General features: G+C 45.6%; 11 protein-coding genes and 2 pseudogenes across 11 annotated transcripts; 5 read left to right on the plus strand and 8 right to left on the minus strand.

Annotated features, from left to right (window-relative positions):
* Window positions 1–4,280: 4,280 nt before the first annotated feature.
* On the minus strand, window positions 4,281–4,760 carry LOC101910515 (scale keratin-like). The gene has a single exon (XM_005233173.2). The coding sequence runs from the start codon at window positions 4,758–4,760 to the stop codon at window positions 4,281–4,283; it is 480 nt and encodes a 159-aa protein (XP_005233230.2).
* Window positions 4,761–10,155: 5,395 nt separating this feature from the next.
* On the plus strand, window positions 10,156–10,635 carry LOC101910337 (scale keratin-like). The gene has a single exon (XM_005233172.2). The coding sequence runs from the start codon at window positions 10,156–10,158 to the stop codon at window positions 10,633–10,635; it is 480 nt and encodes a 159-aa protein (XP_005233229.2).
* A 2,033-nt stretch (window positions 10,636–12,668) lies between these two features.
* LOC101924327 (scale keratin-like) lies at window positions 12,669–13,148 on the minus strand. Its single transcript, XM_005233167.2, has one exon. It carries the CDS (start codon window positions 13,146–13,148, stop codon window positions 12,669–12,671), a length of 480 nt encoding a protein of 159 aa, XP_005233224.2.
* Window positions 13,149–17,636: 4,488 nt separating this feature from the next.
* Window positions 17,637–18,116, plus strand: LOC101924154 (scale keratin-like). The gene has a single exon (XM_005233166.2). The coding sequence runs from the start codon at window positions 17,637–17,639 to the stop codon at window positions 18,114–18,116; it is 480 nt and encodes a 159-aa protein (XP_005233223.2).
* A 3,978-nt stretch (window positions 18,117–22,094) lies between these two features.
* Window positions 22,095–22,921, minus strand: LOC101923983 (scale keratin-like; annotated as a pseudogene).
* A 411-nt stretch (window positions 22,922–23,332) lies between these two features.
* On the plus strand, window positions 23,333–24,609 carry LOC129782904 (scale keratin-like; annotated as a pseudogene).
* Window positions 24,610–27,459: 2,850 nt separating this feature from the next.
* Window positions 27,460–28,285, minus strand: LOC129782847 (scale keratin-like). Its single transcript, XM_055791827.1, has 2 exons — window positions 28,221–28,285; window positions 27,460–27,850 (listed from the first exon to the last, which is right to left on the minus strand). The coding sequence occupies exon 2, from the start codon at window positions 27,823–27,825 to the stop codon at window positions 27,460–27,462; it is 366 nt and encodes a 121-aa protein (XP_055647802.1). The 5' UTR covers window positions 27,826–27,850; window positions 28,221–28,285.
* A 1,155-nt stretch (window positions 28,286–29,440) lies between these two features.
* LOC129782848 (scale keratin-like) lies at window positions 29,441–29,975 on the plus strand. Its single transcript, XM_055791828.1, has 2 exons — window positions 29,441–29,477; window positions 29,567–29,975. The coding sequence occupies exon 2, from the start codon at window positions 29,607–29,609 to the stop codon at window positions 29,970–29,972; it is 366 nt and encodes a 121-aa protein (XP_055647803.1). The 5' UTR covers window positions 29,441–29,477; window positions 29,567–29,606; the 3' UTR covers window positions 29,973–29,975.
* A 2,061-nt stretch (window positions 29,976–32,036) lies between these two features.
* Window positions 32,037–33,547, minus strand: LOC129782827 (scale keratin-like). The gene is made up of 2 exons (XM_055791795.1): window positions 33,463–33,547; window positions 32,037–32,867 (listed from the first exon to the last, which is right to left on the minus strand). The coding sequence occupies exon 2, from the start codon at window positions 32,843–32,845 to the stop codon at window positions 32,246–32,248; it is 600 nt and encodes a 199-aa protein (XP_055647770.1). The 5' UTR covers window positions 32,846–32,867; window positions 33,463–33,547; the 3' UTR covers window positions 32,037–32,245.
* A 2,993-nt stretch (window positions 33,548–36,540) lies between these two features.
* LOC114011820 (scale keratin-like) lies at window positions 36,541–37,187 on the plus strand. Its single transcript, XM_027784932.2, has one exon. The coding sequence runs from the start codon at window positions 36,541–36,543 to the stop codon at window positions 37,138–37,140; it is 600 nt and encodes a 199-aa protein (XP_027640733.1). The 3' UTR covers window positions 37,141–37,187.
* Window positions 37,188–38,640: 1,453 nt separating this feature from the next.
* On the minus strand, window positions 38,641–38,979 carry LOC129782851 (feather keratin B-4-like). The gene has a single exon (XM_055791836.1). The coding sequence runs from the start codon at window positions 38,971–38,973 to the stop codon at window positions 38,641–38,643; it is 333 nt and encodes a 110-aa protein (XP_055647811.1). The 5' UTR covers window positions 38,974–38,979.
* Window positions 38,980–45,476: 6,497 nt separating this feature from the next.
* On the minus strand, window positions 45,477–45,815 carry LOC101911575 (feather keratin 4). Its single transcript, XM_013298225.2, has one exon. The coding sequence runs from the start codon at window positions 45,813–45,815 to the stop codon at window positions 45,477–45,479; it is 339 nt and encodes a 112-aa protein (XP_013153679.1).
* Window positions 45,816–52,118: 6,303 nt separating this feature from the next.
* LOC101923579 (feather keratin 4-like) lies at window positions 52,119–52,442 on the minus strand. Its single transcript, XM_013298224.1, has one exon. It carries the CDS (start codon window positions 52,440–52,442, stop codon window positions 52,119–52,121), a length of 324 nt encoding a protein of 107 aa, XP_013153678.1.
* Window positions 52,443–56,004: the final 3,562 nt, after the last annotated feature.

Consider the following 56,004-nt stretch of genomic DNA (forward strand, 5'->3'; position numbering starts at 1 on the left):
ACCCCCCACCCCTCAACCCCCCCTCTTCTTTCTTTCTGGGCTAGCAGGGCTTTGCCTGCAGAGTGCATACTGTTGCAGAGACCAGTTTCGACTGCCCAGGTTACAAGTGACTTGTCACTTGAAATTACTCAGGCTTCCCCAATACTTATTGGGGTGGGACGAGTATTACTGCAAGGCAACTCATCCCATCTCAGGTGCTTACCTTACCAGAATTGGTATCATCCTCAAAACATACCAATTTTGCTTTCATTGGCTACGGAGACACACAACAAGCTCAACCGAAACACCCAGCTTTTAAGCAGGGAAGGTTTGATGAGATGTGTCCCACCCATATTCCCACCTTCTGAAAGTGTGTGCAATGAACGGTGCCTGGACCAGCCTCATAAATCCTCATTTGCCTGTGGATCAGTTGTTTGGTAATAAACACTGCAACATTTCTACCAGAAGTTATACTTAAATTATGAGGTTCTTTCCTCCAGACTTTGAGGTGGCCCTAGGGGATTACAAGAGCAGTAATACCCACAAAGGGTGTTCAAATACTTTTTGTGTGTTTTTAAGCGCTTCCCAAACCCTCCTTAGTAGTTTACGCATGAAGTCATGTGTCATCATTGTAATATAAGTGTGTGGTTGGATTCAAACAGCCCAGCATTTTTATTTATTTATTTATTTATTACATTGCACTGGTCAAGCACATTCTTCCTCTTCCCTTTACCACCTCATGATTTCTAACCTTAGGATTTCAGTTGATTTAATTTTATAATTTAGGTTTTTCTGTATTTGTTTAAGTTTGTGTACCGGCTCCTTCAGTGCTGATGTATTAATTCACATCCCCTTCACTGTTTGTAGCAAAAATTGCTGCAAAATCTGCCTTTGTTCCCATGTTTTGAAAGTTTTTCCCAGGACTTTCCTAGTCTGAGAGTGGTCTACCTTTCTTTCGTGTTTTAAACAGATGCTCAGCTTCTCTAGGAAGCTGAATACATAATATGATATATTTTTATATTTGTGCATTTATATATATAGTGAACATGTTGCCTGTAATCTGGTTAAGAAACTGTTTACCTTTGTTGTGACCAATGAATTTACTTCTAAAATGTGAAGAAATGGAACAACTGGGTAGTCTGGGAGAGAAGGCATGGGCCTGGCTGATTTTTAAAAGTATTTTGCAATATATCTTTTGATTTTTCCTTCTAAAAAGCACAGAATGGGCCTGTCCAACTCTGAACTTTGATTTCATATACAGGTTGGTTGCTGATTCTGCAAGAAAGAGGCTGTGTTTTGCATCTGTTATACTTCATCTAGCATAGGTAACAAAGAAGGGAAAAACCCCTGCATATTCAAGCAGATGGCAATTACGATTAACATTTGAGCCACCATCATTATGTCAGCCAATAAAAGAAGAGGTAAATAAATGAAGCCAGCATAATTCCTCCTGTCATTCTACTGTATTTAATGGAACGTTACCAGGAATGAATCTTGCCAATTAAGTGCTAAGATGAAAGAAATATTTGTTTTGTAATTTGCATTTCATGCAGCGTGAGAATTTGAATCAAGTAATAAACATAAATATTGAGCAAAGCTGTTTCATCATTTTGAGGTGAACCATGTGTGATAAATGTGGGCTGGTGTTAATGGGAGTTTCAGGTTCTTCAGGCAGTTTGAGAAAACATAAATAGTCCCTCCTCAAAAGTTTCTTGTATTTACTTCTCTTGCCACCTTCTTCCCAGAGCCAGCTGTTTTTTAGATATCAGACTGTTCTTTTTCTGTAAATTCAAATTACTCTTTTGTCATTTATGAGGAGGTAATGTTATATACAGGTTTTAACAGCTATTATACCAGGAAAACTGGTATTTTCCACAATGGATTAAATAGGAGATGTCAGCTCTCCACTGGTTCAAATGTCAGAGTTATAATCTGCTGAACTGACACTAAAAGACAAAAAAATCCCATGGGTTGTAGTCCTACAAACCACACCACAAAGGCCTCAGTCGCTGCCACATTTAACCGATGCTATGTCCTCTTGATAGTTAAAGACTTGGTCTTCCAGCTGCTCTTTCAAATTAGTTTGTATGGAAGAAAGCCAAAGCTTGAAATGTATGTAAGCAAAGCCTCCTTATAGCAAACAAAAGACCTCCAGGGTGCTGGGAATCAGGTGAGCCTTTGGACAGTTCATTCAATAAATTCAATAATTTATTTGAATTTGAATGAAGTTTGGACAGTTCATTCAATAAAGCATCAGGAGTTTTACAGTAAACTTCAGACCACGTGGAACTGACTTTTAGCAGAGACAAGGTATAGGGTAAGAGCAACCATTGGTCTGAGGAAGCATGTGACTTTATATATTCCTGTGTTTCCACTCACTAACCATCACTTAAAAATAGTTTTTCTTACAAGGTTTAAAAAATTTGAGGAATTACATCCACAACAGCAAGCAGATCTTGGTGGGGTAGCTACGATTAGATGGGATGGATCTGGAACTAAATGAGTGCTGCAGAGGATCCCGGCTGCTCTGCCTTTCCCATTTCCGTGGGATCTAAACTTTTCCTTTTGTTCCAAGGGAATCTGTGCGGTGGTACTCTTACACTTAGTCATGTTGCCAGCTGACCAGTTCACGGCCAGCACCAGCCTCAGTAGCTGCAGGGAGCTGATTGCCCTGACCTGAGGGCAGTGGCTCAGGCACCAGCCATTGTCATCACTTTGTCAGCCCAGATACTTAGCTCCTTCCTTCAGGACAGCTTAGCAGGATATCTTAACACCCATACTTAAGGGCTTCTTTTGCTATGGGAGCTTTTGTTCTGGTCATCTTTACCACAACAGATTTGCTTACAGATTTTCCAGGTCCTGACAGCAAGCAGAACATCCCTTCAGGCTGTTGTTTTGATACCGGATACCACTGTGGAAGCTGTGGGTCTTGCTGGAAGAGCAATTCAATTTACCAGAGACAATTAAATGAAATAAAAGGCAGATTTGTAGTTGGCTTTGTTGGGCAATGAGTGCTGAGAAATGTGCTGTGTGCACTGCTGCGTTATGGAGTAAAGTTGGGCATGCCCAGCAGCTCTTGTCCTTGTTTCTGCATCTTCAGCCTTCAGTTTCTGGTCAGATGTTCTCTGAACACTGCTGCATTATGCTTCACCATACTTTTTAATGTAGCAAAATATATAGCCTAAGATCTTTTGGCAGCTGAACCACAAAAAGAAAACCATCTTGTGAGATAAGCATCTTGAATCAGGAGATGGTGACATGCTTTCCTCATAACTTAAAAAGATATGCCACGTGGGGTGCAGTATTATTCCTTGGGTTTAGGCTACCTATATAATATTTACACAGATTCTATTGATATTTAATATATACATAACTCAAACCAAAGAAACCCAAACCCAGGAACCAGTCAGATGTACTGTGAAATTATGCACATGGTCCTTATTGTGGTTTTGAAGAATTATCATCTGCACACAGACAAAATTTTGGAGAGTGAGACAATTCAAGAGCACGGATCTAGGCTACTCTGTGCTAGAGAGACACAGAATCTGAAATTCATTTATTATATCAGCCACCGATCTTCCGTGAAGAGCGGTGGCGGTGAAATTATTTGTATGACTTTGGATTAGAAGTCTGCAGTGGAATAAGCAAGAACTTAACTTTCAGGGTGCCAACAGTCACTTGTAGTTCAAAGAATTATCTCACAAACTCATGAATGGGGAGTCTAATAAAGTAATGTGTAGAGAAGGCTGCTCTTCATCCATGGCCAGCCTGCTGGGACCATGTTGTTGCAATTCAGTGGTGAAACAGGCCTGGCAAGGACTCCTCATGGAGACTTTCACTATGTGGGCAGGGTTTGCACAATGTTATTGCAGCCATATGTACGACAGGCAGCTTTATCCAGAAAAGTTGGCAAATTCAGAATGGATGAGGACACAAAATCACAACACACTTATTTTAAATGATGCAACACAATTTTAATGAGAACGAAAAGAATAAAAATACTTTGCAATAGCAAGGATGTATATCCAAGATGTCAGAGTCAAATGCATTTTGAAAGACGCTGTTAAATGTCTCACTGCATTCCGACAACTGTGATGAAGCAGAAGATAACAAGGAATTGGACCCCTGAAGAGATCAGGAAAACATTCAAAGGAAAAAAAGGAGAGGTGAGTAGCATGCAGAAGGCTCCGCGCTGAACAGGATTTGTGAGTGCTTTCACAAAGCCGTCACTCATCTGCTCACTGGTGAATCTGCATTTCGTTTTTCACTTTTGCATTATTCAGTGGATATTTCTGCTGTGTTTACCAGAACCCGCAGCTGCCACGGCTGTACCTGTTGGACCAGTAGGAGTAAGGGCTGCAAGAGCCAAACCCATACGATCTACCATAGCCATACAGACCTCTGTAACCCAGGGAGCCCCCACAGCCATACAGACCCCCATAGCCCAGGGAGCCATAGCCCCTGTAGCCATACAGACCCCCGTAGCCCAGCGAGGAGCCCCCATGGCCATACAGACCCCCATAGCCCAGGGAGCCGTAGCCCCCATAGCCAAGGGAGCCCCCGTAGCCCCCAAGGACGGGTGCTCCAGAGGATCCCACAACTGAATCCTGCGGGAAGGAGCTGAGGATGGGGCCGGGGAAGGTGACGACGACTGGAGGTGGCTGGATCAGGGTGGTGGAGTCAGGGCACTGACGGACGCATGGCTCATTCCCGCTGTCAGCGAGGGGCTGGGGGCGGTAGATGCCACCAATGGCAGTGGGGCACAGGTCGTAGCAAGACATCTTGCAGGGATGGAGGTAATCTGCAACACACACTGATGAGTAAACAAAGCACAAAATCAATGGGAAAAAGAGTTTGGAAGTTGGACACATGGACTAGAATAATGGCTTTATCTTTCAGGTCTTGGTTGTTCTTCTTTCTCTTCAGTATTTTTCATGAGACACCTCTCCCTCTTGTAAATCAGCATTGCCCAGATTGCACACTGAGCAGTCATCTCTTCTATGGTCTTGTCCCTAATTTCTGATGCTTGGTTCCCTTTAAGAAGCGTAATGGCTTTAAACTCAAAGAAGGGAGATTTAGATTAGGTACCAGAAAGAAATCCTTCACTGTGAGGGTGGCGAGGCACTGGCACAGTTTGGCCAGAGAAGCTGTGGATGCCCCATCCCTGGAAGTGCTCAAGGTCAGGTCAGATGGTGCTTTCAGCAGCCTGGTCTAGTGGAAGGTGTCCCTACCCGTGGCAGTGGGTTGGAGCTAGATGATCATTAAGTTCCTTTCCAACCCAAACCATTCTATGGTTCTATGATTCTGTGAAGTAGTTCTTTGTTATACCCCACTGCCAAACACTGCAAAATTTTTACGCAGCCCTTTATTTTGCAAATGGCTTCCACTATACTTTGCAGCCACTCTTACAATGCCTGTGTCTGAAAGGTCATTTCATGTTTGTTTTGTACTAGCAAAACCAAAGCGGTGTAACCTGACAACCAGCAAAGTTGATATAGTAAATTAATGGGTAGCTTGAAGAACAACTCTGCCATATTGACCTGTAATGTGCTTCCAGAAGCAATAGCTAGAATCATGCTGCCGGTATGCTGAACTTGCTATAAACATGGATTAAATAAGGCATTCCCTGCCCTGAAGTGCTTGCAAAGTAGCTTGAGAGTCACAGAGTGGGTGAAAAGATTGTCTTGATTTCCCAGATGGGAAACTAGTACACTCCGATAACTAGGGCCAGGTTTCTACTGCAGGTAAGTATATTGGGATCTGAGCTCTTCAAGAAGACTTTCACCATAGGATCTGATCCAATCTAAAAGAAAACCTGTCGCAGGACTAGGAATATCGCCTGTGAACAATTTTTTTCGTCATTAGAACCAATAAAATATTAGATTAAAAGAGAGTTCCAGAGCTCACCTAGTCGAACTCCCTGTTCAAAGCAAGGACATTGTAAAGGGTAGGTTGGGATTTCCTAGTTTCTTCTCCATTTTCCAATACTTGTTCTTTCTGGTTAAGCTTGTCCTCTCAAGAAATGCATACATTTACATAGACACATAAGAAACGTAGATGAAAAAGCCTTAAAAAATCCCTAGTGCTTGAAAAAGTCTTCTGTTGATGTTTTGGAAGCTGCTTTGATAGCTCAAATTTGTACGAACAGGAAACAGTAATTTTTGAAAAAACAGGTTTTACCATTTTAAACCTGAATACATGGATGTTCAACATCAAATAAGAAAAATAAGCATCATGAAATAATCCAACGTGTTTAAGAATCTTAGAATGCTTACAGATGATTCCGACCTTAACTAAAATTGGCAGAAAAGAGATACTCGAATTTTAGGAAAGAGAACACACAGAATGACACTTACCCTTTTCACCGAGGTGGATAAAGCAGGCAAGGTGGAATGAAGAGCCCTGCGTTGGAAGAGCTTTTATACAGTTCCCTGGATCATGGGGATCATGTAAGCTGCAATTTGTGCATGTGCCTAATTGGGGCAAACCCAAAACTAATATGACACGCAGGTCCTCAAAGTTTTGCTGACTATTTATGGTTCGAAGTCTCATGAAATACGGTAGATGCATTTCATCACAGAAGCCTCTTTCATCTCAAATGGTTACATGTCATATTCATTCCTGTTATCATTCCATTCACATCCTTGGTGTTACAACAAGCATTATACTAATGCTCTTCCTTAGCTTCTCCATTAATAATGGCAAAACCTGGCTGCTCGTTGCGTGACTGCGGTCATCTGATGTGCACAGATTTTTCCATTAAATCCAGACTGTAGAGATACCGGTCGGTAAAATGGAGTTCCATTAGAGCAACTTTGATGTCACCATTTTTATCTTTATCTGTGCTCTCAGCTACTTAACGTGAGACCAATACTGGACCCAAAGGAAGACACAGAAAACATCCTGTGGTCCTCAAATGCTTTTCTAGTGTCTGGCTTTTGCTCCTGAACACGATGATGGCCTCATCTAATGAACAAGGGACTTGGTGAAATACCCCTTGCTTTCTTTTCAGTGCATTCAGCTGTGGGTTACTCTCCCTGTCCTTTCCTCAAATACTGGCAAGTCTTTTGGACCATTTAAAGCAGAAGGCTGAGATAGAACATCCTTTTAAACCACCCACATTTCCCAGTTCGCTGTCCCCTGATACAAAGCCTTCAGGAATCATTTTTAGGTCCATCTTCAAATCAGGCAATACTGAAGCCTACTGAGAAATGGAGTTAAATGAAACATGACTGGTGGGAACTTGCTAAAGCTATCCAGAGATACACCAAGATAGAGACAGATAAATAATTTGTGTGGATAAAGTCTGACCATTGGTAGAACTGTAACATCTTGAGCAAATAATAAAATCCTCTCTTTCTGTGGTCTGATGTGCAGCTGAAAATTATAAAGATACACTGATTAAACACCTTATGAAATGTTTTATTGTGTTTAAAAGTTTATATTTCATTCTAGACTTCTACACCGAAAAAACCTGAAGATACACAAATCCCCAGTATTTAGCCATGAACTGATTATACCAAGGACACAAGTATCTTGACTTACACATTTAAATGCGGTGTCATTCCACAATTGCTAGGCGCCTAAATCCAGGTACATACCTTTCATCTAATTGTAAGAACACATTCACAAACCATTAGTGGATAGTTTGTGGCATTTGAAAAGACTTGCTCCCTGGAAGCTTGAAAATATTGTCCAAAAAAACTTCTAACCACCTCAAAGGCTGAGAAACCCACCTCATAATTTAGAGCTAACTTATGAGGTAGAGTCTGCAGTATTAAAATAGCACATCTGTAAACAAGGGAAGACCCAGCCTTTGTTTTGCATGGTGCACTCCAAGTTCCCAATTGTTCCCTGGTCACAGAAACTGCCAGCTCAGCCCTGTCCTGGACTTAAGTTTGCAGCAACAAAAATGTATTACAGGACATCATGAATTCTCGAGAATCAAAGTCAATAATTCATAGCACTTCTGTCACATTTCAATTTTTGCACCAGAGGATCCATTTGTACTGAGAAAGCTTAGGTTTCCTCAGGCATATTAAACATTCTCAAGCACAACCTTTGTATTGACAACATCAAACCCACAATACCTGGGGAAAGTCTCTTTGGGATCACCAATTTCTTTGTAGTTTTAGATAAATTCAGAAACTCATTCCTTGTTTATCTCTCAAAAAACAATTGCAAGCCTCAGGGATACAAAGGCTTGCTCTCTGTCTCCTACGCAAAACCCTGCAGACTTAACCCTACACATTTTTTGTAAGAGAATACAACTGTTTGAGTGACTGATGGATGGAGAAATCAATTCCACTCATATCCACATGAAAAGAGTTCCCAGCACCCCAAAATGAGGGGTTTCACCATTTTTTTCTGCTCAAAAGTAAATTTTAGTTTCCACATAAGCCCTATTTAGAGAGTGAAGCACGCGTTGCAGGTCCCTGGGGCTGCTGCTGCTCTTCTGAGCTGAATTGTCCCCATTACCGCCAGTGTCCAATACTACTGGAGAACATCATCAGGTCTCAATGGTGCCTTGTCCCCCAGCTGTAGGTAGGGATGCTAAACATGTAGGAACCACCCCCAGCCTTCCTGCATATCTCATTGACAGTCTTTAACTTCTTTTCTGGCAGGTTGTAATGTGAATTATATGTACTTAAACAAAATTCCTGTCCATGACAGCAGTTTCTAATTCTGATAAACCCATGAGACAGTCTCCAGGTGTTAATATGAGAGGAGCTAGCTTAATAATTTCTGTTGTCATTTTAAGGAAGTGACTGGAATAATGTCAGGTACTAATTTTCCCCAAGTCGTCACAAGATGAAAGAATTCTCTATAATCTGAAGTAATGTTTAGGTCCTTATTACAAACAAATTTGAAAGGACTCATAAACTCCAATAATGAACACAGCAATTTCATCATCTTGATGGGTTACACGTGTTTGAAACTGGGGCGGGCAACCAACGTTGATCTTGTACCTCCAGCTGCTCCGATATAAAAGCTGTTCCCTCTCATAGCTCTTCCAAACAATTCCCTTGACTTCTTGGTGACTTGGGTAAGTCTGATTCTTCTCTATTGCTATCAATGTCTCTTTTTGTGGCTGTTTTCAACTTCAGTTGATGTCCATCATCCATACTGTGGATGTATCTGTGTTGCCTTGAGACACGGATTCTAATGCTGGCTCTGGGGTGGCAGATACACCTGTTTGGTGCGTGGGTCTCTGTGGAGTTCTGTGTCAGAAACACTGGACCTTGGAGTAATTGGAAGACACTCTTAGTCATCTATTTCAGTTTTAGGTAGTCCTGCAAGGAACAGGGAGTTGGATTCAATGATCGTGATGGGTCCCTTCCAATTTGAGATATGCTATGATTTTATGATTCTTACTTCAGTGCATTTAATGTATTCCAAAGTTTGTCCTGGGAATAATAATGAGCTTTTGGAAAGACGTTAGGGACTAAAAGGCTGTTTATATTGAAACTCTCTAGATACTATCCATACAGTGGCTGCATAGATGGGAACTGGGATAATAACGTTTCCATCTGTCCTTTACTGTCTTGTCAACCAGCTTTCTGAGCAATCTGGCCAGTCACAATCCTATAATCTGTTGTTCCTACAACTCTCAGTAAAATTGGGATGAGTGGGAAGAAGAAGCTACTGTAATTAAGTCATATATAAACTACATCTCATGTAAACCTGCTGAACCCAAATCCAAGTTTTCCTCCTGACTCATCAAATGACCTTGAACAAAGTCATGCTCTCTCAGCTTTTGCTTCTCAGTTTCCAGTTTAATGTGTAGAAATCTATATAAGTTCTTCACGGGATAATTGTGAGTGACAACACTTTCACAGCTAGGTATAACATTTCCCATATGCTTTTGTATGTGTAGACATCTTTTGGACACTTTTTGAAAATCTACTCTTTGAAAAAAGAGGATTATGATTGCAAACTGTGAAATCAATTTATTTATACAAAATCCTGTACTTGATTCATTAAACTGATGAATTTTGAAGTCTTCTTCTACTTAGTCTAATCATCAGTGTTTGTTGCAGCTTACTTCCATCCTTCAAGACGTCTTGCTATGACCTGTGCTCCCCTGTTGTTAGTAGCATCAACCCTAATGTTTGATATTTCTTCAATGTTAACATAAATTACCGTGTCTTACAGACTGACTTCCATCTCTACGAGATGTCTTGCTACGACCTGTGCTCCACCTCTGCCTGTGGCGTCAACCGCCCCCAGCCCCTCGCTGACAGCGGGAATGAGCCATGCGTCCGTCAGTGCCCTGACTCCACCACCCTGATCCAGCCACCTCCAGTCGTCGTCACCTTCCCCGGCCCCATCCTCAGCTCCTTCCCGCAGGATTCAGTTGTGGGATCCTCTGGAGCACCCGTCCTTGGGGGCTACGGGGGCTCCCTTGGCTATGGGGGCTACGGCTCCCTGGGCTATGGGGGTCTGTATGGCCATGGGGGCTCCTCGCTGGGCTACGGGGGTCTGTATGGCTACAGGGGCTATGGCTCCCTGGGCTATGGGGGTCTGTATGGCTGTGGGGGCTCCCTGGGTTACAGAGGTCTGTATGGCTATGGTAGATCGTATGGGTTTGGCTCTTGCAGCCCTTACTCCTACTGGTCCAACAGGTACAGCCGTGGCAGCTGCGGGTTCTGGTAAACACAGCAGAAATATCCACTGAGTAAGGAATAACCGGCAATGGAGAGACAGAATCTTGATCCACAGTAGTGGTCCCGAAGGAGATGTTGTGAAATCCTGATCGCTGCCAGCCACTGCAGTGGAGCTGAGAGCACACCGCACATCCTTAATTTCTTCACTTTCTACTCATGGTCATTTGGGCTTTTTTTCCAATTATGTGTATAATGAGTGGGATAAACCAAATATATTATATTCTTATAAAATGGCACTTCACTGTCTAACAAGAATAATTATGGAAGGAACTACTTGTACTCTGATGCATATTCTTGAAAATTCTACAATGCTTTTCTGTGAACATTTTTTTCTCATTAAAGTGATTCTACTCTGCATCAAACAAATCAACTTTTGGTTTTCATTTTTTCTGCTATGGATATGCAGCTCTCCTCTCTGTAAATGCGGGAAACTCACATCTTTACATAGAGTGAGGCTCAGACTTCAAAAACACAGCTGAAATGGTTCAGCTATCAGTGAATTCAGTCACCCTGTGTTGCAGACATTTGGGAGCAGGAATCCTCCCTCCCCAGCTGTCCTGGGTTACGATAATAACATTAGTTTAGAAAGAAACCACACTAAACCTCCATTCCCTAATGAGCCACTTGAACATCTTTGCTGATCACAGCAGAAGCAGAGCTGGTGCCTCAGCTGAGGCTGGACTCAAAGCAGATTATGAAGAAAAGGGTGGTGGATGGTGCCCTCAGGCAGGAGGGATTTAGGGAGAGAATGGTGAAGGTTATTTGCACAGAGCAGTTGAGAGGGAGAGGGTAGGAGGAGCTGCAACAAGGAAAACAGCTCTTCACAGGTGGGTAGACCATCTAATGGACGTTTTAGATGAGGAATATCATGGGAGAGGCTGCAAGTTAGAGCTGCTGAAAATGGGGGTTTATGTTGTGAGAACTTCACACGTAGAAGGAACTGGGAAACACAACAACAGTGTTGAGGTTATGTATGCTGCGTTGTGACTTTTTCTACCTTTTAAGCTTTTCAGGCACCATAACTATGTTCTACCCGTTCCAGCCATTCTCACTGGTATATAAGAATTAGCCTTTGGGGTAGCTGTCTGGAGTAGCTACTTTGACTTTTCTGTCAAAAATCATCCAACATCATCAGATTTTGTGATTATACAGAAAGACCATTCCGATTTAAAAGTTTTATTGTATGCCCCAGGAAAATTTCTTCAAGGATTTGACAGGAAATTAATTCAGCTTGCTGCAGAGAGTATTACTGAGGACAGAGTATAAGTATTTGAGTTAGAACCTGAGGTTCAAAGAGATTACTCAAAGATTTACCTGGAAGTAAGTCTTACTAAAATTAACACTTTTAGGAAAGAGTTTAAAATTAGTGACCTACTGTTTCATTTCTCTACCAGCAGTAATGTGGAACCAGTGGATGTACAACCAAGAAGCCAAATTCTTCAAAAATCTCAAGAATCTTTAGCTGAAAATGGGGAGGCCAGGGCAATAGCTCCTTCTCTGCTGAGGCTTCACAATGCTTTTGTACAATTGAAATCCCTGGGGTTTTTGGGGGCAGGACATTCCTCTACATAGTTTAGACTGATGAAAGCACAGGTTAAACTTCTAAAACAAGTAACAAGGGCAAAGCCATGAGAAAAGAACACCAGAACATGTAAACTTCGATGCAATAAACTTTTAATAACAGTGAGAGAAGGAATACATTTTCAGAGTCTCCAAGAAGTAGGAAACCGTTCTCCACTCAGGGATACGTTCACATATGATTGATCTGGGTTTTTTAGCTGTAGATTTGAACAAACAGGAACATTTTGAGCAACATATTGCCCCAAGAAATATGGAAATGTGACAGGAGAAGCATTAAGGCAGAAAATAAAGGCAGGAGTTGAGAAGAAAAATTCAAAAGGGGCTGAAGGGACACAGCTCTGTGGTCTTGGAACAGAGCAGTGGAGGTGCAGACCTCTTTAGCTGTGAAACCATCAGATCTCATTTATCAGTTATACCTCACTTGGGATATTTCTATAGGATTTAGCAGGGACCACAGCTGCCACGGCTGTACCTGTTGGACCAGTAGGAGTAAGGGCTGCAAGAGCCAAACCCATACAATCTACCATAGCCATACAGACCTCTGTAACCCAGGGAGCCCCCACAGCCATACAGACCCCCATAGCCCAGGGAGCCATAGCCCCTGTAGCCATACAGACCCCCGTAGCCCAGCGAGGAGCCCCCATGGCCATACAGACCCCCATAGCCCAGGGAGCCGTAGCCCCCATAGCCAAGGGAGCCCCTGTAGCCCCCAAGGACGGGTGCTCCAGAGGATCCCACAACTGAATCCTGCGGGAAGGAGCTGAGGATGGGGCCGGGGAAGGTGACGACGACTGGAGGTGGCTGGATCAGGGTGGTGGAGTCAGGGCACTGACGGATGCATGGCTCATTCCCGCTGTCAGCGAGGGGCTGGGGGCGGTTGACGCCACAGGCAGAGGTGGAGCACAGGTCGTAGCAAGACATCTCGTAGGGATGGACGGTCTTTTATGTTAACACTGAAGAAATAACAAACAGGAGGTTATGATGAAGCAATGCTACAGGGTGTCAGTAATAAATTTGGGAATTCAGCATATTTCCTATTACTATTCTTCCTAGCACTGTAATCTGGAGGCTTATTTTGACTTTAGTGTGACAAAGTCATGTACTTTTCTGTTGTATCTTTGGTATTTCCAGTTGAACTGATTTGATAGTATTACATTACTGTTAGTTGATGGCTTCAACTTAATAAGTTTCATCTTTCCTGTTATAAACTCAGCAGAGCTCTGCTAAATGCAGCCGTATACAACCACGTATATGAACTGGTTTTTATCTTCTAAAATAGACAAGGAATTCTCTGAAGTGCTAAAACGTTACAAGTTTGCAATTCAAAATTGCTTGATATGCCCCTCTGCTGAAGCGTATCTTTACAGACCCTAGTAATGAATGAGAAACCAAATATTATTTCCAGTAGCAAATGATCTACATATCACTGGCAGCCTTGCAGCAACTGAAGAAGGCTTGGTCTGGAGTTAATAAGTTTAGTAAAGTCTGAGAGAAATCTGACTTACCAAATTCACGAAGGCGAGTAAGGTGAGAGAAGTGGAATGAAAGGCTTAATGCAGAAAGCTTTTATACAGCTCCATAGATTGCCTGGAGGATATTAGGCATCCTTTGCGTGAGTTCATAATTAGGTACCAACCCCAAATTGTAGGACACGTAGTTCCTCAAAGTGCTGAAATTGTTTTTGCTTATTCCTTGTGCGTTGTAGGCACTTCAAACCCACGCATAGCGTGACATCCACCACAGACCTCTCTATTATCTCCAGGCTTTATGTGTGGAATTGTTTTTTATTTTTCCATTGCTCTTTTTAGCATTAGGGGAGGAAGTAGAGCTGACTTGATTTATTTAAGAGTCCTACTTAATTAAGATGACAGGAGGGCAGTCATTTCTTTTGTTCAATTACAGGTCTTTTAGTGTAATCAACAATATACCTGGAGACAAAATGAAATTTCTTTTGGGATTGCAAACGAAGGCTAGAGACAAGCAACAAAGGTAAAAACATTCTTTCTGCAAGGCTTAGCAGTTCTACCTCCAGCTACTCAGTACAAGGCAAACACCATCATCAGGAGCATCTTTTAATGGGTTTTGGATGGTTCTCCGCTAGTTGTCTTTCAGTCCTGGGGACAGAGAAATATTTCAGCCGGCAGTCACAAGTCACAATTGAAGCTGGTTTTTCTGAGTTGTTCCATTGAGCTTTGTTTTCCTTTATATTTTATCATGTATTCTTCTCCTGTTACATGTTAGAGAGATGTACCACGGAACATGGGATTAAAGAAGCAAGTAAATCAGGCAATAAGACATGACCACTGAAAAAGGGATTCTAGCCTCGACACAGTGAAGACGGACCTCATTGTACCCTATATTGTTGGGGTGGTTTTCGTTAACAGTTCAGTTAACATAAACAGATTTCTGTTTCTGGATCAATGTGTAATAGAAAAGAACATAGATTTTATTTTTAAAGTCAAAGAAAGGACAGTCCAAAAAGTGTTATAAACCATGAACTGGTTACAGGAAAAACCCAAGTGACCTTAACTTACCTACTTTAGTGTGATAATCTCTTGTAATAGTGGGGTGTATGAATCCAGGCATACTTTTTATATAATTATGACACAGTATCTGCAAGTTAGCAATGGGTGTTCATGAGGTATTTGAAAATCCCTTGGAATGTCCTTGTAAAACTTTGAGATGGCTTTTGTTTTCGGTATTATAGCTCTGGAAATCATCATATGTATCCCCAGATTTGGAAAAGCTCGTAGTTTAGAAACAATATGAAGATAATTATGTTAACAATTATGATAACAATTATAATGATATAGTATTACAATAATGGCACAAACAAAGAAAGAAGCCTCAGCAAAAGCCAGCATTTGCCTTTCCCAGTGGATTCCCACCCCATAATTGCTCTCTACTGAAAGGTGCCATCAATGATGGGGTTAGCTGCAAGATCAGGATCAAGGAGCCCTGAAGGCTAAGCTAGAAAATAAAGGAAACTTGAGGAAAATGTACCCTCTCAAACTTGTGGATCAAACTGAGCTGAAAGTTTTGGTATATCCCTGACTGCTTATGATTGCAGATACTCACTGGGAATCCGTCCACGTTTTGATGTCACTTTGATGACACTTTACACACTCTGATGTCTAAAAGATTGCTTTTCTGGATTAGATATGCAAGTGAAATAAGAGCTACAGAAGTCCTTTAACACCTGTGAACAGCCTTTGATTCAAGCAGGAGGTCTCAGCAAGTTTTCAAAAGCCAAAAAGGATCCTGTTTGATGTATCTGCAACCAGGTCAGAAGAAGGGCAGAGATAAAACATAGAAGATGAGTAAATGGGACACCAGTAAGGATTGCTTATTCTGGGATGAATCCAGTGAGTTGACAATGCTATTAGACTGTGGCTTAGTCTGAAATCTCACTTCAAAGTGCTCTTCTTCCGAAGTAAACACGTTTTTTCTAATACAGTGAAATCTGGGGTTTCTCCAATACACCTACAAAAACACACAGTAAAACACAAATTTAGATATTAATTCAAAGTACACTTTGATTATTTTGAGCTTTCCATCCTGAGCATTAAAAATATAAATATCTCTCCTTTCAGAACTAAATCCAGCTTTAAGCTGTAGTTTGAGGGGTCAGATAAAACTGAAGGCTGTTTTAGACATCTGCCACTGTGTGTTAGGGAAAGTTCACAATATAATTTGATTTAGAGAGTACTGAGAATCCTCCATGGATTACACTATGAATTGTATCACATCTGAAATAAACCTAAGTACACAAAAAGTATTGCTCACCTGCCTGAGAATTTAACAGGTTGTATTTTAACTTTAAGAAGAGAGAACACTTACGTAAGGGATTTCAAAAGAAACACCTGACAGCAGGTTATTTCTGATAAATGTCTGAGCATCATTGTCATATAGGACAGCAAAAGAAGAATATCTATGTATAAGTAGCTTACTACATGGTGCAACTCCAAAGAACAGAAAACTGATATTCATTTCATGAATCATGTTTTAGGATGAAAGATACATTAATTTCACCCATCACTCTTTTAGGTGAAAGAACTTTGTGTGATGTAATATGTGTGTTATGTTACATGATAATTGAAATCAATTAATAAACAAAAACAGAAAATGAAACAATTTCATCACTTTGGAGCCATCAGTACAAAAAATGTGCCGTGTCAACTAATTAGATCCACGTTCACAAAACCAGCTTCTCATCCCTCAGGCAGTCTGAACAGTATAAAAGCTCTCTCCACTCAGGGTTCTTCCAACCTCTTTTCTTCCCTCGCTCCTCTCGGCAAATTGGGTAAGTCTGAATTGGCTCTTTAAGACTACTAGAATAGCTCTTTGCTCTACAGTTTAATCTAGGATGGTCTCTTCCATGGAGAACTAGTAGGTAAAATTTTAGGTGAAAAGATAAAGCTTACAAAAATGATTAGAAGTGTTATGTACAGCTGTGCTCTGCATTCAGGATTGGCATTTAATTTCAAAGCCAACTGAAAATTTCTTGATATGGAAGAAAATTAAGTTCATTATTAGGTCACTTCCAAGAGCTGAAGGAATGACGTAACTAGTTCAATATGCATTCCTTTTCTCTATTTTTTCATATGCATAACTGGAAATTATTTGAAAAAGCTTAAATCTTCATGGCTTACAGGGAAATGCTGAGCTTAGAAGCAGGCTTTCCATTGTCTCCAGTTTATTCTACTACAGATCACTCAAAATTCTTTTACATTAGTTCAAAGCATGAATACTACCAAAGACCAGGCACTGGCTTAGATAGAGTAGGACACAGAGAGGAATTGAGAGCTGTTGAAAATGTTCTGTAATAAATGTATTTCATGAAGAGGTTATGGAGAGAATTTAAGGAGCTGACGGATGAAGTGCTGGGGTTTTCATGTTAATGGGGGCAAGTTGTTTGGGGTAAGACTTTTTCAAAATAGTTTAGAGCCCAGAATCAAAACACTGTGTTGTTAAGCTAGTCGTAAATATCTCAGTACCCTGACTCAATTTGGAAAATGGAGACAATGATCTTTGAATTCCCTTGTAATGGTCTCATCAAACAAGTTACTGAGCAAATCTGCACAGACAATGACTTATAATCCCTGCTCTCACAAGGCTGAGCACAAAGATCAGTGGGAATGAAGAGTTAGTCATGAAATCATGCATAAGAATAAACTCCATTTTTGGAGTCCCTGTCCTTGCAGACCCGCTGACTCACCAAAGCATCTTAGCAAGCAATTTTGTTGTTCTGCTTCAATTTTCCTTTCTAATAGACATTAGTAAATTGGTGTACTTCAAAGCAGTCTTGTCTGAGGAAAGGCAGTGAACATTACAGTGCTTTTATGTGTGTAAATAATGTCTTGTACTTTGTAAAATCAACTCTTGTAGATTGACTTCCATCCCTGCAAGATGTCTTGCTACGACCTGTGCCCCACTGCCGTTGGTGGCATCTACCGCCCCCAGCCCCTCACTGACAGCGGGAATGAGCCATGCGTCCGTCAGTGCCCTGACTCCACCACCCTGATCCAGCCACCTCCAGTCGTCGTCACCTTCCCCGGCCCCATCCTCAGCTCCTTCCCGCAGGATTCAGTTGTGGGATCCTCTGGAGCACCCGTCCTTGGGGGCTACGGGGGCTCCCTTGGCTATGGGGGCTACGGCTCCCTGGGCTATGGGGGTCTGTATGGCCATGGGGGCTCCTTGCTGGGCTACGGGGGTCTGTATGGCTACAGGGGCTATGGCTCCCTGGGCTATGGGGGTCTGTATGGCTGTGGGGGCTCCCTGGGTTACAGAGGTCTGTATGGCTATGGTAGATCGTATGGGTTTGGCTCTTGCAGCCCTTACTCCTACCGGTACAACAGGTACAGCCGTGGCAGCTGTGGGCCCTGCTAAATCCTATAGAAATATCCCTTGATTAAAGAATGACCAGCAAGTGCATGATACAATCTTGATCCTCAACTGAGCTCCTGAGGAAGGAGCAGAGCATCCAAGACTTCCACTTAATACAATAGCATCAGTGTATCTCCATAAATTACACTTCTCATTTCCTTCTTCGTTTGGTTCATCTCCTCTTCCTTGCCCCTGCCAGTGGCCAAATGTGTGACTCCACCACCACCCCAGAGGACACTTGTCCCTGAAACTGCCACCTTCTGGGAGAAGCCTGCAGGAACACATTTCTTGAAGCCCTGGGTGACAACCTGCCTGCCTCTGCCTTATGTGTCTTTCTCCACTGCAATAAAACACACCTGCATCCAACGCCTGCCTCTCGACCTTTCCTTTCAATGCCCAGCCTTGGCTGTGGGGTTCCCTCGTCCTGCGCATGGCCCCTGCCAAACACACCAGGGCAGTGTCCCAACCCCAGCAGAGCCAGAAGGAGACGTCTTTTGGGGAGACCTCACAGCTCTGGTCACACATAGCCCTGCTACTAAGAAACCTATCTGCCTAGTCTTTCACTGTTACTAAGCTGAAATTATTGTTTCCCTCCCCCTAATTATTCTAGCCGTCAAACTTCTGGTAGTTAGTCCAATTTCCCCCCCACATCCCCCCCACCCCATTTAATTTAGTGCTGAAATTCCTTTTAATTTTCCACATTCCCAGATGGTATGCTAGAAATCATCAAACCATGCTCAAAGACAAATTAAAAAAAAGGTGGCCTGAAGTTCTGTCAAAGCCTATTCCGAAAAGGAAAAATGGGAGGAAGGTAAACAATGGGAAACAATTTTTTAGATAAGTATCTGATGAGCAACAATCACGCACTGCCTTTTTCTGTTAATCACTGCTATGATAACAGTTGCCTCAGGGAAGTTTTGGCTGAGTCTGTAAGTCATCTGGGTGAAGTAAAAAGAATATGAACAAATGCGTTACAGAGGATTTACCACTTACTTCACTGAGACTCTTTCAAAGAAAAGCTCCATGCGTGAATGTACAATTTCTTGATCTCAACCCTCTGTCAGTGTCATGGAATAGCAAGTCTGATTTTAACAGGTAATTTCAGCGTGTGTCCCCCACCAGTGTAACTGCACACGTCAGATGGCTGTGTGCTATAAGCAGGAGCAAGTTGAAATGACAATTAGCCTATGGTACTAATGAATCTCACTTTTATTTTAAGGAAACACTATTTTATTTTTACTGATTAACGAATACTGAGAATATTTTGATCAAAAAAAGCCCTTCACTGAAAGATTCTCCACTCTCTGCCTGCTTCATCCTCCCTGTCCCAACACCAGCTGCCCTCATGGCCCTGGGATTTTTGGGAAAGGTCTCAGAAGGGACTGGAGCTTGCAGGGCCCAGCTGAGAGCTTCACTCCTGCCCCGTGAGTGCCTGGGATGTGTGAAGAGCCCAGGCAGCTTAAGTGGAGAGGAAAGGCTCCTGCCTTTTGGGCACAGGGAAATGGCACTCTGTCCCTGCTGCTGCTCTCCATCCTTACATGGCTTCAGGCAAGGACACTGCTGCCATGAATCCCAAGGAGCTCAGCAGCCCACCTCCTGGTTTGTTCTGCACCAGCCCTGCATCCCCTTGGCTCAGGTGCCTCCTTTGTGCTGAGCAAAGCCCTCTTTCCTCCCAGCTAGCTCAGCCCAGGACAGTTCCTGGGACAGCTTTACAGAACATACATGTCTGGTTTCCTCTTTTTCTCTTCAGCTTGACAGCATGATCTTTGCTCTCATGCACAGCCTCTAAGAGCTACTTCGGTGCAAATCATACGTGATCACCACTGAACACCTGAGCTCCAACTGCCAAGTTTTCTACTGATTCTCTCACTGAGGCAGTATCAGGCAGGTACCAGCCAGCACCCAATTAGATGTGTATTGTATCAGCAGCAAGTGCCTAGCCCAAGAAAACAAGACTGGTGAGAGCTAACAGGACCCAGCTGACATGATTACGTAGCTTCTGTTCGGGCTGGATACCTGTTCAGGGTGAGCTCATGTCTGATTGCAAAATACTACACAGACATACCCTTTCTGTCAGTGTCTAATGTTATATGGGAGTTATAGGAATGGAGGGAGTTTACTACATTGGTTAGTCAAGGATCAGTCTCAAAACCTCTATTTATGTGTTTGCATTAATGGCATTGGCACATAATTTGGGAGCATTCTGTTTTATGTGCTAGTAACATGAAGCTGAATGGCATTAAACAGCAAGGAATCAGAGTTTAAGACTGGAAAAACGAGATGGCTTAACTGATGGGAGTAACAGTAACGGTATATTTAGCAACACAGGGAAAAGCCATGCACCTGCTGACTACAGAGGAAAGATCTGGTATAAAACAGGCTGTCATAAGAAAGAAGTGACAGAAGCAGAAAAATTTTCTGAGTAACCCCAAATAGGTGATGGTGAGGTATAGGGAGACTACATGCTCTTGAGTGAATCCATTGGAAATACAGAAAACCAGAGAGTAGTGGTAATACAAGCAGAACCGGTAAAAACAAGGGGAAGAGTACACCTGGTTTCCCTTCTACTGCCAACACAACAGTACTTCTCCACAAGACAGGGTGAGTCTGAGAAATAATCTTAAACTAATTAATTTCCCACATACAACAGTAAGGGGAAAAAGAATGCTGTGGGATGGGTCATCCTAGAGTAAAACTAGGAAAAAGATGCTCTGTGTTTGCTTTTGACCTAAAGGGGGTTACAATTACTTGAATATGATACAGTAGCAGATTTGTACAATTACAGTGTTTTGGAGAGTGACAGGACACAATCACTCCTTCTTCCAGAAGACCATGAACAGTAGCTAAGAATCCACACTCTAATATATGAATATTATCGCCCAAATATATTAATACATATATATATAAATAAGTATGCACATATTTCTTGAAGAGGCAGCTGCAGACCATCCTCCTGCTCCCAGATAATTCCTGCAATTCTGCATTACCTCATTCTTCTTTCCTAGACAGTGAAAACATTTTCCCTGAATTCAAGAACTATTCATTGGCACCTGGATAAGAAGAAACCAAGAGAGGCCTCTCCTTTCATAGGTACCACAAAATGTACGATATCCCCTGGTGAAGTCTGGAGAGAAACGCGTAAGTGCTGTGGAGACTGTGAGCATGAATCATTTGACACAGAAAGAGGGAGACATAACTTGGATGCAGGAAACATTTATTATGCCCAGAGTGGCACCAGGGGCTGTCAGGAGAGAGTAGACAAGATGCAAAGATTCTGGCTGCCATGTGATGGAGGAGGCAGAGGCACCTTCTCTGGAGCATGGCTTCTCGCTCCAAATGTCGCCTTGGTGAGGCATTCCAGCTGCCCAGGAATTGGCCCGTCAGCCCTGCAGGGCTCTTTGGGTGTCCCTCCTGCCCCATCTGACAGCGAGGAAGAGAGTGGAGAGGAGGAGAGCAGAGGGCGGGAGAAGAGGTCAGGGAAGGGCCGAGGCTGTGCTGCACTGCCAGCTGCGCTGGTGTTGTGCGGCGCTGGGGATGCTCAGCACTCCGCAGTGGCCCGTGCCCACCAGCTCAGCGCGGCATGGTTGTTGGTGGTGTTGGCCTGGCACTGCCCTGGTGTGGTTGGCAGGGGCCACATGCAGGGCAAGGGAACCCCACAGCCGAGGCTGGGCATTGAAAGCAATGTTAGAGAGGCAGGCGTTGCATGCAGGTGTGTTTTATTGCAGTGCAGAAAGACATACAACTCAGAGGCAGGTAAGCTGACAAGCGGGCCCTCAAGAGCGATGTTGCTGCAGGCTTCTCCCAGGTGGTGGCTGTTACAGAGACAAGCCGTTGCCCTGTGGGACACTGGTGGAGTCACACATCTGGGCACAGGCAAGAGCAAGGAGATGGGGCCTCACAAAGAAAGGGGAAAGAGGGGAGAAATGAGAGGAGGCGTGAGCCTGAGATGGCCCAGGGACTGTGGAAGCTCTGGGGCTGGGTCTAGCAGGGCCCACAGGTGTCCCAGAGCTTCTTGCCGTAGCGGGGCCAGGCGCAGGGGGTGCAGGCCGCAGAGGTGTAGGGTCTGCCAAAGGTGCAGAGGCCGCCCGAGCCCTGTGTGGCCCCAGCGCCGTAGAGGCCCCCCAGCCCCAGGGAGCCCCCGAAGGCGGGTGCTCCGGAGGAGCCCACCACGGCTTGCTGGGGGAAGGAGCTGAGGATGGGGCCGGGGAAGGTGACGACCACGGGGGGCGGCTGGATGAAGGCCGTTGAGTCGGGGGCACTGGCGGGCGCACAGCTCGTTGCAGCTCTCAGCGATGGGCTGGGGGACGGCAACGCTGGTTTTTGGTGGGCACAGGTCGTAGCAAGACATCGTGGCGAGGGTGGGAGAGCGGATCCTGAAAGACGCGGCCCAAAGACAGGTGTCATGAGTGAAGGAGATCGCCCGGCCAAGCCGTGCCCTGTTCCCAGGCCTGTGCTGGAGCTGGAGGAGCCAGAGCCAGCTCCTTGCCCGCACTGCCTGCTGCTTGCCCTTTGCCCAGCCAGCCCACCGGGTGCCCTGCTCTCCCCACACGCCAGGCACACAAAGCCTCCCCGAGAGCCCGTGCAGGGCCTGGCTCTGCGGGTCCCAGCCATGGGGCTCCCTCCTCCTCTTGCCGTGCCTCCGCCCACCCTGGCCACTGCAGCCCGCCGCCAGCACAGCTCTCCTGGCCATGGAGGCCCCACACCAGCCCCTGCCACAGGAGGCCGAGACCCCCAAGCCCCCACCTACCCTTGTCCTGAGCAGAGCGAGGCAAGAGTGGTGGATGCTGGCACTCGCCGACAGCAGCCCTTTTATGCTGGGGTGGCGAGCGTGGGGAGGAGCTGGCCGTGCTGGGGACACGTGGCTCATGGTGCCAAGCCCCTGCATCCTCCCCGTGTGGCACGGGGCTGTTGTGCTGATGCCGTTTCCTGGCCAGCCCCAACCCGCTCTATCAGCCCCTGCAATCACCCCACTCGGACGCTTGCCAGCTGCCACCTAATGCCACCAATTAGCCCCACTGTCTTTTCATTATCTCGCTGTGTAAGAGGGCACGCAGCGTGACAAAGGCTGACTGGTAGCGCCCTGCGTGCCATAGCTCTTCTCCAAGGGCTTGGTCTCAGGCTGGCCTCATGCCTTCATCGCAGAGCCACACGGCAGAGCATGGTCCTGCCGCTGGCCAGGAAGGCAGCCTTGCAAGGGCCTCCCGCACACCAGCCACCGCATGACGTACGCCGCGTGGCTATTATCTACAGAGGCACGAGGTTACGAAACGAAAAATCAAAGGCACTCCTCTCGGGCACTGCCTGCTCAGCACGATGCATCACTCGCCAGCCCAAGGGAACTGGGTGCCATTCCCCTCCAGGCACTGGCCATCGACTTCTGCACGTCAGGGGGCAAGACAGACCCCTTGTGCTCTTCCCCAAGGTGCATGGGGCAAGGGGCACCGATGCCCAACTGCAGCCACTTTGTCACAGGGTCATGTCAGCTGACCCCCAACGCGACCAGGTCCTCACGGGTGTCCCGGGAGCCCCATGTCTGGGGGATGGTGGTGGGCAGGGGCTGCCCTCGGGGTGCTGGGGAGCTGGGAGCCCCGTCTGAATGCGCAGCTGCAGCAGCCCCCGCTGGGCTGGCCCGGCTGGTGCTCGGTGCCGGCCCTGGTCCCGGCAGGGCCTGGCTGCGGGCACAGGGCAGAGATGTCCTGCCAGGGCAGAGCACAAGGCCGGCACCGTGCGCAGCCCCCAGCAGGGAGGTTCCTGCTCTCATTTAGCCCACGCGGCAGGACCGGGAGGAAGGCTGGGAAGCGGCAGGTGCTGGTCGGTGCAGGGGATGCTGACTCAGGGAGGGACAGGAGCCGGACAGCCCCGTTGTCATCGGCAGGAGGGAGTGCCGCCTCTGCAGATTGGCCCAGGTGGTGCTGAGCAATGGCGCGGCCGGTATAAAAGCTCTGCCTCTGCCCGGCTCTCCACACAACTGCTCTGGTCGCCTTCTCCTCTGGGAACAGGGTAAGTCTGTGAGCGCTTCCCCTCCTGGCCCCCTGCTCATGCCCCAGCCCCTCCAATTCGGGTGCTTACGTCTGCTGCTCTCTTTCAACCTCTGCCCTCTTGCAGAGCACCGCCCGATCCCTCGCCACGATGTCTTGCTACGACCTGTGCCCACCAAAAACCAGCGTTGCCGTCCCCCAGCCCATCGCTGAGAGCTGCAACGAGCTGTGCGCCCGCCAGTGCCCCGACTCAACGGCCTTCATCCAGCCGCCCCCCGTGGTCGTCACCCTTCCCCGGCCCCATCCTCAGCTCCTTCCCCCAGCAAGCCGTGGTGGGCTCCTCCGGAGCACCCGCCTTTGGGGGCTCCCTGGGGCTGGGGGGCCTCTACGGCGCTGGGGCCACACAGGGCTCGGGCGGCCTCTGCACCTTTGGCAGACCCTACACCTCTGCGGCCTGCACCCCCTGCGCCTGGCCCCGCTACGGCAAGAAGCTCTGGGACACCTGTGGGCCCTGCTAGACCCAGCCCAGCCGCAGCCCAACGCCACCACCAACCATGCCGCGCTGAGCTGGTGGGCACGGGCCACTGAGGAGTACTGAGCATCCCCAGCGCCGCACAACACCAGCGCAGCTGGCAGTGCAGCACAGCCTCGGCCCTTCCCTGACCTCTTCTCCCGCCCTCTGCTCTCCTCCTCTCCACTCTCTTCCTCGCTGTCAGATGGGGCAGGAGGGACACCCAAAGAGCCCTGCAGGGCTGACGGGCCAATTCCTGGGCAGCTGGAATGCCTCACCAAGGCGACATTTGGAGCGAGAAGCCATGCTCCAGAGAAGGTGCCTCTGCCTCCCCCAACACATGACAACCAGCATCTCGGGCTCTGGCCTACTGTCCCCCTGAGAGACCCTCCTGCCCCTCTGGGCACAATAAAGATTTCCTGCATCCAAATCTTGTCTCCGTCCATCCTTGTTCCATCTTGGGAAGACCCTGGGGTGGGTGCCTGGCAGGTGTGGGAGAGCAAATTCTAGTCCTGAGCTTCCCAGGAATGGTGAGCGTGGGCAGTGTAGGGACAGGGGTGATGCAGGCAGCAGTCAGGGGAGAGAAAGCCTTTTGGTGGTGTTTGCAGTAGCTGAGGAAAGGGCAAAAGGCAGAGAGCAGGACAGGCACTGGCAGTGCTGCTTTGCCTGGTCTTCTCAGCCTGGGAGCGGCACCAGATCCACCGTGTCCCACTGCCCCGCAAAAGCACGGCAATGTGTCTGTGCACCTGCACAGAGGTGGCCAGACCAGAGCCAGTGTTGAACCCCTGGGCTGAGAAATGACGCTCGACTGATGGAGAGCAGCTTGTCGGGAAAGGCCGTGGGGGTGCTGTGGCCACCAAGGTGAGCATGAATGTCCACATGCCTTGGAGCAAAAGCAGGGAGCAGAAGTCTGGGATGCATGTGGAAGAGGTGGAATGAGGAAATCCTTGCCCTCCACTCAGCACTGGCGAGGCCGCCCCAGCACAGGAGACATGTGGGGCTACTTGGAGAGAGTCCAGCATGGGGCCACGCAGACAATTGTGCTGGTTTGGACTGGGGGGTGGCGGCAATTTTGGCCTTACTGGCAAGTCTTGGTCTATACTTTTGATTTATACCGACAACAGTGTTGCTAATACCGGGATGTGTTCTTTAGAGCTGAGCAGTGACTACACAGAGCCAAGGCCTTTTCTCCTTGTCACGCTGCCCCACCAACAAGTAGCCTGGTGGTGCACATCGAGCTGAGAGGGGACACAGCTGGGACGGCTGCCCCGCGTGACCCAAGGGATATACCTTACCACCGGTTGTGATATTCTCTAGCCTGACAGTTTCCTCGCTTTTACCCTTCCAGTTGCCTCCTCCATCCCAGCGTTGGGGAGCAAGCAAGCGAGCAGCTCTGGGGTGTTCACTCGCTAGCTGGGGTCAAGCCACACAAATGATGAAGGGGCAGGGAGCATGCCTCTGCTGCGGAGAGCCTCAGAGAGACGGCACTGTTCCTGCTGGCATCGGGGATGCTCAGGGCAGTCTCCCCAATGTGCATACACGTCTGATGGGAGGCTTTCAAGAAGATGGAGCCAGGCTCCTTTTGGAGGTGTCCCTTGGTAGGACAAGTGGTGATGGGCTCCAGCTGAAACACCAGAGGCTCTGCCTCAACATCCCAATCCTCTTTTTCACTGTGAGGGTGAGCAAGCACAGCCCCTGCTTGGCCCGGGAGGTTGTGGTGTCTCTGTCCCTGGAGACATGCACCAAGTGTCCGGGCATGGTGCCGGCTGCACTGGCTGGAGGTGGCAGCATGAGAAGATGCCCTGCAAGGACTCCTCCCACAATGGTCAGGCTGTGATTTCTGTGATTTTGTCTCTGCGGCAGAGAAGCTATGAGCACCAAGTGTGTTGGTCAGTGCGTGGTGTGAGCACAGGGAAGGAGAGAAGAAGGAAAAGAAGAGGGAAGGGAAGGGAAAGGGAAGGGAAGGGAAGGGAAGGGAAGGGAAGGGAAGGGAAGGGAAGGGAAGGGGAAATGTGTAAAGAAGAAGGAACAAAGAGGAAAGAAGAGGAAAGTGTAGGGTTTGAGCCACTGATGTCAAAGGTCTCTTCATCCCTAAATACTTCAATGATTTGATGATGCGACCATAGGGAACAGGACGTGTACGCCTTCCCTTTCCTTCCACTACCATAGGGAACAGGACGTGTACGCCTTCCCTTTCCTTCCTCCCCGAGGCTCTCAAGCAGACCCAAGGAGGCACAAAGTGTGGCAGCCATGCCAGGTATTGCCTCTGGCTGGCTTCCAGCCCCTGGGGCATCCACGCTCCTCTGTAAGGAGGCTGGAGGCCTGCAAAGGGCCCCAGGCTGCATGTCCTGCTGGCAGGGGGGCAGCCTGCCTTCAGGCAGGGCCCTTGGACATCGGGCGTGGGACCATGTATGGCCAGAGGCACCAGAGCTGTGAGGTCTCCCCAAAAGACGTCTCCTTCTGGCTCTGCTGGGCTTGGGACACTGCCCTGGTGTGGTTGGCAGGGGCCACATGCAGGGCAAGGGAACCCCACAGCCGAGGCTGGGCATTGAAAGCAATGTTAGAGAGGCAGGCGTTGCATGCAGGTGTGTTTTATTGCAGTGCAGAAAGACATACAACTCAGAGGCAGGTAAGCTGACAAGCGGGCCCTCAAGAGCGATGTTGCTGCAGGCTTCTCCCAGGTGGTGGCTGTTACAGAGACAAGCCATTGCCCTGTGGGACACTGGTGGAGTCACACATCTGGGCACAGGCAAGAGCAAGGAGATGGGGCCTCACAAAGAAAGGGGAAAGAGGGGAGAAATGAGAGGAGGCGTGAGCCTGAGATGGCCCAGGGACTGTGGAAGCTCTGGGGCTGGGTCTAGCAGGGCCCACAGGTGTCCCAGAGCTTCTTGCCGTAGCGGGGCCAGGCGCAGGGGGTGCAGGCCGCAGAGGTGTAGGGTCTGCCAAAGGTGCAGAGGCCGCCCGAGCCCTGTGTGGCCCCAGCGCCGTAGAGGCCCCCCAGCCCCAGGGAGCCCCCAAAGGCGGGTGCTCCAGAGGAGCCCACCACGGCTTGCTGGGGGAAGGAGCTGAGGATGGGGCCGGGGAAGGTGACGACCACGGGGGGCGGCTGGATGAAGGCCGTTGAGTCGGGGCACTGGCGGGCGCACAGCTCGTTGCAGCTCTCAGCGATGGGCTGGGGGACGGCAACGCTGGTTTTTGGTGGGCACAGGTCGTAGCAAGACATTGTGGCGAGGGTGGGAGAGCGGATCCTGAAAGACGCGGCCCAAAGACAGGTGTCACGAGTGAAGGAGATCGCCCGGCCAAGCCGTGCCCTGTTCCCAGGCCTGTGCTGGAGCTGGAGGAGCCAGAGCCAGCTCCTTGCCCGCACTGCCTGCTGCTTGCCCTTTGCCCAGCCAGCCCACCGGGTGCCCTGCTCTCCCCACACGCCAGGCACACAAAGCCTCCCCGAGAGCCCGTGCAGGGCCTGGCTCTGCGGGTCCCAGCCATGGGGCTCCCTCCTCCTCTTGCCGTGCCTCCGCCCACCCTGGCCACTGCAGCCCGCCGCCAGCACAGCTCTCCTGGCCATGGAGGCCCCACACCAGCCCCTGCCACAGGAGGCCGAGACCCCCAAGCCCCCACCTACCCTTGTCCTGAGCAGAGCGAGGCAAGAGTGGTGGATGCTGGCACTCGCCGACAGCAGCCCTTTTATGCTGGGGTGGCGAGCGTGGGGAGGAGCTGGCCGTGCTGGGGACACGTGGCTCATGGTGCCAAGCCCCTGCATCCTCCCCGTGTGGCACGGGGCTGTTGTGCTGATGCCGTTTCCTGGCCAGCCCCAACCCGCTCTATCAGCCCCTGCAATCACCCCACTCGGACGCTTGCCAGCTGCCACCTAATGCCACCAATTAGCCCCACTGTCTTTTCATTATCTCGCTGTGTAAGAGGGCACGCAGCGTGACAAAGGCTGACTGGTAGCGCCCTGCGTGCCATAGCTCTTCTCCAAGGGCTTGGTCTCAGGCTGGCCTCATGCCTTCATCGCAGAGCCACACGGCAGAGCATGGTCCTGCCGCTGGCCAGGAAGGCAGCCTTGCAAGGGCCTCCCGCACACCAGCCACCGCATGACGTACGCCGCGTGGCTATTATCTACAGAGGCACGAGGTTACGAAACAAAAAATCAAAGGCACTCCTCTCGGGCACTGCCTGCTCAGCACGATGCATCACTCGCCAGCCCAAGGGAACTGGGTGCCATTCCCCTCCAGGCACTGGCCATCGACTTCTGCACGTCGGGGGGCAAGACAGACCCCTTGTGCTCTTCCCCAAGGTGCATGGGGCAAGGGGCACCGATGCCCAACTGCAGCCACTTTGTCACGGGGTCATGTCAGCTGACCCCCAACGCGACCAGGTCCTCACGGGTGTCCCGGGAGCCCCATGTCTGGGGGATGGTGGTGGGCAGGGGCTGCCCTCGGGGTGCTGGGGAGCTGGGAGCCCCGTCTGAATGCGCAGCTGCAGCAGCCCCCGCTGGGCTGGCCCGGCTGGTGCTCGGTGCCGGCCCTGGTCCCGGCAGGGCCTGGCTGCGGGCACAGGGCAGAGATGTCCTGCCAGGGCAGAGCACAAGGCCGGCACCGTGCGCAGCCCCCAGCAGGGAGGTTCCTGCTCTCATTTAGCCCACGCGGCAGGACCGGGAGGAAGGCTGGGAAGCGGCAGGTGCTGGTCGGTGCAGGGGATGCTGACTCAGGGAGGGACAGGAGCCGGACAGCCCCGTTGTCATCGGCAGGAGGGAGTGCCGCCTCTGCAGATTGGCCCAGGTGGTGCTGAGCAATGGCGCGGCCGGTATAAAAGCTCTGCCTCTGCCCGGCTCTCCACACAACTGCTCTGGTCGCCTTCTCCTCTGGGAACAGGGTAAGTCTGTGAGCGCTTCCCCTCCTGGCCCCCTGCTCATGCCCCAGCCCCTCCAATTCGGGTGCTTACGTCTGCTGCTCTCTTTCAACCTCTGCCCTCTTGCAGAGCACCGCCCGATCCCTCGCCACGATGTCTTGCTACGACCTGTGCCCACCAAAAACCAGCGTTGCCGTCCCCCAGCCCATCGCTGAGAGCTGCAACGAGCTGTGCGCCCGCCAGTGCCCCGACTCAACGGCCTTCATCCAGCCGCCCCCCGTGGTCGTCACCTTCCCCGGCCCCATCCTCAGCTCCTTCCCCCAGCAAGCCGTGGTGGGCTCCTCCGGAGCACCCGCCTTTGGGGGCTCCCTGGGGCTGGGGGGCCTCTACGGCGCTGGGGCCACACAGGGCTCGGGCGGCCTCTGCACCTTTGGCAGACCCTACACCTCTGCGGCCTGCACCCCCTGCGCCTGGCCCCGCTACGGCAAGAAGCTCTGGGACACCTGTGGGCCCTGCTAGACCCAGCCCAGCCGCAGCCCAACGCCACCACCAACCATGCCGCGCTGAGCTGGTGGGCACGGGCCACTGAGGAGTACTGAGCATCCCCAGCGCCGCACAACACCAGCGCAGCTGGCAGTGCAGCACAGCCTCGGCCCTTCCCTGACCTCTTCTCCCGCCCTCTGCTCTCCTCCTCTCCACTCTCTTCCTCGCTGTCAGATGGGGCAGGAGGGACACCCAAAGAGCCCTGCAGGGCTGACGGGCCAATTCCTGGGCAGCTGGAATGCCTCACCAAGGCGACATTTGGAGCGAGAAGCCATGCTCCAGAGAAGGTGCCTCTGCCTCCCCCAACACATGACAACCAGCATCTCGGGCTCTGGCCTACTGTCCCCCTGAGAGACCCTCCTGCCCCTCTGGGCACAATAAAGATTTCCTGCATCCAAATCTTGTCTCCGTCCATCCTTGTTCCATGTTGGGAAGACCCTGGGGTGGGTGCCTGGCAGGTGTGGGAGAGCAAATTCTAGTCCTGAGCTTCCCAGGAATGGTGAGTGTGGGCAGTGTAGGGACAGGGGTGATGCAGGCAGCAGTCAGGGGAGAGAAAGCCTTTTGGTGGTGTTTGCAGTAGCTGAGGAAAGGGCAAAAGGCAGAGAGCAGGACAGGCACTGGCAGTGCTGCTTTGCCTGGTCTTCTCAGCCTGGGAGCGGCACCAGCTCCGCCTTGTCCTGCTGCTCGTTTAATCCTGTAGGATTCCTTGGTTTGGGGGCCCCTTCAGTTTCTTGTCCATCTTCACAGCCCCTCCTGACTATATGATTTCCTCTCTCTCCACACTGAGCAGCAAGTACTGCAGCCCATATTTCTTATGCCAGTTCAGCCGAGTCCTCCGCAGCAGCTTTGGGCTTTACTAAATGTAGCAGGGGTTTCCCTGTTCGCCTCCTGAAATTCTTTTTCTTTGGAGTAATTATGTACTTTCTTCCCATCTTGGTTCTCATTTTGTGCTGATAGAGGACATTTGTCATGGAGTAATTTAAGATATGGGGAGAGTTCAACTCTGTCAATGAAGGAGAGGCTTGTGGTTGTTTTCCTCTTATTTTTTTACTGAAGTTCTGCTGTATAACACAATGAGATTTCTGTGCCCCCCCTCCCCACCCTCCTTCAAGTGTGGCTTTGTTTACAGTTTTATAGGCTGTGAAGGTCAGTTTTTGACATCAGGTTTCCACCCACATCAATGGCAGACAAAAGCAGTTCATAAACCCTGCAGAAATCCCACTCCTACCTCCCATGGGGCTTTCCCTGTCATCTCTGAGCTTCTGTTGTTTTATGGTACAAGAACATTTAGAGCTAGGAAAAAAACATATTTCCATCATCATTTAATTGAGCTCTTCTGGCAAGGAGAGCAGAGGTTGTGAACTCATCTGAGCTTAGCACAGTACAGGTTCTGTCATGGCATCTATGAACAGTGGTTCAGGAAACCACACCTTCAAGAAAAATGTACAAAATATGTTAATGAGAACTAGGAATGAATTTCAACTATGACAAAATTTTATGCTGAGGAAAGAAAGTCCTTCTTGTCACTAAAAAAGAACCCCAACTTCTTTTTCACATAATAGTCTTCTGATATTTTAATTTATTTGTAGATTTTTAAATCCAAGCATAACTGTGCCTGTGATGTATTTAATCATAATGGCACAAATACAGGAAGCAATTTTAGATCACTTTGCAGTGACAGAAAATTTCGGCAGAGTACTTACTAAGTAAAGCCCTGGAAAAAAAAAAAAAAATTAAACAGACACGCTTAAGAAATCCACGAAGGACTAAAACAAAGCTCCATGTTTGTCAAGACACTTGGACTGCTGAGAGACTCCAGGCACTTCTTCCCTACACAAGAGTGAATATTGCTCCCAGAGGAGGCTGAAGGACAAATGAAAACCAAGAGGCTCTTGTGCAACACCACGGGGTTTTAATGTCAAAGAGAAGCAGAGCAGCCAATTACAGAAGATCAAGGCAGTACAAGGGGAAAGGGGTAATGCAGGTAGCACGCCCTGGTACTGGTGCCCCGCTCAGGACACAGCGGACAGCCAAGGTGGTGGAGGGACGCAGGGGATACTGAGGCTCAGCCACGCAGCCAGGGCACACCGTGGCATAGGAGAGTGAGCTGCTGGCACACACAGCCTCCTCCTGTCCCCATGCCAGGGCAGCTGGCACATGCCGCTGGTCCCCGGGATCTTGTTCCACATCCTCATGCCACGGTCCATGTTTCAGGGCTGCTGCAGGCTCTGGGCACCATCCTGAGGGCTTTAGAAAGCCCCGCAGCTCCCACGGCGGGACCTGCCCCACCTCTGGGACCCAGGCAGGTAATACCCCGTGCCACAGGAGGAGAAGCCGGAGCTGTAGGACCTCCCACAACTGCCAAAGCTGCTGGACCCATGTTGGCCCCCATAGCCCACATCATCTCCATAGCCCAGGGAACGGCCGTACCCAAGGGAGCCCCCAGAGCCTCCCAAGCCAAAGGGGTTCCCATAGCCCCGCAAGCCCCCATAGCCAGAGGAGCCCCCCAAACCCAGGGAGCCCCCATAGCCTCCCAAACCAAAGGAGCCCCCGTAACTCCGCCACCTCCCATAGCTCAAGGAGCCCCCAGAGCCACCCAAGCCCAGGGAGCCCACAGAGCTTGGGGAACCAAAGGAACTCCCTAGCCAGGCTGGGCCTGATGATCCCACAATGCTCTCCTGGGGAAAAGAGCTGAGTATGGGGCCCGGCAAGGTCACCACAGCCGGCGGGGGGAAGATGACTGCTCTGGAGTCGGGGCATTGCTGCACACATGGCTCATTGTAGCTCTCGGCAATCGGCCGAGGGCACGTCACCCCACAGGGTCTGCAGGACTCGCTGTAGCCAGACATCCTTCTTGCAATGGCTGTGAGTCTGCAACACACAGCAGTTAGGAGATTTAGGGTAAATGAATTAATACCACAGCTGGAGGGGGAGGAGACGAACCAAGATTATTAAGCAATGACTCTGTCTGAAATATCAGAAGTTAACAGGGAAGCAGATTTATACATGCTAACAAATAAAACTCGTTCTGGTATCAATGCAAATTTTATCGTTTCTTTCATCCCATCGTGATCACCTTTGGAAATAATTTTACATGAAGCAGAAATTCAATACTGGGTAAATTAGACAAGTCTGTTTGCAGGAACTTGGACTGGTGAGGATGCACTCACAAAGTGTAAGAACCAGTGAAAAAGAATCCAAGAGGAACAAGACAAAAGGCTCATTGAACATATGTATTCATTCCCTTTATGAGGTATAAGTTGCCCCAAGTATTTCTACAGCCTGAAGATCTACTTCCTATCCTAATGCAATGACTCCTGATACTGCACACATACAAAACAACATTTTCAGAAGGAAAGAAAAGGTAGAAGACTGTAAAAACACTTACAGGAATCACCTCTGTGACAAAAACATTGTTAAAGTGAATACTAAGAGTAGCAGAACAAATGAATGAAATCACACTTACCTTGTTCACTACAGATGGAGGCAAGAGAAGCAGATAGAAGGGCTGTGGGTGATACGAGCTTTTATATGCTTCTTTAAGCCACCCTTTGTGCCTCTGGTCCTAATATGTTACAAAACAGATGCAATAGTGGGAGCTTTAATTTTGTCATCTCAGCACTGTCCCTCCCAAATGTTAGTGTGGGTGTGATACAGCTGCTGCTGACAATCAATTATCTGTGATTGTCAGTTTAGGGGATTTTGGGAACTTGCAGCTGAAGGGTTGCCATACAGTCATCAACTGAAAGCCAGAATAAGACTGGTGTGTCACACCAGTCTATTTTAATATTCAAGGTAGTACTTACACGGTGTGGAGCCCTTTTTGGTGCCATGTGCACAAACCAGGTGAAGGTCATCCAACAAGAGATAGAAGTTTGGCTTTGACAGGACACAAGTTCTTGCAGTTGGCATGGGACCTGTAAATGTTGTTATACAGCAGAGCAAAGACCTGACATGATGCAGGCTCGCTCCTGATGGGATATCACTATTGCTAACAACAGCATGAAAGCAATAAGCCCTAGCCAAATCTTTAGTTTGTGCTTTAAGCTTTTCATTTTACCTATCATTTACCCAGGCGGGGAGATCTGTGTCTGATTTACTGCACCTGTCAATGCTACAGGGGAACGACAGGCCCATCATCACCAGAGATTAACTATATCATCACCAGAGATTAACTATAACCCACGTGGAGCTAGCATTGATCCATTGAAACCGTTCCCAACATCCTTCTATCAAGTCTTCTGAGACAAATAAATGACTCTGGGTTAACAGAGGAGTATCTAGGCTAAGTGACACCTCCAAAGAGGCAGAAAAGGCTTAATTTATATAGCCAGAACTGTTGACAAGGTCTCTGTCTAAAGCTAATACTAAACATTGCAAAATTTAATTTGAAATCTCTATATCTAGAAGTTCAGTTAGAAATACCTTTAAAAATAATCCTAATTTTCTTTTCCTTCACCCCGAAGTACTGACTACTTAAGAAAAAATAGGAAATTAATAAAATGGTATTAAAAAGGATTTATTTTAATGGGATAAGCCTGTGGCATCATAGTTATGTGCAAATGTGTTGTTTTCTAATTTTACAATATTGCAAAAGATAGGCTATAAATTACCTCTAAATTTTAAGATAGCTGTGCCTTTGAAGTGTCATCAGGATTTGCTGATAATAATGAGAGGCACCTGGAAGATAATGACTTTAAGCTGCTTCACAAATACTCGTTAATACTTACTGCTTGCAATTTATGTTATTATCATATTAAAAGAAGAAGGGCAGGATTTAGAAGCTCCCTTGTTATGAAACAGCAGCATTTTAAAATATGCCTATGTCACTTGTTTTGATTCCCTAATCAGACTTTGATTTGTAATTTCAGTGCTTGCAATGATTCGATTTTCATTCATGGTGTTAATTTCTTCTTTTTACTATGTATTGGTATGTTGGGGAGACTATGACATGTCCATGCTACAGACTAATAGTAGCCTCATGTCCCTTTATAAGCCAGTTTTTTGCTAATATGCCTGAAATGCCTATTGCCTTTAATTCTTGGAGGGAAAAAAGAGCCCTATTACAAACTATCTGAATTTTCAGGCTCTCTGCCCATGTTCTGAAAAATGAGGGGTCTCAGATTGGTGTCCTAAAATGTCTACTCTTAGGCTCTCCAGACGACTTGTTCTCACCTATAAATGACCCCCTCTCTCATGCATGAAGCTGTACCTAACGACATAGAGCACTTCATTCACACATCTCTAAATTGGTGCTCTTGCACAAGGTTTGTGTGCTGATAGTTGCATGTTTGTGTATAGCAATGGTACAGCACATCAAATATGAATTTTTAGTGAGTGTAAAGCCTCTTATAATTCTCAGGAACGTCTCTGAAGTGTCACTGCCTCCAAGACGTTCCAAAGACAGCAATAAAAATAACAATGGAATCCACCTTGTAATTCATGAGTAATTATTGGTATTTGATCTGCAGATGTGGATGTTAAAACCCCTCTGTTTCTAAACTGGGTATAGATACCTGAAATTCTCCCTTTTCCTATTACATCTCTCCCACTTTTTACCCAGCTTGCATGTATTTTCACAATGTTCACTCAAACTACACTATTCTTAAAAGATAGATAACTAACTGATTCTTACTCATCTACCATAAAAAGAGTAGATGCCCCAGTGCTGGTGTTGGGTGTTAGATATCTGAAAGATCTCATAATTCTCCAGACCAATGCCCACAAGTCGGTATTGACATTGTATCACACCTCTTTTTGAAGGTGGGGAGTGGCAATGCGAAGCAAGCAAAATTAAATCCATCAATGTGAAGGCTGTTACGTTACCATGTAGGACCTGAGGCTTAAAGGGTGTTTCGTATCTGTAAGCAGTTTGAGGAAGATATAAAAGCTGTCTCCACTCTGAGCCTCTCTATCCACATCTCCTGGCTTATTCTCCTTGGTGAACAGGGTAAGTCTGATTTGGCTCAAACTTTGTCCTTCTCAAGCTTTATTCTTTTGATGCTAAATTCTGCATGATGTTATAGATTGGCAGGTTAGAGAAGTGCAGGTGTCAGAAGGTGTTCTCCTTAGAACAAAATGGGAAGTTCCACTATGCCACCTGAATAACCATTTCCCAGGCATTTTAGTTCCAATTCAGGATCTACATGCATTATAAAATTCCAAAATACCAGAGTGCTCTTAGTATCTACCACCTTGTGGTAGTATTTGCCCCATAAGGGCAAATATTCCTGTTGGAAGCTGAGTGTTACTGGGGAAGCAGTATGAAACTATTAAAATAGCTGGCTACATCTGACATCTCTTCTCTTAACTTGCTGTTAATACATTACCAAACTTCAGTCTCTTTCAGCTGGTCTTAATAAATTAGATTAATCACGCTCCAAGTAAGAGCAGTGATGTCAAGTGTGGGATTCACCACACGTGACATTAGATGTCTGCTTAATAATCTTGGTTCGTCTCCTCCCCCTCCAGCTGTGGTATTAGTTCATTTACCCTAAATCTCCTAACTGCTGTGTGTTGCAGACTCACAGCCATTGCAAGAAGGATGTCTGGCTACAGCGAGTCCTGCAGACCCTGTGGGGTGACGTGCCCTCGGCCGATTGCCGAGAGCTACAATGAGCCATGTGTGCAGCAATGCCCCGACTCCAGAGCAGTCATCTTCCCCCCGCCGGCTGTGGTGACCTTGCCGGGCCCCATACTCAGCTCTTTTCCCCAGGAGAGCATTGTGGGATCATCAGGCCCAGCCTGGCTAGGGAGTTCCTTTGGTTCCCCAAGCTCTGTGGGCTCCCTGGGCTTGGGTGGCTCTGGGGGCTCCTTGAGCTATGGGAGGTGGCGGAGTTACGGGGGCTCCTTTGGTTTGGGAGGCTATGGGGGCTCCCTGGGTTTGGGGGGCTCCTCTGGCTATGGGGGCTTGCGGGGCTATGGGAACCCCTTTGGCTTGGGAGGCTCTGGGGGCTCCCTTGGGTACGGCCGTTCCCTGGGCTATGGAGATGATGTGGGCTATGGGGGCCAACATGGGTCCAGCAGCTTTGGCAGTTGTGGGAGGTCCTACAGCTCCGGCTTCTCCTCCTGTGGCACGGGGTATTACCTGCCTGGGTCCCAGAGGTGGGGCAGGTCCCGCCGTGGGAGCTGCGGGGCTTTCTAAAGCCTTCAGGATGGTGCCCAGAGCCTGCAGCAGCCCTGAAACATGGACCGTGGCATGAGGATGTGGAACAAGATCCCGGGGACCAGCGGCATGTGCCAGCTGCCCTGGCATGGGGACAGGAGGAGGCTGTGTGTGCCAGCAGCTCACTCTCCTATGCCACGGTGTGCCCTGGCTGCGTGGCTGAGCCTCAGTATCCCCTGCGTCCCTCCACCACCTTGGCTGTCCGCTGTGTCCTGAGCGGGGCACCAGTACCAGGGCGTGCTACCTGCATTACCCCTTTCCCCTTGTACTGCCTTGATCTTCTGTAATTGGCTGCTCTGCTTCTCTTTGACATTAAAACCCCGTGGTGTTGCACAAGAGCCTCTTGGTTTTCATTTGTCCTTCAGCCTCCTCTGGGAGCAAAACTCCCGGGTGTGCTCAGCGTATCAAACAATCTGCCCTACTCAATCTCTCTTTAAAATGTGGAATGAAAGTTTAATTTGGATCCTTAAGGCATCAACTGCATTGTGTTAATGAATGTTTGTTTAGCAATTTAGCAGTCATTATCTTCCCCAAGGTTCAGAACAGGCAGGGTAATTGTTATTGCTCTGAGGATTTCTGGTGACATCCCAAAGGCCCCCAAATCATCACACAATTCAGCAACCAATTACCACATAATTGCAGCATTCCTAAACTAGGAAGTCAAAAAAGGAAGAATCATACATATTTGTTTTCTTTAATTTGTTGATTTTTAAATGTTCTTCCTGATACTGCCATTCTTAATGGCAAAATCTTCTTCATAGTCTTAAAAAAAATATTAATAGCACAGATTGTTGGGATTTTACGAGCTTCAAGGAATTGGAATATCAGGAGGTGAAATTACATATTGCTTGTAAGACAGGGTTAGCTTTCCCACCTCTTTTCCCACATTGATTGTTAGCCTGCAGCGATTATTTTATATTGTGCTTAAAGAAGTATGACTAAGGGAAAATATACTCTGTAAAAAAAGGGGTATTACTCATTGCTTACATTTATCTGTTATTACCTCCTTACTAATTGGTATGGTATGATTTAAATTAAGATGTCTGTTACTCACAATTTATGCACAGGCAAATTTCTCCCAGAGAAGTCCCCAAAGAGGAAAAGGGAGGAAGAACGTTGCAAGACAATTATTATGATGCAACATAAATTTAATGAGTGAGAAGTAGAATTTAAAAAAAATGTACAGCATAAGAAAGCAGTAGGGTTAAATATGGATAAAATTAATCATCCATTTCAAGGCAATGCTTTATAGCTGGACACCCAACTCCTACATGCAACAATAAAAGTTACATTTGTCACCTCACTGATAACAGAGAAAGGCATTAAATCAGAAATGCCAAGCTCCTGCAGTCCCATTAGCTTAGGGAAAAGCTGAGGGTGGTCAGCAAGCATTTGGCTATGGTCATGAGCTCAGTCCTGCATCTGGATCACGTTCTTAAGCTTCTGGTTGTTCATTTGTGGTTTTACCCCCAGGATTTCTCATGGCCCACACCGGTTGTAGCGACGGTAAGACCTCCCATAAAGGCCACCTAGACCTGAAAATCCAAGGCTCCCAAGTCCTGAGGAGCTGCCAGAGGAGATGGGAACCCCTCCAGCACTGAGAGCATCCCCTACAGCTGCAGATGCTGAGGATCCCACAGTGGTGTTCTGGGGGAAGGAGCTGAGGATGGGTCCAGGCAGGGTCACCACCACGGGAGAGGGCTGGATCACATATGTCGAGTCCTGGCACTGCCTGATGCAGGGCTCGTTGCAGCTGTTGGCAAGCGGGGTTGGGCCACAAGTGGTGGGAGGACACAAATCATAGCAGGACATGTCTGCAGGATGGAACCAAGTCTGAAACACAGGGAAGGAAGTAAATACAAGCAAGAAGTTGTAATTACAGCCATGTAATTAAGGTGCTGAGACGATGCAGGGTGCAAGAAACTAACTAGATACTATATGGAAATGGAATAATGTATTAGTATTAGGCTGAAAGACTTTGGTGAAACCCAGGCTCCTCTGTGCTACAGAGGACAGCTCAAGGGTTAGCTCTACCTGCTCCAGAGCAGTCTACAACAGCTCCTTTCCCACAACACTCTTCCAGGATGCATGCATCCCTGTAATAGGTGGGAAGCAAAGGACAAGGCTTATGATCTCCTATGTGATACAGCTTGGAGAAACTTTGCCGTACAACAGAGGGGAGAAGAAAAAATTCCTCAGCACGTAGAAGTGAGGAGCGCAACCTGATAACATGACACCTGTGAAAGGGAGCTGTTATCCACCCCACAGATGGGCTTGTCTCTTAAACAGTCAAATAATAAGTATTCTGCCTAATTCTTATTTAATCATCCCCTTCTCTTTGTGCTTATTTCATCTTACATCAGTCTTACAGAGAAAGCAACTTTCAACCTGTTTCTGAAGGGGGGTCAAACAGAAGTTGATGGTCCACAATGATCTGATAAGCAAATAGAACAGGCAGAAGCTTTACTATTGATATTTCAGTTACAGGTTACTAGTGCCAAAGTATTCACATCATTTTAGGAGGACATGATTCAAATATTTCTGGTCCCAAAGTGCTTAGGAATGGAGAAGGATTATTTACGTGGTATCCTGGTGCAAGAAGTGATATACTTTCAGTATTTACCACACTTTTGAAAATTTGAGCCCACTTATCTATCTACAGAAAAAGCTCTAAGAAAGCCAAAATCCCTGTGTAGATTCTTCACATTTGCTTCTAGCTGCTGAGCAATTCCCATGCAGAGATTTGAGCATCTTGGAACTGAATGATCCAGCGAAACAAATGAAAAATGAGTCCTGCGTCCAGCACTTGCCACCCTTCAAAGAACAGCTACCGTCTTTTACAGAAAGAGCTAGTCACAGATCTCACACACACACTGATGAAAAGCATAAATCTTAGACTGCTAGAGACAAGAGAGCGTAAAAATAAAATACGATGAAGGCAACAATTCAGGACATTGAAAGATAGCAGGCAGATTCAGACTTACCCTTTCCACCAAGGAGAATAAAGCCGAAGTAGTGGATGGCAGCAACTTGCACCGTGCTGGCTTTTATAGTGTCCTAGAGTGCCTGAGGACCCGAGACATACTTTGTGTATGTAGGTATTTACCAGCCAATTGCTAAAGACTTCTTGTATGCAAAATATTCCCAGCTGATGATTTACTTTTTCCTCACTGTATTTATTGCCTTGATTTAATTTCCTCACCGTAATGTATGTATTCCACCAAAGAGGCTTCTTTTATCTTAAAATCTTATGAGCCTAGTTAATTCCTGGTCAGAAGAAGTGATTCATCTGAGTTACTAAAGAAATTATTTTGCATTCTAAGGGAAATATATGCAGTGTACGTCATTTGACACAGATGAATACATTAGGAAAGACACATGTGAACTCTCTTGTGAAATCCCCCTTCATGGAGAGCACAAGTTTTTGACACATCTCACTCTGAAAAGGCCAGAAGTTACTATTTCTCACTCTGAATTGGACTGTAGGTTTGCCAAATTCATCTCAAACAGCCAGCCAGCCACACAAATTCAGAAAATAAAATTGTTACAGGAAGCACTTAGCAGAGCTGATTACCAGTCTCAGAGGTACTTACTGGGAAATAGATGATCTGAGGGAACATACTGTTTTACTTTCTTGACTCAGGAGGCAGGATGAAAGAGTATCAGCAGCCTCATCTATTTATTCAGTATTAAACTACCGCACTTCCATAAAGAAATTTGAGACACAGCTCTGCAATTTGGGAACTGAGTGCCAAAGTCCTTAATCTAAGGAGTCTGCAGTTTTAACTTTCTTCCTACATAAAACTCCAGGAAAACAATTCAGATCAGATTGAGGATGCATGTGAATTCTGGGCTAGTCAGAGACACTGGCACGCAAAGTCTTGCACAAGCTTACCTACAGGGTCATTAGAGACGCCAAACAGTTTAACATTTGCCATCAAATTATTATTTTCCCCTACTGTGTCTTGCACTATTATACAAAATTATACTGCAAATTAATGGTAGCTACTTACAGGACTTTATAATATTCTTGTACTTTTTTCCTCTTTTGAAAGCAAATAATGTTGTCTTCAATTTGCATGGCCTTAAAGAACATTGCAATGTGCCACAATTCAATTTCTTTTTCAAAGACAATTTCTAGATTAAAACGTAATTGCATACACTGCATAAGCAGACTTTAGGGCAGGGATCAGTATTCCAATCTCTCCTCTCCTAATGTTTAAATCATGTAGCTAGAGACATGCAAATTGTCTCTGAACTGTGAGTATCTTCATGAGGATCTCCTGGGAAATAAGTGCTGATTGTACACTTTTGAAGAACAAAAGTCTTCAAAGTTCACAACACATTTTCATCAGCAGCTCAGACATGTAAATAACACATTATCAGAAAATGTGAAGATATATGACCAGTGTTTAAAATTTGTGACCAGGATTACTAATGAATTTCACAAACTTCCTCACATTATACGGTGTTGCAAACCAGAGTCCTTCCATTTTTCACTTCAAATACAAATCAGTATTTGCACAAAATCACATTAAAAACCTAATTCCAGTCATCAGTCACTGGATGTCCTTAGGTACGTGATGACCCCCATCAGTGACACCAGTGACTGAAGCTCTCCTGTCCCCGAGATTTACTGGTCTTTCTCCAATAACCTTACCAACACACACATGCAGACACACTACAGCAGTATCAAAATGTTAAAAACCAGATTCCTTTATAGCAATAACCATCTATTGACTATAAGAGAAGCATGGGGTTTTGAAAACAAATTCATCAGAAAGTATAATGATGATATAAAGAAGCACAATGTTCTCCTGAAGGTGATGATATGAGCCAGTCAGGTTGTTTCGACAGTCTCATCCCAGGAGCTGAAAGCTTTGGGATATGGCTTATTGGAATATTACAAAGAGTAGTGATCCTAAATCTCAGAGTCACTTATCAGGGATGAAATTGCACACTCCGGACTTAAATTAAAAGCTCTTGCTGTGACAGCAGGTGGTACTCCCATGGGCCAGTGTGACCAAAATGCTAAAGAGCAGACAAAATGCCTAACCAAACCGAATTTTGACTCATCCACATTTTGGGAAGGTGGAGTCAGTATAATGGAGCCAGGCATATTTAATGGATGCAAACCAAAAAGATGAAAGAGACCACGGATTGTGTTTTTCATTCAGCACCGGGATAAGTCCAGGCAATAAACATAAACAGTAAACAAAACAATTTCACTAGTGGGAGCTCAGCCATATGAAAAAAAAAAAAGGAAAAAAAAAAAGAAAAAAGTAGAAACTAGTAAGTAAATGTGCAAGAACATCTCAGATCCTTCAGGCAGCCTGAAAAAGCTATAAAAGCTCTTAGTCCTCAGAGCCTTCCTGCCTCTTCCCTCATCCCTGTATGCACAGTACAAGCTACAATTCAAGTTTCAGCTTCACAAAATTTAATATTGAAATACATTTTCACTGACAGCGCTAGCAAATACTTAGTGTCTTGCAAAACCAGCTCATGTTACTCTTTTTGGCCATGGGACCAACTTGTCCCAGCCATTCAGTGATAGATGTTAACAGACGCAAGTTTATAAACCGAGAAAGAGCAGATGCAGACAGTTCTTCAGTTCCGTGCACATGTACTCTGGCATGCACTGGGTTTTATGCTGCTGTGCTATTGTCAAGTACAAGGTGTCATTGCACACACATTGCCTGATCATGTAGACCCCACTCTAACACAGCAGGACGTTTCCAAAACAAATGCAATAACAACTTGAGAGGTAGTGCCTGAGCTTGTCTTGTCACGAAAATTTTCTCTGTAACATAATAATCTAGCTCGTATTCTTCAGCAGTGAACAGAACACTTTCTGATTAACTACAAAGCCAGAGAAACCTTTTACTTTGGGACTGTGCTATACTTGTTGCTATGATAAGTTTTAACCCACAGAAGGCAGTCTGGGACAGGAAAGAAGAGGAGAAACGAAGCTTGAGGACGGTTTTTGCTTCGTGTTTTGAAGAAGTGAACTGCATACCAGACTTTTCTGCTACAGTTTCTGCATGCTTGAAGGAATTATCCCAACTTTGGAAAGAGCATATGGGCACAGGAGTTACCTCTGAGGAGAGGTTTGTGCACTTGATTAGAAGAAAGCTTAACAGGATTGCAGAAGGGGATTGCAGGAGTAGGAAAATGTGCATTGTCATAAGAAACATGATTATCTGCCCACCTGAATATATTAAAGATACCTTCACTGTAGTGGCTCAGCCACAACTTTTCCCAGCCACATTGGTACTGTGGGATTGTAACCTCTCTGCTGTGTTACGTATACAGCTTGACCTCCATAAAAGAAAGCTATTTTGCAACAAACTGCAAATGAATGGTGACTTCTTTGGAATGCATGTTCTTTGATCAAGCAGTAGCTTCAGCTGAGGTGGCAAAAAATATAACACATATTTAATTCAGACCAAACTTCTGCTGTATCATAATATCAAACTATTAACTTCCCATTCACTTCTGTTGTTTGTTAAGAAAACCTACTCCTTAAAATTATTAATTCTTTCATGGAACTGATGTACCTCTTTTAATTTAGCTCCACTAATGACTGTAGTCAATATAACTTTGTCAGCATCTTTCCCTGGATTTAATTACAGTTCAACATCACTCTGTAAAGACACAGACTCCAAGCAAGAAATTTCACAGATATCAGGCTGTGAGCTGTATGGGCTGATGGGAAACTGAATCATCCAGAGCCTTCAGGTTGAGTTTTTCAAACCTTCTTCCTTCAGGGACCGAAGCTCCCAGTCCTAATCACCACCTTTATTACAACACAGACAATCAAGCTAGAAAATGGCAATGCCCAACAAAGATCAGATCTACTAGACACAACAGATAGGAGTCAGTTTATAAAGACGCAGTAAGAAAGGGTTAGAACTTCAAACCTTTTAATCTCTTTCTCCCAGACATGCTTCCCAGGCCAGCAAATTTCAAAGGCCAATTGCCTGGCAAAAACACCACATAGCCTCCTCTTCCTCCCCTCCAATATTTACCAGGGTTTGATCTCAGCGGCCAAGAGGTGCTGCGATCCAAGGTTGCTGCCTCTCTCCTACAGCCTCTGCTCTGAGCAAGCTCAGCTGTGCTCAATAAAAGAATAATCTCTCCCTTCTTTTAAAGGGGTCTTCCCAAGTATCACAGATAGGGTGAAGAAAGCTACAGTCTTCCAGGTTGCAAGCTGAGAGCAGATGTAGTGCTTCAGGAAAAGGTTTATCCCTATAATTTCTAGTATTCCTCATGTCCCTGTAGATTTTCCTGCTGTATCCTTCTGTCTTCTTTCCTACATAGATAACCCTGTCTACCACATCTATGGAAGGATAAGGAGAAACAGTATTCCCTTCTGAGCTTTTCCCTGAAAGTCCCCCTTCTCAAATCAGCTTATTGTCCCATTCTCACCCCTCTTCAAAGACATCCATCTCAACACAAACATTTTCTCATGAAACAGAAATATTGAAACAGTGAAAGGGCCTTTTTGCATCTCTGTGGTACAGTAGGTAAAGGGTCTTTACAACCCAAACAGAAGCAGCTCCTTTACTTTCAGTTTTCTTGCTTACGCGATGGCAGGAGACGCAGCCATTGCTGGTGAACATTGTCTCTTTCTAGCCTTTGATAAATTGTCTCAGGCATGATTTACCATGTATAAACAAAAGAAAATCTTTTCCCACAACTGAAATCTGACTTGTTCTCCCTTGGCAATTGGCATGAAATTATGTCATGGTGTTTTCTGGAACTGATGACTTGCAAAGGGATCTGTTTCACCACACACAAGCTGGAAAAGGGGCTGGGACAAGAAAGAAGTACAGGCAGACTCTGAGTATGATGCAGCACAAATTTAATGAGGCTGAGGAATGGAAGGAAGCAACGTAAAGCGTAAGGAATACATTTCCATGGTCCACTAAGGACGGTACGCACTCATCCCTCTCACAATGGCACACTCAGCAAAATGAGATCTTCCTTCTTCATTGTTTAAGTGGACTGTACTAAATCAGCCATGCAGAACAATTTGTAATAATTACATATTTTACCTAGTTGTTGTCAAATACAAAATAGCATAAGAGAACAAGACATTTGATCAGAAATATAAAGTAAAGCATAACAAATGTAAGACAAGCAGAGGCCTGATTTTAGGAGATGCCAAGCTCCCACAGCTCCGTCAACTCTAGGTTGTGGGTATCTAACATCACATCTGGAAACCACGGCCATGAGCTGAGTCTTGCATGCGGTCGTGCTTCAGCGTTCCTGGTCATTTCTTTCTGCTTGCTCCTCATGCTTTAACATGGCCCCTAGAAGCCACTGCGGTAGGTGTTGTAGCGACGGTAGGGTCGGCTGTACCCACTGCCCAGGCCTGGATAGCCAAAGCTCCCAAACCCCAAGGAGCTGCCGGAGGAGATGGGGACCCCTCCAGCACTGAGAGCGCTCCCGACAGCTGCAGATGCTGAGGATCCCACGGCGGTGTTCTGGGGGAAGGAGCTGAGGATGGGTCCGGGCAGGGTCACCACCACGGGAGAGGGCTGGATCACCACCGTTGAGTCCTGGCACTGCCTGACGCAGGGCTCGTTGCAGCTGTTGGCAAGCGGGGTTGGGCCACAGGAGGTGGGTGGACACAGGTCGTAGCAGGACATGGCTGTGCAGTGGAGGTAAACCTGAAACACCAAAAAAAAGAAAAAAAAAAGAAAAGAAAAAAGAAAAAAGCAAGGATTTAAATAAAATTCTTCTTGTACAACTGAAATTTTCTGGTAAGGGGAGTATATAACAAAGTAACAGATTCCATGGGGAGCAAGATGACATTTTCCACCAGGTCCAGAGGAAGTACTTTGAAAACAGGATTGAGCTTGCATTTTCTTTAAGGAGATTGCTCAGGAAGGTAGCACAGGTGCATCTCAATCAGGAACTTACCCTGAAGCCTTGGTTTGTCAACTCACCCAGAAACCTGGGTACATGCTGGTGCTGAAAGCCTCTTCATTCCCATGGCAGAGAGTGCCCTAACCATGTGGCCATAACGTTACCCTGGGGAAAAGCACTTTCAGCACTTCCCCTTGCAGCTGTGGCGGCACACCAGGAAAGCTCTTAGGGCTCTCCATGTCCTAGAAAAATGGAGGGTGACTGTAGCCTTCAGACAAAGGTGCTCTGCTGGAATGGGTAAGACTCGGCTTGTTATTCCTGCTCCAAGGCTCGCCTCTTTACTGAGCAGTTGATGACAAGAAACAATCCCACCTAACGCTAATACAGTAAATAACCTTTCCCATTTCATTCCTGTCACTTTCTCTCATGCATGTTCCATCCTGGAGGTCCCTTCTCCCAGTTCTAGAAAATGGATAATAGAAGCTTAAGCACTTAAAATATGTTCAATAAAAAAAGGAAGGCCAGGCAGCTGAATTCAGGAACATTTCTGGTTTTGTGTATTGCTATTAATATTAAAATGATCAGCAGATCTCAGAAGCTACAGTGCAGATCTATCCACAGTTGTCTGGAGGATGGAGAAGCAACTGGTTAAAGCTCCTTGTCTGTGGATGGACCACAAATTGAGTTTCAAAGGCAGGCATGGACTGATGATTGCTTTCTATGTGGAGACCTAGTCACCCAGGACTGCAAGTACTGGCCAATATCCCCACATTCTTCTGATCTGCTGGCCTTAGCTGAATTTTCCACAGACCAGCACCCTACTCTGAACAGATCCAAGAATTCACTACAGATATTTTATGTTCATCTGCAGGACCTGAATACTTGTTGGAAACCAAAGTTGGATAGTCCTACCTGGCTAACCTGTGGCTAACTGCCCCATTCCATGATTTTCATAACTGACTACCAACAGAACCCCTCTCTCATATGAAACCCCCTTCCTCCCTCAGAGAAAAAAGCTGAATGTTCTACAACATTAGTGGGGAAAAGCTACAAAATCGTCAAGGCAACAGTTCAACATATAGAGAACGAACGGGTTCCAACTTACCTTATTCTCCAAGGCAAAGAAGGCAAGAGAAAGGGATGGAAGAGCCTTGAGTTGCTCAGGTTTTTATACTGAGCCCCAAGTTGCCCAGCAACTTGGGACATTCTTTGTGCATGAAGTTATTTATGAGCCACTACTGATTACATGGTTTTTTGCCTCAGTATTTGTGTTTATTACTGCTTCACTTCCTTATCTTGTGGCATGTATATCTGACCACAAGTTTCTTTCATCTTAAAATATTCTGGGCCAAGTTAATTTCTGGGAACACTAGAATGATTAATTCAGAAGAATTTATTCTGCCTTCAAAACCCTTTTGGATCTGCATGCTGTCATCAAAGGAGATTAAGCATAATTTACATAATGCAGTCCCTTGTACCCTCCTCTGCAAGGTAAATACTGTTGGAAATCATTAAGAATTTCAGCTTTTGGGAGCCAACCCATGAGCATTTGTAGTGTGATTCAAACCTGTAGTAGGGGATTCAAGCTGCTTTTAAGGAAAAGAGAAATGAAACAGATTTTCTCAGAAAATGGCCAGGAATGTATATGCAATTTTCACCCAACTCCAGCCTCCAAAATAAGAGAAGCAGCACAAATGTTGTTAAAAGGGAAGGACATGGAAGAGCCCTGAGAAAGGAACTGGAAAGTGTTATGGCTGTGAACAAAGGCTGTGATGTAACTAGAAAAACACTTCTTTGATGCTTCTTTGACATGGAAGAAGAAACAAAAAAAGAGTATTAGAAGCCCAGTCTAATATCAAATGGTAGCACTTCTGTGAAAGACACTGAAGGACAATTCTTATTAATCCAAGGTCTTTCCTGGCTTTCTCTGATTCTGGGCCTGATCTCTTTGACATTTGTTATCTGCAGAATCCACAAATCCACTTTTATTCTTACCTCAGAACCTCAAAATATCAGCAACTGCATTTAGGTTAACTTCCACATGCACAAGTAAGTTGCATTGCTTGCTAACATCTGTTCTCAGGGAAGAGTTTTGCAAAAGATGAGGCTTTGCAAAACTCAACCATGGAGGCAGAGGTTGTCATGTACAAGAATTCTTCCTTTCTTATTGCAGAATTCATTTCTCCAGCTGTCCCTGCAGTGTCTGCTACAGATGTGTTATAGACCATCTGGTAGCCAGCTGGAGAAGTGTCAGAAGTATATAAAGCATCAATAATCTCTTCACTCATAGTCAATATTTCTGTCACATTACAACAGCCTTTGGATTGCACAATGAAATTGAGCCTATTCTATAGGGGGTGGGGGGGTGGCTTACAGGATAAGTAGTAAAGGGGTAAAACTCATAAGCAATCCTAGAGACAGAGATTAGTACCAAGGTTTTTGCTCTCCTAGCACTCTAACTACTGAGACATGCAAATCATCCCTAAATTAGGAGTGTCTTTGTAAAGATCTCCTGGGAACAGAAACTTGTTTGGCTTGGTCATAGGTTCCTGAGAACTTCAAAGTTTATCAGAAGCGTTTATTAAAGTGCTACGCATGCAAATTATCATATTATGTGCAAATGTAAGACATGTGACCCATATTTGAATTCTCATATCACTTCTGTAACAATACATTATTAAGATTTGGAAGTGCAGGTCAGTCATTTGGTTTAAAATTTATGTCATTGTTCCTGGATGCAGGAATTACAGATCTTTTATTTTTAATTAAAAAAATAGCTCAAGGTTTCATTGAAGGCATCTCATATTTCAAGGAGATTCTCAAATAAATTGCCCTAGCCTTTTTTAGCTTCATCAGTCTTGTCCACTCCTCGGTAATTCTCTATATTCTAAGGGATTAGCAGGCTTTTTTCAACAATAATTTCCTCTATAGCAGCTGGTATCTAACAGATATTTGAGGAATTAATTTGCAAAACAGTTTCCATAATTCATTTTCTTAATTTTTTTATTCTTTCTTCATCTAAGCTCTGCTTGAAAAACACAAAATACCTTAAAAACAAGACTATGAGTCGTAAAAAAAAAGGATCTAGCAACATTTTCAGAGATGTCTACAGCCTTCCCTGAAAATAATTACAATAATTATTGTTTGACTCCAGCCACTTTGTTGTACAGTCAGAATGACTGAACGGCATGATCTTTTAGATGAATTAAAGTGAATGAATCAGAAGTTCACAGTTCTTTTTCTATAATCAAGGACAGATTTATGTATTCAGATTATAATTAAAACTTCTTGCATAATGTGTGAACATCCTCCTGAGACACCTGTGAGTGACTAAATGTCTGGAAAAAAAAATCTTAATCAAAGTGGATCTGGAAGCTTACTCACAGTAATCCCCACGTAATGGCTTCAGACACAAAAGTGACCCAAAAAATCTGCGCATGGAGAAACAGACACACAGAAAAATGGAAGATTCCCTGGCAAGAAGTGTGCCATCTGCAATAAATTTTGAATTGTAACTAATTAGCTCATCATAAAGAAATGGATGCCTTAGAGGCTTCGAGCAGTTTAACAGTTCTTGCAACTCAGAGCCCTCCTATGCCATTCCCTTCTCTCACTGCTCACAACAGCTCCGATAGTTCTTGCTTTTATCTCAGCCTTCAGTCTTAGCTAATTGTACTAATACAGATGCTTAGTGACAGCATTAGCAAGAGCCTGCACATCCTACACAGCCATCTGAAGTTCATGCAATAATCTAGGGCACCTGGTCCCAGGCCACTGAGAGTGAACTCTGCTAATGCCTTCACAGTATTAGCAATTTCTAGCTTATTGCTTAAAACAGACGTATCTATGGATTAAATTTTTTTAGTTCAGAGTGGATGCCTCTGCATGGCCTTGCTGTTCCTATTGCAATCCACTGCTCATTATCTGATGTAATTTGTCGTTTGGCCCAGGCAGCTGACTAGTACCTGCCATATGGGTGCCTTTTGGTGTAGGCAGAGCCTCCGTCTTGAGCTTCACAACTTCAACTTCTGCTGCTCAAATAGCTCCCCTGAAGGCAAAGGTGTTCAAATACAGGTAGATACGTAGTCCCCAAAGTTCATCCCTGAACAAAGCTATTTTCATTGTTAATGCCATTCAAATACTGTTATGACGAACTTTAAAATGACTGCAGTTTGAGGTTTGGGTTTGCATCTTTCTGTGGTCTCATAAGCTTAAACAATTCAAGTTACCATTTCCCTTTTTGTCAAAAAATAAATGTAACTAACTGCTGCATACAGATCTGCAGAGTGTTTCTGCAAAGAGCCGGGTGTAGTGCTGTCGTTATGCTGGAATGCAATGGGGAACAGTAGAAGAGAACAACAACAAAAATTAATTTACGCTGGAGGGAAGAAATTATTTACTCACCAGAACTTCTGCAAAACACCACACCCAAAATGGGTGGGCTTTAGTTATTTTTCAAATATGTTTGAATAACTTTTCAAGCACAAACTTTAATTATACTTCAAATTGTAGGAGTGCAATTAGTATTTCTCTACCCACGGCCCTATATGTCAGATCCACCTTCCTTGCAGAACAATGTCTCGGTGCTACCAAGACTGATGAATGTGTATTTGCAATCCATCACCTCAGAGCAAGGGATGGCTCCACGACCATTGGCATAAATCCTTTCCACAAGGCATCGTTTCTTTCTGCCAAGGTTTGCATGAGATATCCCTCACCTGCATTTTGTTGCAATTACATGCCAGATCCCTGATTTTTACATTTATTTCCATTAATCATTTAGGAAGGAAAAGATCACAGCCTACTTGTTTGGAGCTAGAAACCCAGCTTCATTTGAAGTCTTTCCATCCCAGCAAGAAAAGTAAGGTTTTAATGCTCAAAATAAACTTCAAAATTACAGGCTTTCACATGCGGTGAAAATTCGGCCTTCTGTTTAACTCCACAGATGCCTGCAACCAGTTAGCACACGCAAGCAGCTCTGCCAAACCCAAATGATTTAGCACCAGCACATGAAGATCCACAGAAGCACCAGGAGCTTTGTTTAAAACATGCATTAAAAATCTACATTTAAGTAGCCTTAGAGAGGTTGGCATTAATTACGAAAAATACTCAATTTTTTTAAATTATACATAATATAAATTATATTTAATAATTAATAAAAATATATTTAATAATAAAAATGAATGCAAAAATTATTTGCAGAGGGAGCAGGTTCCTTTTAGAACATTCCCCTCCAAAATCCCTACAATCTTTTCTCTTTGGGGTCCCACTTTGCTCAGACCATGGCCATAAGAAATGCTTTCTGATGAACAAGAGGAATTTAATGAGCAGTTTAAGTGCATGGTCTTATGCCATCTCAAAACAGAGTTGGGTAAGGAAATGTAGGAAATCTATAGTACCTGTAGTCCAAGTATCTACTCCATATATAGTATCCACTTTGCTACGATGTATCTAATTTATTTCCAGAAAAAAGCTTCTACTTTATTCCAAATTATCCACCTGGCATATAAATTGTTCCTGAAGTTTCCTGGCTACAAAAGTATTTCTTGGCATAAAGGTCATGAGCCAAATCCTTTCTCCTAGTCAACATGCAAAAGTAAATTTCAATTAATAAAACAGAGGAAAAGTAAGAAATTTTACAAAAAGTGAGCTGCTAAAAGTTTTTCAATCAAACACCAGGAGACTTGGAATGTGATGCTGCATAACTTTAATGAGAGCAAAAAGCATAATAAAAAAGTACAAAGTATAAGTATGCATTTCTAGGATTTAATAAGACAACAGATAATATGTGTTTTGATCCTGGGTTTCTTTTCTCAGTGCTGATGTGAACCGAGACAATAAAGTCCCATTTACGGTTATAGAAAAAACAACAGTTTCATCAGAATATGAAGTATTCAAAGAATAAGACAAGCAAAGGCCTGATTTTAGGAGATGCCAAGCTCCCACAGCTCCGTCAACTCTAGGTTGTGGGTATCTAACATCACATCTGGAAACCACGTCCATGAGCTGAGTCTTGCATGGGGTCGTGCTTCAGCGTTCCTGGTCATTTCTTTCTGCTCACTCCTCATGCTTTAGCATGGCCCCTAGAAGCCACTGTGGTAGGTGTTATAGCGATGGTAGGGTCGACTGTACCCACTGCCAAAGCTCCCAAACCCCAAGGAGCTGCCGGAGGAGATGGGCACTCCCTCCTCACTCAGGATGCTGCCCACAGCAGCGGAGGTGCTGGATCCCACGGCGGTGTTCTGGGGGAAGGAGCTGAGGATGGGTCCGGGCAGGGTCACCACCACGGGAGAGGGCTGGATCACCACGCGGGAGTCCTGGCACTGCCTGACGCAGGGCTCGTTGCAGCTGTTGGCAAGCGGGGTTGGGCCACAGGAGGTGGGTGGACACAGGTCGTAGCAAGACATGTCTGTAGGACAGAGGGAAGTCTGAAATACAGGATCAGAAGTGAACACAATATAAAGGCTGTATTAAGTTTAGAAAGGTCAGTTAAGACAATATAGACAAAAGTTCCTAGGGAAGGTGGTTGGAGAGAGAATCACTTATTGGATCAAAAGCCACAGTAAGCCATCTGAAAATAGCATCGAGGTTTCTCTTATTTTATATAGCTGCTGGAGGATGTCTCTGCTCTGCAGCTGGCCCCTGAGCTGTGGTGCTGGTCACATTGAAGTTCGCCCTAACCCTTTCTTTGTCAGTTTCCATTTCACTGTGTCTCTAGAGAAGGTGCAATTGTGGTGGTACCAGAAGATGAGAGCTCCAGTTGCTCTCATCAGGCATGGAATGGGACCCTCAGCTGAGCACTGATGCATAACTGGGTTTAGTGCCTTAGTGCCAGAACTCAGTTACAGCCCAGCCAGCAGCATTTGCAGAACTATAGAAAAGTGCTTGAGATGTGTCCCTTGCTCCCAAATGTCATGTGAGCAGAACAGGCAAACTTGGAGTTTGAAGAAGGGTTATCTTCTCAATCAGAGATTTCTGCCTTGATTTGAATTCAATGTCTTTGAGTCTGCTGGGATCCCTGCTTTTCTGCCTGTTGAAAACAGGACTTGGGGATAGATCCTGGGACTCAGCGCTTCTTTTTCTTTTTTTTTTTTGTTTCTTTTTTTTTTTTTTTGTTGGTCCCAGTTTCTTAAGATGAGACTGTCTTTCCAACCAGGTTCACTGGCTAGCTACTCCCTGAGTGCTGGTCTCTAAAATGGAGCATTAAGTTGTTTTGAGAGACAACATTGCCAGTATCATCTGAGTCCTGTCTCGTTACACCCTTCTTCGCAAGTAGTCTTTCTTTTTGATAGAAGTAAGCCTTTCTAATTTTCCTTACCAAAAGGAAAAAAGCTAGCAATATTTATAAAGAACTAAGAATAACAAAAACAACAACAAAAAAAGCAGTCATCAAAGTAACAGTTTAGCATTTAAAAAGACACTGGGTAGATTCAGACTTACCTGTTCACCTGGGCAAATAAGGCACGAGAAGTGGATGGAAGAGTCTTGTGTTCTATAGGCTTTTATACCATGTTCCAGACGGCCTGCAGACCAGAGACATATATTATGCATGAAATTATTTAATGATCTGTACTTTTGTATGCAAAATCCACCAAACTGATCACCCCTTTTTTTTTCCTTTCAAAATTTCTTTTAGTATTGCTCTGTTTTTTTCCCCTCCCCTTATTACATTCATATTTCAGTACAGACAAAGCTTTCATCTTCACCAGTGTGCACCCACTTAATTGCTTGGAAGACTGTGGTGACTCGTTTGAATGACACCAATAATTATGTCGCCTCCTAAGGCCAATGTACATTTCATGTTTCATTTTAGTCATCAAGACACTGCTTAAGGGGAGTGTATGTGATGCACAGCCCTTACTCAAGACTTCACTCCTTTAGGTGAATAATCATTTAGCTCTGAGGTGGCAGCCTGGGCTCAATTCACAAGCATTTCCATTTCAAGGACTCAGCTTTACCACAAGACAAGATGTATAATAGATATTCCCAAATTTTGCACTTCTGCACTGTTTCAATCCTGCACAAACATACAGCTGAGAAAAGCACCAAATCTCCATGAGTATTGTAAAGGTTAATGAAAACTAGGACCAGTGAGAACTGCTGACCAGAGACAATATAACATGTTCTTGAACGGCTTGGGCTAACCCAGTTTTCCCAGTTTGTATGAATACAGCTAATACAAACACATATAAGAATGCATTTCTTTACCCAATTATAAATTTTAACTTCATTTTCCATGCCAAAGTCAAATAACCACAGTTTTAAGGAAAGGGCTTGATTATCTTATTACTTTGTAATGTTTATTAACTGTCTCTAATTCTCAATACGAGTTCTATGCAGTCTCTCATCTGAGGATTATCATCACCACTATTCCTACCTGAAATCCCAGTAAGTCACCACGATGTGCTGCAATTTTCGCATCAAATTAAGTATGAATGTACATGTTAAGGATTGCTTTCAAGCACTGGTTCTTAGAGGCAGCGCTCTGCCCGAGCTAAACCACGGCGTCAGCAGACGTTACACCCAGCAGTTCTCCAGTATATTTATCATTACACGATTTGTGTACTCCAGCTTGCTGGAAATACTAGCACAGGCGGAAAGTACACAAAAAGCAGGGATCAGGTCTCTCCTCTTAGCACCACCATCCCTCAGCAAGAGATATGAATTAACTCTAAATGAAGAGTGTCTTTATACATAGGTTACTCTTGGTCTTCAGAAGAACAAAGGACTTCAAAGTTCAGAACAGCTTTTCACTAATGGCTCAAATATGAAAAGTTTCATGCTACCTAATGTTCAAGGTACGCGACAAGATCTCAGCACTCGCATCACGGGGCTAATAAGCTAATTTCAAAGCATGTGAGTCAAGATCACTCAAAGGACTTCACAAACTAATTCAAGAATTCAGGATTTTTTTTAATTAAAAATTTGCATAATTGATTTTTAAAAATAAAGCCAAATCTTCTGCAAAAATCCTATAACTCTATATATTTTAATGATTCTCCACATGAAAATTCTCCTCTCTTTTTCTACGGAGAGAGTCTTTTTCTTCCTTTTCCTTAAAATTTCTACTATCCAACATACTACGTGTAGTCTTTGTATATATTTTTTTAAATTATTTCCTTATAGTAGGTGAAAGCTATCACTTACCTTTCATCTGTAAAATAAGATAGCCAAGGAATGCTAGCTTTGCCTCACTTCCCTCTAGGGATATAAACAACATTTCTTGGAGGGTATACAATGTTTTAGAAACAGACTCATTAACAGCCTGGAAATGTTTTCATTGATATTCTGCCAGTTTAGTCTAATTAACACCTAGAGTTCACCCCAAAGGTTGAGAGCCTTTGGATCTCGCTTTTTGGGATTGTTAAGGCTGGTGAACCAGGACGTAACAGCTCTCACTTCTGGATTGGTAATGGAATTTCACATTCTACGCACTCAATTAAAACCTTTTGTCTAACAACAGTGTTCCCATGGCAGGCTGGTGAACTACCAAATTGCCGAAGAGCTGACAAATTATGTACGTGAATTGAAATTTGTATAGTCTTTATGTTGACTTCAGAGGCTTGAGTGTAATAGTGCAAGGCATTCAAATGATCCGCAGGTCTTTGAGATGAAAGAAGCTTTGAGGAAGGCTTTTCATCTGATGCCAGGATGAGACTAGACTGGTACATAAACCATAAGCAATTTAACTACTGGCAACACTTTAACTATTGGGGACAATTTAACCAGCTGCAACTGAATTTATGGAATTAGAATTATTTGAATGCCTCAGCCCTTCACAACATGAGAATCTCTTCAATTTTTCCCCAAAATCTAGCTTCAGTGGCTGTTGCAAATCTTGCTTAAATCTCAGGCCCTTACCTTTAGGGGAAACAATTGCAAGGATTTCTAAAGGCTTTAAGGCCTAAAAGTTTCCTACATTTATTTTATGTTAGCACACTTCATTCTTTGAAATAAGCTTTTTGTTGG

Source organism: Falco peregrinus, chromosome 19, assembly GCF_023634155.1.
Source record: "Falco peregrinus isolate bFalPer1 chromosome 19, bFalPer1.pri, whole genome shotgun sequence".
In the NCBI taxonomy this organism is placed as follows: Eukaryota; Metazoa; Chordata; class Aves; order Falconiformes; family Falconidae; genus Falco; species Falco peregrinus.

Bases quoted from the DNA above. Each gene is read 5' to 3' on its own strand.
- LOC101910515 (XM_005233173.2), bottom strand. From the start codon at position 4,760: ATGTCTTGCTACGACCTGTGCCCCACTGCCATTGGTGGCATCTACCGC.
- LOC101910337 (XM_005233172.2), top strand. From the start codon at position 10,156: ATGTCTTGCTACGACCTGTGCTCCACCTCTGCCTGTGGCGTCAACCGC.
- LOC101924327 (XM_005233167.2), bottom strand. From the start codon at position 13,148: ATGTCTTGCTACGACCTGTGCTCCACCTCTGCCTGTGGCGTCAACCGC.
- LOC101924154 (XM_005233166.2), top strand. From the start codon at position 17,637: ATGTCTTGCTACGACCTGTGCCCCACTGCCGTTGGTGGCATCTACCGC.
- LOC129782847 (XM_055791827.1), bottom strand. From the start codon at position 27,825: ATGTCTTGCTACGACCTGTGCCCACCAAAAACCAGCGTTGCCGTCCCC.
- LOC129782848 (XM_055791828.1), top strand. From the start codon at position 29,607: ATGTCTTGCTACGACCTGTGCCCACCAAAAACCAGCGTTGCCGTCCCC.
- LOC129782827 (XM_055791795.1), bottom strand. From the start codon at position 32,845: ATGTCTGGCTACAGCGAGTCCTGCAGACCCTGTGGGGTGACGTGCCCT.
- LOC114011820 (XM_027784932.2), top strand. From the start codon at position 36,541: ATGTCTGGCTACAGCGAGTCCTGCAGACCCTGTGGGGTGACGTGCCCT.
- LOC129782851 (XM_055791836.1), bottom strand. From the start codon at position 38,973: ATGTCCTGCTATGATTTGTGTCCTCCCACCACTTGTGGCCCAACCCCG.
- LOC101911575 (XM_013298225.2), bottom strand. From the start codon at position 45,815: ATGTCCTGCTACGACCTGTGTCCACCCACCTCCTGTGGCCCAACCCCG.
- LOC101923579 (XM_013298224.1), bottom strand. From the start codon at position 52,442: ATGTCTTGCTACGACCTGTGTCCACCCACCTCCTGTGGCCCAACCCCG.